Source organism: Neopelma chrysocephalum, unplaced genomic scaffold (assembly GCF_003984885.1).
Source record: "Neopelma chrysocephalum unplaced genomic scaffold, ASM398488v2 Primary Assembly neopelma1_26, whole genome shotgun sequence".
NCBI classification, from domain to species: Eukaryota; Metazoa; Chordata; class Aves; order Passeriformes; family Pipridae; genus Neopelma; species Neopelma chrysocephalum.
Window position 1 is genome coordinate 13,489,011 of NW_020897695.1, and position 60,948 is coordinate 13,549,958.

The 60,948-nt window shown below is 42.3% G+C and overlaps 3 protein-coding genes across 7 annotated transcripts in view; 2 read left to right on the top strand and 1 right to left on the bottom strand.

Moving 5' to 3' along the window:
* Positions 1–16,921, bottom strand: part of ZDHHC3 (zinc finger DHHC-type containing 3) — a 35,465-nt gene extending 18,544 nt beyond the window's left edge. For 4 of the 5 annotated variants that reach the window (XM_027675630.1, XM_027675633.1, XM_027675632.1 and 1 more), the window contains exons 1-3: positions 16,831–16,921; positions 3,438–3,767; positions 697–821 (exon numbers count right to left, since the gene is read on the bottom strand). In XM_027675630.1, coding sequence (XP_027531431.1) covers positions 697–821; positions 3,438–3,743 — 431 coding nt within the window. In that variant the 5' untranslated portion in view covers positions 3,744–3,767; positions 16,831–16,921. Of the gene's footprint in view, positions 1–696; positions 822–3,437; positions 3,768–16,826 lie in introns of all 5 variants that reach the window. The other variant, XM_027675631.1, reaches the window with a different exon arrangement.
* A 2,242-nt stretch (positions 16,922–19,163) lies between these two features.
* On the top strand, positions 19,164–39,344 carry EXOSC7 (exosome component 7). The gene is made up of 8 exons (XM_027675641.1): positions 19,164–19,286; positions 19,994–20,095; positions 20,755–20,849; positions 25,587–25,752; positions 30,158–30,228; positions 34,798–34,921; positions 35,875–36,030; positions 39,205–39,344. The coding sequence occupies exons 1-8, from the start codon at positions 19,230–19,232 to the stop codon at positions 39,307–39,309; spliced, it is 876 nt and encodes a 291-aa protein (XP_027531442.1). The 5' UTR covers positions 19,164–19,229; the 3' UTR covers positions 39,310–39,344.
* Positions 39,345–48,990: 9,646 nt separating this feature from the next.
* On the top strand, positions 48,991–56,999 carry CLEC3B (C-type lectin domain family 3 member B). Its single transcript, XM_027675642.1, has 3 exons — positions 48,991–49,367; positions 53,654–53,752; positions 55,067–56,999. The coding sequence occupies exons 1-3, from the start codon at positions 49,274–49,276 to the stop codon at positions 55,465–55,467; spliced, it is 594 nt and encodes a 197-aa protein (XP_027531443.1). The 5' UTR covers positions 48,991–49,273; the 3' UTR covers positions 55,468–56,999.
* Positions 57,000–60,948: the final 3,949 nt, after the last annotated feature.

The window sequence follows — 60,948 nt, forward strand, 5'->3', positions numbered from 1 at the left end:
CTTTAAAAGCAGAAGAGAATTTTAGGAAGTAGTTATTTTTTTGCTCACTGCCTTTAGTACTAAAAAGCTCACTACCAGTTACTCTCTTCCGGGAAGTTTATCCTACCAGAAAAAGAAAGGACATGACAGATCAGTAGGCATACTGATCTATCCCACAGCACAACACAAAGTCACAGTACTCAATAAAAATGTGGAAGTCTGAGCTCTTAAAAAATATATACAGTTATCCGTACTTTAGTTTTAACTTAAATATCACTTCTAAATAGAATACACAGTTAGACAAATGGGTTTGTGAATAAAAATAAAAATGGAAAAGACCCTGACCCTCTGAGAGACATTACATTTTTTAGATTTCTATGCATTCTGGTATATAATGTCTCTTTTTAAATCACATTTACGTGAAAATTTACGGAATGTCAATTACAAGGCTGGAGCCAAGGTAGCACTCATTTTAAGTGTTTCTCACTTTGCAAGAAGTGGCTCCAGTCTCCAACAGATAAAAATTTGTTAGGAAAGGCCTGAGATTTTTTTCAGAGAAACTTAAATGTGTCTGGCACTATTGGCAACAGAATTCAGATACCAGTCTCTCAATTTACCCACTCCAGTCTTAGACTCCAATAACAATTTAGATCAAGGCACACTGGTGAATAATTCTTGAGGTCTTGATAATACAGCTGTCTTCAGAAAAGACTTTACCTGCAGTGATGTGCTCTGTCAGGTTTGATGCTACAACACTTTGGGCACTTGTAAACCACCTGGCCTGGCTTTAGCTGCAAACTCTCAATAAACTCTTTTGTGGCATTACCTTTGGGTACAGCACCCTGCAGGAAAAAAAATAAACCAGAAGATTAACCTGTGGACATTACAACTGCTAAGAACAACAGGATCACTTAAAACTATGGGAGGGGAGGAAAAAGAAAGAAATAAAAACTTCCCTAAAGATCAACAGAGTTGCAAGAAGATTCAGAAAAGAAATTAAAATGTGGTACTAAAATATGGAACCACATACTTAAACATCATTCTGGTGGGGGTTTTTGAGTTTTTTAAACATCAATAAATCCTCACTTAAGCAATTATTCTTTTGTAATCCTATCATAAGCTTAAAATATTAAAGAATCCTCCCCCCTCTTTTCACATCAACAAATTTATCATGCCAGTGTTTTGTATCACAAATTGGAAAGAGCAGATGTTTTATTCCAGTACAAACAACTACTTCCTGAAGTATCATTTTGTACACTAAGAGTTGCTGGTAAACACCTCATGTATTTATATTTATGCTTCCACTGTGTATTTGTTATTTAAATTAGGGCCTAACATTCAAACTATGAACACTAAAAATCTTCCCACCTGAATAAGACTAGGTAAAACATTCTTAGCTGTCTTTAAATAGGTAACATATTGCTGCTGCAGGAGCCCAAGTTCATGAGTTTCCAGTCTTTTCTGCTCAAAAAAACTGTATCAAAGAAACTCCCTCTCCTCAAAAAAAAGTCATGAAACATACTGTATGAAATCACTGCTGGTACATTGGTACAATTAACTTAATTTAAGGCTTTGTTATTGAAATAAATGATGTATATTGAAATATTGATGTGATGATGAAGCAATATTTTGACAGATTTCTGACAGAACAGTCTCTTTTTAACATATCTATACAATGTTCTAACAGCAATACACAGGAAAGATACACATTAGTGAGAGAACTGCATATTGAACCAGTATTATAAGGCTTTCTAGAGCAATAGTTTTTTCCACAAAAACTCCCAACAGGACTGACCAATTAAAACAATTACCAAACCAACTTCCCTAAAATGCTACAACTCATGTTCTCTCTCTTCAACACTCAGCAAAGCTCAAAACCTTAGGAATGTTTTAGCAAGAAGCAGTTCCTGAAATGTGAGACACACGCTATCAATTCTGAAGAACTCAGGTGTTCATTTATTTATAGTAAGAATTTTGTTTGTTTGCCTCAGCAGTGATTTCTGTTTCATTCTGATCCTAGACATGCCCCTGGCTCCCCATGTCCTGGCAGCTTCCTTAATCCCTGACTCACACTGTCTGCCAGATGTTGCTGCATCCTTTCTCTGTATCTTCCCTTCTGCATTTTATTTAGCTGAATTCCTCATTAAAAAAATGAAACAAAATCCCACTGGCTCTTGCCCTCCACACACATAAATCCTACCTCACACTAGGAATTAACATATCTTTTCCTAATGACTCTCAATAGAGATTGTATCTGCTTCTCCAATGCAGCCTGTTTCAAAATACAGCTTTTGTTTCAGAAGAGTTTCTAGTAACTCTGCAAAATAGTTCCAGCAACTTGAAGGTCCCTAGGCATAAAAGCCACACAACATACAATAATTACAACCACCACCCTTAGGACACAAACTATCTAACAAACTGCTGCAGCCCAGTCCAATGACCAGAAGTTTCAGAGCATAAACTATTGCTTACAGTTCTGCCCAGCAGCAGTGTGCAATTCAACCGTCTTTACTATAAATTGTGAGATTACCCCAAATCAAGCCATTTCTGCACTGTTGTGGCTTCTGGAAGAACTGGAATCTAAGAAGCAAAGATTGTTCTGAAGTCTTAATGGCACCTTAACAAGGTTTGAAGTAGGAAATGACATTTGGAAGGGAGAGAATATCAGAGGTACACTACCACTCCCAACAGCAACAAGAACGCTTGTGAGGAAGGGGACAAGAGAAATCTAAGCGTGTCTTTCCTTCCACTGACGATTGGAGATGGGTTTTTGAATTGAATCTACTGTCCAGGGGTTATTAAGCAAATAAACCATCACAGGCCACTCAGAATTAGCCTCATGTTGCTAAAACGTATCTTCTCACTAGCTGAAAGATGACAAAGCAGCAGATCAGATCTCTCTGAGCAATGTCCTGTGGATACACGCAAGGAAGTCTTACAACTCAGACGCTTCCCAACTTGCCTAACAGCTCTTAGCACACTCACACAATATTTATTTCAGCATTGTCCAATACACTCAACAAAATCAGGAGAACGAGAGATGGTAACATGGCTTTTCAAAACAACGCACATTCTGCTCCATTCTGCTGAAGCAATACTTGCCAAGGCAGACAACTAAAACCAGCTTTTCCAGCTTTACTGTTTGTCAAGACATGACAAGCCACAAACACGAGATCTGCCATTGGGGAGAAAACAGTGTCAGAGAGAAACATTCTCCTTCCCAGTAAAAAGAGGAGCTGCTCACACACTGGGAATCTAAAGCTGGGTCCTTGACTTTGCCTCTGACTTGAGTGGGATGAAAAATTAGCATACCACATCAGCAGCCTCACTCAGCAGGCTGACACACGGAAGATTATTTAAATCTGCCACTCACTCAGCAAGTGAGTTACCCAACATCTAGCAGACAAGAAAAACACCGCCTGTTTCTTTCCGAGACACACAGAGAGAGGTATACTTACTGGATCTGTCAGCATAGCACGAAAATGTGAAGCCAAAGCGAGGAAAGCCAAGGTGTTGAACAGTGTGCCATTGATGACACTATAAACATAATCTCTCGATGGAACTAGCATGACAAGAAGGACTACAAAGTCGGCATAGAACACCAGCATCCAGGTAACGACAGCACATGCAATACCACAGCCATCTCGAATAAACCACATTGTTCCCAGGGAAGCGCGGCTAGGAGGTGGAACACACTTTTCCGGCTGGAGGTATTCTGGTGTCCTTTCAATATCTCTGAAGCGGTGGACTGGAGTAATCATCATAGGCTATTATGTCCATACTTGCATCTGAAAGAGAATCAGAAACAGCGTTCACCGCTCTGCAAGACATGCGGCCCTCAGTTCATGTAAAGGCACGGCGATCACATGGAAAATTCAAAATTGCAGAAAGACAGTTGAAAAACCAAAAAAGGTAAATAAATCAAATGCGAAATAAGGGATTTGGAAACCACACTCTTTCGCTTATCGGAACACTTCTTACTCAGAAGACTCTCTAAGTGCTTTTAAGACGTGCTTAATTACACATTAGGTCCACCTGCGTGCCACCTCCCCCTGCGGAAAGGCAACAAGCCTTTTCTTTAATGAAGAAAAAGTCATCAGGTAGGAGCCAACAGGAGCTGCCCCAACAGGAACTGAAGCAAGAATTGGGCACTGCCATGTGAGGAAAAGAGGAAAGACCTGACACAGCTGGCAGGGTCCCTTCTTGCTGCCTCAGATCTGGGGAAGGGTCTCTCCTACAGATACTGGGTAACTTAGCAAGTGGAAAAAGTATCCTTTCTCCTAAGCCATTGACTCACAGCTTTGGTGTAAAACTGCAAAACCTAACCACTCTAAAATTAGATTTGCAGGAATTGATCAAGAAGCAACCCAGGCAAAGATCTCAACAGAAACTTCTAGTCTTGGCTGAAGGATGCTCTTCCCCAGCAACAGCTGTCTCCTACTCTCACCTTTTCCTCCGGCCTTACAATCCTTGGAAGTCTTCTGCTTTGCCATGGCTCTCACACCACCTTTGCTCCATCCCTCAAAGGCATTTGTTTTGCCTCCCCTTTAGCGCTTCTAGTCAACTCCATTCCACTGTACTGAGAGCACTAACACTGACATTGCCCTGTCCTCTCCTCTCTGCAGGCACCTTGTCTATCCAGAGGGTAAGGTCCACCTTGGAGCCAGACTCTGTAATATTCCAGGTATATGCGGCGCTTACGGTAGTTTCAGTGTAACTCCCACTAAACATAGGCATTTGAGAAAACAGAAAAGGTGCTCTTAAGTCTCTGGCAAGGGATCAATCCATTTGGTGTGTGAATGTACACCACTTAATAATTGAGCACACCTGGAACGCTAAGCTTTGAAAGAGGCTCTTTATACACCCAGCAGCTTCTTCCAAGGACACTTCTTCGTGGAGTATTTGCACAGTGCTCTAAGCACTCAAAACCAGTACAATCTCTAAAGACCCACCTTCTACAAAAATGGCTACAATAATTTTACTACCAAATACACTGAATTGCATATACCTGAATGGAAGGGATCAGCCTCTTGCTATTTCAACATGTCAGGCTTCTTCTCACAGCTTTTCAAAAAAAGAGTGTGCATTATGCCATTTTAGTTCAGAGAAACGAAGACAATGTTCACCATTAATTATGCTTTCTGCCAAAAAAGTTCCTACTGAAGCTGTTTTTGTGCTTGTTTAAAAAGTTACACTGTTGCCTATATAAAGGGGGGAAATTTTACAGAAAACATAGCGAATTGCAAAACTACCTAGGACCTTAAACTTCTCTCCAAATGTTATCACTGAGCTCTGTCAAGCACAAGGAGAAAGCTCTATTCTGCATAATGCAAACCAAAAAGGAAATGTTATTGCCCCTACCCAGACAGGGAAGAAGACGATAGTTTGCTTTTTAGTTATTATTTCAAGAAGACCAAATTCATAAGAGGAAAATTAGTCTTTTAAGGTCAAAGATTAAGGTTATTAATGAGCAGGATGATTAATTACATCCAAGCACAGAAGTGATGAACTTTGTGTGCCTTAGTGTGAGTGACATCGGGGAGAGGTGACTGGAACTCCTACTTCCACAGCAAGAGTCAAAAGCCAGGAGCACAAAGTTTCTAGGTGAAGAGAAGGGGATGAACTAAACCATTTATAATATTTGTTTGCTAACATAACTGTAAATAAATAAACCAGGAGAATTAGGAATTTCTTATCTTTCTGCTTTGAGCATTTAGTATGCTGCCGAGCAAGTTTAAGATGGTTTATGAATCTGAAGAAAGTCACAGGGATTAATGTTAATGCATATCAGTCTTGTATTTATAGATACATCAAACAGAACAGAAAAATCAAGATAAAAATGTCCTTGTGAGAATGTCATTTACTTTGGTGAGAAAAAAAAACCACAACAAAAAGCCCTCTCCTCATTCATAAAATTCACATAACACATTGTAATTACTGTGTATTTTAACCACAGCTATAATTTAGCCTCATGACTCCCAATACTTAGGAACACAAGCTATATAATTTTCATAAACAGTAATTACCCAAATGATCTGGTGGTCTAAGTTCAGATAAATCTATATCTACTGGTAAATCCGCACCTTTTCTCCAGTTTTTCACAATTTCTGTAAGGACAATTATGTACTTATACATTGACACAGACTTAACCAGCATTTCTAAGACTCGGTCCTTCCCCTCCCTCAAGGAAACAGGTTAACCTTCACTGCATTATTTAATAATCTTATTAAAATTGTTATGCTGGTTTGCGAGCTCAAAACTGGGCTGACATAATTAAAGACTCATGCCTGACAACAATGTTTAGTTTACAGTAACATCATATTGCATTAAAAAATGAGAAAGAGAACAGTAATTTAGGTATTTTGATTTTCAAACAGAAGTCTTAGCCTTGACACATCGGGAGCAGTAACAGGCTGGGATAGTCCTGAACACAGACTTTCAGGTTTTTTTCCCTAGACTCTGAGCGTTTTTTTCCCCCTGAGGTTTTGTTTCCCAAAGCAAAGTAATGAAAGTCACAGGAAAAGCAAACTCCTATTTAACAGAGGAATTAGTTTGACAAGTCACCCCAAAGTCAGTATTAGCAAAGACTGACTGAAAGCTAAACAAGTACACAGTGATTAAAACTGTGGGTTTAGTCCTGAACAGCACACTTTACCAACGAAATAAAAATTAATCTCTCTTGCAAGTGCAAGAAGTGGTTTCACTCCAGTAAAAGTTCTACAGTTCTCTCTCAGAAATATTGAGCTAAACTGTGGGGAAAAAATAAGAAAAACTTATAGCTGTGTAACCTATAGCTGGAAGGAGCCTCAAGGCACCTCAGTTTGAAAGTCTGGAGACTCATTTCTGCAGTGCAGAGTTATGAGACAGAGCACAGACCTCCAATTCTGGCTGGAGGACAAATTTGTTATTTAATGTACTTCGCTATTTAATGCTTGGTTTAGAGGCATCATTAGACAACAAAATGAAAAATCAGTAACTGGTACATAAACACTGTACCTTATTTGAGAAATATGTGTGTTTTGGTGTTCATTATCTCAAGAGTCAATCTATAGGAGCTTAGAGTCTCAGCTTCTCTCTTACATGACCCGATTAGTGGTTTTTTTAATACCTTGTTCTTACATACACAAATATCTGCTTTTGTTTATGTTGTCCAACTAGATATTTTCATATAAATAATACAACAACAACAATACTATGGGGGGAGGAAGCAGTAACTTACCCTAACTGGTCTGCCCTTCAACCATGCTGCATATGAATTTAATTTATCACACAGATGGAATATGTCAGTCCCTCCTGGTCTGGAGCAAACAATATGTAAACAATGTAGGCAAAGGGCTTAAGGACTTAATCTTGGTGTCAGGCTACAAGAGGCCACTAGGTAAGTGTGAATACAATGACAACATGCACATCAATTCAGCTTAATGACATGACAGAGCAAAGACCTGTTCTTTTTATCTGGAAGGCATTTGGCATTACAAGGAACAACTAAAAAACATGTAATATACAAATTAGAAATGTAAACAAAACAAATAAAAATCCACTTCCTGCTACAATCAACACTTAAAACATGCTATTACACCCTATATAAATTAAGTAACTGTCTTTTGATCTGCTATAAGCCATGTCCAAAAAAGCTTGTTTTTCACGGCCTGTGACCACCAAAGAACGTGCAAAAAATGAACAAACAAATGATGTGAGCCTTAAGAAGTGCCTGAAAGCTACCTGAGGTTCTGATGGTGTAAAACCTACAAAAAGCTTAAAACCAACATTATCATCAACCTGCTGATTTTCATATAATTACTTATGCTAGTGAAGTCAAAAGCACATGGGTATGACTTGCAAGACTACAGTATTACTAGTACATTGCAACCATTTCCTTTATTAGAAGTCCATTAACACTGAACTTCAGGAAAAGGTAACATTTTCATTTTGTCATATAAACTACATGATGATCACTTTGTATAAGAAAAAAGGAGTTAAATCAGACTGTTCAAATTACCGTGGTATTACTCTGCTCTCCCTTGCTGGCAAAATCCTGGCAAGAATACTTTTGAACAGATTAATACCCGCTATAGCAGAAGGAATTCTACCTGAAAGCCAATGTGGTTTCAGAGCCAACAGGAGTACCACAGACATGGTATTTGTTCTCAGACAACTGCAAGAGAAGTGTAGGGAACAGAATAAAGGTCTCTGTGTAACCTTTGTTGATCTCACCAAGACTTTCGATACTGTGAGCAGAAAAGGTCTATGGCAGATTTTGGAGCGTTTAGGATGTCCCCCCAAGTTCCTTAAAATGATCATCTCACTTCATGAAGATCAGCACGGCCAAGTCAGATATGGTGATGCACTTTCTGAGCCCTTTCTAATTACCAATGGTTTGAAACAAGGCTGTGTTCTTGCACCAACTCTATTCACAATCTTTTTCAGCATGATGCTCTAAAGGGCCACGGCAGACCTCGAGGATCAGGACAGTATCTACATTCGATATCGTACTGATGGAAGCCTATTCAACCTAAGGCGACTGAAGGCCCACACTAAGACCTTAAACCATCTTGTCCGGGAGCTGCTTTATGCTGATGACGCCGCCCTTGTGGCCCACACAGAAGCAGCTCTGCAGCATTTAACATCCTGCTTTGCAGATGCTGCTGAGCTCTTTGGGCTGGAAGTCAGCTTAAAGAACACAAAAGTTCTCTATCAACCTGCTCCTCAGGAAGTCTTCCATCATCCCCATATCACCATTGGCCAATCAGAGCTCAAATCAGTCCAGCAGTTTAATTACCTAGGCAACCTCATCTCCTCGGATGGTAAGACTGACGGAGAGATAGACAACAGATTAGCAAAGGCACATAGTGCCTTCAGAAAACTCCATAAAAGAGTTCGGCGAAATAAACACTTGAAGAAAAGTACCAAGATCAGTGTTTACAGAGCCACTGTGCTGTCTACTCTTTTATATGGTTCCGAATCATGGGTCATCTACCGCCACCACCTGTGTTTCTTAGAATGCTTCCATCAACGCTGCCTCCATACAATCCTAAACATTCACTGGTCAGATTATGTGACCAATACATGTGTTCTAGAACAAGCAGTAATCACAAGTATTGAGGCCATGTTACTGAGAACACAGCTGCATTGGGGAGGACACGTCTCAAGGATGAAGGACCACCGCCTCCCTAAGATCCTGCTCTATGGTGAACTTGCCACCTGCTGCCACAAGAGAGGAGCCCCAAAGAAAAGATACAAGGACTCCCTTGAAACAACATCTCAGCCTCGGCGATACTGATCAACATAACTGGTCTACTCTGGCCTCAAATCGGGAGGCCTGGAGACACATCATCTATAATGCTGCTGCTTCCTTTGAGAAAGCACGCAGAATCACTCTAGAGGAGAAAAGACAATGCAGAAAGAACCGTGTCTTGCAGAATATACCACCTAAGGAGTCTTTCTGCTGTGCCTTTTGCAATCGGTCATGTCTATCTCGTATTGGCCTTATTAGCCACCAGCATGCTTGTAACAAATGTGGATAGAGCCTTTCCCAAATCTTTGTTCATGAAGCCTAGCCATGATAAACTACATGAATTTCAAGTTTAGCCAATTACACGAAAACAATTCTGGGAGAAAAAAAAAAAAAAGAAAAAAGAGAGACCGGGGCAGATCACTGACATTTTTTTAAGGTACTTGGTTTGGTTTTTTATATACTTTAACGAGCATACTCCAAACAGCTTTTACAACACACAGAGTATCTTTAGAGCTGACAACACTAAAGTTAACTTTTAATCATCATCAAAAGGAAGCAAACATACATAACTAGTCATACTATATTCATGACAGCTAAAGTAGGCAGTTTAGATCTGCAGGACAGGATGTCCCTTTAAATAAAACCAACAAACTCCACTTGATAGACAGAAACTGCAAGAGTTCATTTTTAAGTTTATTTCATTTTTCTGTACATAAAACTGCATTGATTAAAACACTGTGTATTTAATCTTCCTTTGCAACAAACATGCGAGGAAGTGTGCTTTCTAACAGGATATTTACCTATGCTTCCCCCTCCTGTCACACCTCCATACAGCTGAAATCTAACAACAAGCTTATCAAAACTTGCCAAAGCAAGTTCTAGCAGGGATAATAATAAAGGAATATCAGTATATATATTTTTTTTCCTAATGGCTCCTGCAAGGCCTATCTGATCAGAAGGAGCAGAATGAAACAGCCCAGCTATGCTGAGAATTTTTGGCAGTCTCCTGCAGATTCATCCAGATATCCATCAGCATGGCAGTTTCCAACCTCTGGTTTACAAAACTCTGGAGGGTCAATGGGACATTTCTAACAGGTCTATGAAAGGCAGCTAAAAAAAGCAAGCCTATTATTAGCAGGCTCAAATTTGCTATAGAGAGCTGTACCTCCATTGGAATATTTTCAGGACTCTACACATGGTTAAAAAAACCCCAACCAACCAACCAACAAAACAAACCTGATCCTGATTCAAAACCCCAAACAGATAAAAACCTACTCTTGGGTTAAAATGGCAAAAGCAATAGGGAAGAACTGGGCACAAAAATTAACACTGTGCTTACAGGACACCCGATGACTCAGATCAAATGATCACAGTGCAAAGTCAGTGCTGCTAGCCCTACTCCAGACACCCCAGGAGGAGGAAACAGGATTGTGCCTACCACAGATACTTTTTCATTTTTCTTCTGGAAATTCCAGCTACACTAAGGAATATAGTTACAGCCTAAGTACGACATTACCAGCCATGCATATGCTTTTAGCAAGAGGTTCACAAATATCTCAAGATTCCCCTGAAACCTTTGGCTCCTGAAGTCATGCAATTTCAACAGTTTCAGTTCCCATGCTGAAGAAAAACGGCATAAAGATTTAATATAATTGACATGCTGATTTCTATTAAAAATAATCTTAAAAAAATTACAAGGCTTAAAATAAATTCATGTTTCCTGAGGGTAAATGCACAGGTTTGGATTACCTCCCTTGAAAAGGGGAAAAGAGAGCACATAAAACCAGATGGTGACCCTTTTATAATATTTTTCTATACATGAAGAGAATAAGAGAATGTATAACAATGCTTTATAGTCAGAGTTTAGAAAACTGTTTATATCATTAACTATTTTGATGAATCATAATTTTCTATTGATGAATCAATATTTTCTATTTTTAATTTATTTCTTATTTTGAAGAGGCCACGCGTGAACAAGATCTTAGTAAAAATGGATCATACTAAAATCATACTCTTACTATTTTCATTAGAAGCATCTTAATACAGGGGAAGATTTAATTGAAGTCATGCATTTCTGAAGAACACATTTGAATAGAAGTACAAATACGCCAAGGGAACTCCTCCCTAAGGAGAGCAAGGGGAGGGGGAAATTACCTCAAAGGTGCCTGTAGGATCTGGAAACTCTATCCTGAGGGCCTGGATTGGGCTGAGAGTGACAGGCTCAAGAGGGATGCAGCCACACAGGGCAGAAACCCCTCAGTCCTGCCCTAATTTATGTCAGTCCAGACAAGAAGCAATTTGAACAGTGCCAGAGGAATTGCATTAGAACTGTAAGGAAAATAAGGCCATGTTTTCTCAACACCTACATAGGGGTTTCCCTATCCTGATGGTTGTGGTATGCGCTCTCAGGGCAGACAGTAACAGCTTCCTGGTTAATGTCTGCATCCTTTCTGTTTAACTAATAGATATGTATTGTATAAATAAATGATAATGCAATTAAAACTGACCTAAGAGTCTGAGTTATCTGGCAAGTGATTGCACCCCCACCTAAAAGGCCTGTCAGCTGCCAGCTTGAGCAAAGGAGAGCAAAGACAATGTAGTTACTGTCCAAGGTACAAAAACACTGGACCACTATAGATGAGTGACAAAATTGGGGCAATATCTAGGAACAGGACACAAATCACAAGGGCAACAGAGACTGAGGTCAGACTTGGATCTCACTTGGTCTGATCACAAAGTTAGTGATCTTAATAAGGCTTTGATCAGAGACAGAAGGTACTTTATAATACTGTCATTAAGTATGAACCATTACAAAATAATGTAACTTCTTCCCTATCAGAGCTGCAAGGGGAACAGAGAAATTCTATCACTTCAATCTTACAGTTTCCCAATAAGACTAAATACATACAAGCTACTTAACCTATGTCAAAAGAGAAATATTAATCCTGAACATACAAATACAAACCTATCTGGAGTTAAGCATCAGAAGGAAAGAGCAATCTTGCAGGAGGGACTGCACTAGGAAACTGAAAACAACAGATGGGGATGTCATGCTTTCCCAAGCATTGCAGTTATCCTGAATACACAGCCTCATGAGAGACAAAACACAGGAAGCTGCCCTGGTCTTCTAGATAGCTTTGCAATTTTGATGATGATTCAAGACTTAAAACAGCAAACCCCTGGATTAAGGGAATTTAAATTCACAATTTGTCCTGTATCAATTTTTTTTTTGTAAAGAAAGACAAAAATTAAAGGGGAAGGTTTATCTATACAACTAGTATTATTTTTAGCATCTATTTTAAAAGCTACATAACTTTCATGGCAAAAGAAATATATCTTCCAAAGCAGAAGAGTTGCAGCTTTAAAGTTTTAATCATAATAAGCTGGCAGAATCACTCCGGTACAAAAAAAATATTCTAAATACTATCTTTCAAGTCAGAAAGAGCACTTATAACTATCAGACATACGTTTTCACTCAAGATGGTCTAATGCAGCATCTGGCTCTCATCTGCTGCTGCTACAGCCACCCCTTCCCAAGCATGTCACTCACTCTCCCTGATTTTATTCCCCCACTTGTAGTTTATTCTTCTTCCTTACCACACAGGAGTAGGTAAGACACAGGTATGAAGTCTGTAAGGCATTTAGATTTTAAATCTAAATACTACACCTAAGCAGATACCTAAACCAAATACAGAAAATACACAGAGCATACATTAAAATAGCACAAAAATAACACAGGGACCAAAAAAATTATCACCTCTATCCTGCAAAGGTCTGAAGGTAAAATCATGACTACAAGAAGCCTATGCTGCTACTTCAGAGAACTGGAAAAACCTGCAGGTCCAAAGTTGCTGCATGTTAAAGCTTTTGAAATGTAGCAAAGGACAACTGAGTTGGCAAACTAAGTTTTGCTCACAATTGCATCAGCAAGCAGAAGGGATCCCTGCCTCCATAAAAAATACAATTTTTATGTCTAAACCTTAATTTTGTTATCCTTTTAAATACTGAGAGTTCAAGCCTAGACTTACTACAAAATATAATATGCTACTTATCTATTCTATTCTGTATTGGACATCAGTAATTCAAGTAGTCATTGCAAGAACACAAAGATGTATATCACATTACTACCTTTCTTTATCACCTGCTATAGCACTCTCTGTATCTATGTTTTGGTACTACTGCCTTTCCACTGGGCCTATATATGTCTTTTTTTTTTTTTTTAAATAGCATAGTACTTTACCCTACCTTTATTCACTCATACTGTTTCAGCTTGAGTCCATTTGCTTGAACTTCTGCATGCTGCACCACGTTTAAGATTGGTCACCCCTGTCAGTTCTGCATTATTGCAAAACTCACAGCTGAACTTCACAAACACCAGTCCAGCAGCAAAAACATCAACAAGGGCCCTGCATTTCCTCTCATTCAACATTCCTCTGTTGTCCACGGGTATTAACAGTGAGTTTTCCGTGTCCTTGTTTTATGTGCTGTTTTACTTGCTCCTGGAACAGCATTTCCCAACATTTTTCTAGCTGAACTCTGCTGCTGTAGCCTTCCCTCTTATTTCCGTACCTTCCCATCCCTATCCTCTGCTATTTTTTTTTCCCTTTTCTTGCACTCCTTCTCCCATAGCAGCACCAGTTCTATATGGTCACCCTGTAACCTGGTGGGGCAAAGAGATATGAGGCTACAAGCCTAGATAAATCTGTCATTTCAGCCCCCAAAAGCACTCCTGAGTACCCCCCACCCTGGGGGCACAGCCAGGAGCAAGCGACAGGAGTTAACATGCCAGTGCTCCTATGCAGTAAGAGCCAGTACCTGGCTGCACCTTATTTGTAACATCTTGCACCCACTAGCAGGAAATTGCTGCTGTGTGGGGAGGTCTTTGGCACCCATAGCCTGCAGAGACAAGCTGGCTCGCACTTTTGGACTCCCTCTCAAAAGGACAATGTGTAAAGTGTTACTGGCAGACTTGCTGCACTGCAGTTCCAGTCAAGTTAAGGGCTATCTTTTTTTCTTATTATCTGCACAACTCAAACATGCAGCTCTAATTAGGAAAGCTTTAACTTCTCATTTTCTCTAGTACAACCTTAAGCTTCTGATTAGTTACATGGACAAGTCAAATACGATGTTCCAGGTGCAATCATTCACACTTAGTTTTCTTCAACCAGCTAAGCACAGGACAGGGAAAATAAAAACTGACAAAATGCTATTCTATCATGTCGTATTTTACGTTACCTGCTGTCTTCTGTCAGGAAGGCAGAACAATTGTATTCCAAATATCACCCTAAGAAAAAAGTCATGTCTACACTGCAGAGGGACCAGAGAAAAGTGTAAGCTCAGCCAGCTAACATCTGCAGAGACTGGCTGAGCTACAGCCAAGCCATTTTCAGACTGACACCACTGTGGGAGCCAATCTAGTCTCTTCTACAGGAGAGATCCCCCGTTACAGACATATGGGAAATGTCTGCACAATAAAGCTTCATTGCTCCACGAGCAAGTTTTCCTGAAAAAACGCAACACATGGGTTTAAACTGCACTGACTATGAGACACTGCTAGCTTCTGTTCTGTTGGGAGATGCACAGCAATCTACCCATCAAGAAAAGTAAATTCATATTAGATATGAAAAAGATTCACCAAAGCTGAGTTACCATTGCCCAGGATACACACATACTGCTGAAGACTATAAATTCTTCTTTGCTAACACAAGGGGAGCTGCCCAGAAAAGACACATAAGTACTTGGGCACAGCAGACATGCATCTGCTGAGGAATTAAGCATTCATCTTCTTGCAACCTACTTCCGATAGTTAAATTACATTTGTGTATTTTTGTCTACTACCAAACAAGCAATTTCAAACTGAAATACACACCCTTGTCTGTAATTACACCACCTAAAATGAAAATTAAAAGGAAGCAGAAACATACACAAAAATACTCAGTAGGTATTCCATGTTGCAACAAATATTTTGGCCTTTAGGCAGACCTTATATTTGCCCTTTTATAAACCTACAACTGCACTTAGCTTCTGGGTCGCACCTTCTAAATCTCAATGAGCATTCAGTCAGACACATCTTCCTACCACCAGCAGCTCCCGCTGGTATGACAAACACTATTGCATCAGTGAGACAGCACCAAGAGCTACGCTGACAGAGTCATAGTGTTTGAAGGACCAGCTCTTTATTGCACAGGGGGGCTGCATCTTTAACTACATATAAATGGCATGGCTCCTCTTATGATGACTCTTATCACCAAAATGCCTGTAACACTGCTCAAAAGACTTATTTGTTGCTTTCATTAAGCAAAGAAAAACATGGTACTCACTAATGCCTTGCTATCTACACCACCAGACACCCAATGCAGTCACTCATTGCAACCCGCCAGTCAGTGATTCCACTGTATCAGAACAATCATCCGAATTTGGGTTCCTTCCTTACAGATCTGACATTGCACACCTTTGCCCTGTCAAGAATCCGGCAAAAAATCACTCTTTTGCACACTGAAAAACACAGTTTATCTTTTCTAAATTAGGATCAAAGGAAAGAAACCTAAACAAGTTTTGTGTCCATCCTGTGTCCCTCAATGGCACACAGGCAGCGGGAGAGCCTGCCAAGGACCAGATTGCTGCCTCCTCCTCCCCAAGGCCTGTTTTCCTGAAGACTGTTTTCTAATGAGCCATCATGAACTCTTGCTTCTTAAAAATTACTTTACAGAACTACTCCAGTAATACTTACAAGCTGCTGTTCTAAACAAGTCCAGATCGCTTCCTATTGCCATGTAACTCAACATCCACTTCAACTAAACCCTCAACAATGCAGCGCCATGGTTTCAACACAGATTACTCCCGATGCCGAGGTCACACCCGGCCGATGGTCCCATCGGACAGGTGCAGTCACACGCCGGGTGACCGCGGCCACCTCCAAAGCGAGAGGGTGAGCTCCACTCGCTGTCCAGCTACTCGCTGGACACGTCCCATCGCTGCAACGCACGCACAGATTACAGGACCCCGTTCCATCACTGCAATCCATTAACAAGTCACAGGACACCGACGAAAACAGTGGAGACTTCGAGTTTAAATTTCCTACCGAGGGGACTCAACGCTGCTCCGAAAGGCCGCGGAGCAGACCTAAGCCACGTATTTAGCCCGGTATTATTTAACGTGTTTAGCCTCGCAGTATTTAAAGCCTAGTGCTGGACGGCGGCGAGGGGAGAGCGGGAGCCCACCTCCCGTTTCCCGACCGATGCCAGAAGCCCTGGAGACGCCGCCGCTGGACACGACCCGCCGCCAGCCCTTGCCGGGGGCCCCGCGGAGGGATGCGGGCACCGCTCGGCCCCCGGGTGGCGGGGCCATCCTGCGGTTCCCGCACGGCCGGGGGGCTGCGCGGACAGCGGGGACAGCGGCAGGGCCAGGGGGCAGCTGGTGGCGCGGCGCAGGCGGCGGCGGGATGGCCGCGCCGCTCCGCTCCGGCGGCCCGCTCCCGTCCCCGGCTCTCGCTCCCGTCCCCAGCTCTCGCTCCCGTCCCCGGCTCTCGCTCCCGCCTCCCACTCCCGCCCCACTCCGCCAGCGCACACACCTGCCCGGCGTCCCCCCGCCCCGCGCTGTCAGTCGCACCCACCTACCCCACTGGCCGCCGCCGCCGCCGCCGCCGCGGGTCCGGCGCGCCCCGCCGCCGCCCCCGCGCCGGCAGCGGCACGGCACGGAACGGCACCCCCCCCTTCCGCCGCCCGCCCGCCCGCCCCTTACGCGGGATCGGCGAGGAAGGAGGTGGAGCGGCCGCGGGGAGGAACCAGGAAGTGAACGGCGGCGGCGGGAGGCAGAGCACACCCTGCCCTGCCCTGGCCGACCCATGGGCGGGCACCGGCACCGGGTGCCGCCGGGGCGCGCCTGTGCCGTGGGCGCGTCTCGGGCGTGCGGGTTTTGTGAGGGAAAAAGCCCTACCACTTTTTTGTTTTTACATGGGAGCAGATGGTTCTGCCTCACTGCGCACCGCTGAGCCCCCAGCCAGGTTCAGGGTGGTTTTGGTTTGCAGGTATCCAAAATCCTTCGGCACCCAAGAAGGAGTGGGTGCAGTGGAAGGCAGTGAGGATGACTGGGGGACTGGAGCATCTCTCTGAGGAAAGGCTGGGGGAATTGAGCCTGTTCGGCCCCGAGAAGAATCACAGAATCATAGAATCAGCCAGGTTGGAAAGGACCTCTGAGATCATCAAGTCCAACCCTTGATCCTCTACCACCACGGTTACTAGACCATGGCACTGAGTGCCACATCCAGTCTCATCTTAAAAACCTCCAGGGACTGAGAATCCACCACTTCCCTGGGTAGCCCATTCCAGTGCCTGATTACCCTGTCTGTAAAGAATTTCTTCCTAATATCTAACCTAAACCTCCCCTGGCAGAGCTTAAGACCATGCCCTCTTGTCTTACTGATAGCTGCCTGGGAGAAGAAACCAACCCCTACCTGGCTACAACCTCCTTTCAGGTAGTTGGAGAGAGTGATGTCTCCCCCTGAGCCTCCTCTTTTCCAGACTAAACAACCCCAGCCCCCTCAGCCTCTCCTCATGGGACTTGTGCTCAAGCCCCTTCACCAGCCTCGTTGCTCTTCTCTGGACCTGCTCCAGCACCTCAATATCCTTCCTGAACTGAGGGGCCCAGAACTGGACACAGTACTCGACGTGTGGCCCCACCACGGCTGAGTACAGGGGCAGAATCACTTCCCTGGACCTGTTGGCCACACTGTTCCTGATACAGTGGCCACCTGGGCACACTGCTGGCTGAGACGACCGAGAGGGGACCTCATTAATTTGTGTAAATACCTAAAGGAAGGGTGCCAAGAAGATGGAGCCAGGCTCTCCTTGGTAGTACCAAGCAATACGATGAGAGGGAATGGGCAGAAACTGATGCACAGGAAGTTCCCCTGGAATATGAGGAAAAACTTCTTTACTGTGGGAGTGACTGTGCAGTGGAACAGGTTGTCAGAGAGGTTGTTGATCTCCCTCACTGGAGATACTCAAGAACCATCCTGTGCCATGTGTTCTGGGATGACCTTGCTTAAGCAGGAAGGTTGAACCAGATGACCCACAGTGGTCCCTTCCAACCTTACTCCTTCTATGATTCTGTGACAGAGCATACTGCTACAGGTGTCATGTTTGGAGCATGAGCAGGGGTTGAGTTTGCTTGACACTCTCCACGTTCAGCAGCTGCTTTCAGTATTTGTGGCCTCACCAGGCATTAATCACACAGTGTGAATCTTCACGTTCCAGGGAGTTCCCTCAGGCTGGCTTTATTTTAGCCAACTCGTCATCCATTTACTATAATGAGGTTAGAGGAAAAGACATTGCTTTGCCTTTGTTAAAAAAAAAATAAAACAACAAAACAAAACCAAGAAACAAGTGGCATTCTTTCTTGTCTGGTAGCCTTCACTACAGCCTTGCACTGGAATTTGAATGCTCTCAGAAATAAATGCTCTTTAGAGCAAGAGGATGCCTTCTGCCCTCCCTAAATTTATCAGTACGCTATACCTTCCCGAGTACTTGGGCATTTCCACAGCTTCCTTCAGGAGCTTTTGGCAGAGGGCAGCAGGTAGGAGCTGCCTGTTTGGTTTAACATGAGGGTTTGCTTTCTTGGAGGGGACGAGGAGCAATGGCCATAAACTAAAACACAAGTTTCACATCAACATGAGGAAGAACTTCTTTCCATTGACGGTGGCAGAGCACTGGAACAGGCTGCCCAGGGAGGTCGTGGAGACATTCCAAACCCACCTGGACGCGTTCCCGTGTCACCTGCTCGAGGCGACCCTGCCTTGGCAGGGGGGTTGGACTGGATGGTCTCCAGAGGTCCCTTCCAACCCAATGTGAGGTGCCAGTACCGGTGCCGGTACCGGTGCCGGTGCCGGTGCCGGCTGGGTGGGCGGGCGGGACAGCAGCTGTGGATAGCCGGCAGCTTTCCTGGCGCGGGCGGAAGGAAAGGAAGCAGGGAGGCAAGAAAGGCACTGCGCAGCTGCGGTCTGGAGGCGGCGGCAGGAATGGCGACCGTGGTGCTGAGCGAGGCGGAGAAGCTCTACATCGTGCACGGCGTGCAGGTACCGGGGCGGGAGGGGGCGAGTTACAGGGTAGGCTGGGGAGGAGGGAGGCAGGGAGCCCTCCATCGTGGTGTTTGGACGCGAATCTCTGGGGTAGTAATCATCCGAGCACGCTGAGCATCAGAACGGGAAGCTGGCTGAGAGCAGAACGTGGATTTGTTTTCTTTCACTTCTGTCCCCCTTTACCTCTCTTTCCTTGCTCTTTCCACCTCTTCCCTGGCTCTTTCTCAAGTTTTTGCGGTTTCATAGAGTTTTAGCCTGCCACGTAGCAAAGGAACGTGAGTGGTCCAAGGAGGAAGAGTGAAGGATGTGGGGGGAGAAACGCCGGTGATAACAAGGACTGTATTTTTACCGAATTTTGCTGAAAAACAACGTATTTCTGTGGAGGCGAGTGTATAGTATCAGAGGAAGAACAATACCCGGTTTTGGAATACAGATGAAAACATTTGGAAGGCCAGTGGGTATTTTTTTATGCCTGGTCCTAATTACTGCTATAAAAGTACAGAACTTGCGCATCCCAGGAAAGGCCTGATGTAGTCTTAAGTAAAAGTCTGTGATGAAACTATGAGCTGATGCTTTTATATTGTTTTTACTGCTGTGTTTGGTATAGGAGAAGGAAAATTTCAAGTCACATATATATATATATTATTTTTTTTAACTTTTCATTACTGATTCTCTTAAGCACAATATATTGATATTGATGATAGGAGGATCTTCGTGTGGATGGTCGTGGCTGTGAAGACTACAGATGTGCAGAAGTAGAAACAGATGTTGTATCAAACACAAGCGGATCTGCAAGAGTAAAGCTGGTAGGTAAATTTCTTAGGGACTGTGTGCCTCGCTAATGAAGTTTCTAGTTATGTGACTGGTTTTAAGATAAGCTGAGGTTATTTGTGTGTGTGCATAGCAGTAACTGAAACTATGGTTAAGGAAATAATTACAGCATATATAATGCTTTTTGACTGGCTTAACTATTATCACGATGATGAAAAAAAATCAAGCAGGGTTGGATTTACCATGAAGTACCTGGACAGCCTTTAGTTTGAGTTGATCTAACATTTAATCTCGAAAACTGCAATCATTATTGTGCCTAATCCCTGGGAAAAAATAATTCTACTACTTCAGAGTGAAGTGAAATTACTTTTGGCATGTGCAGTATTATAGTGGTTCTGCAGTAAGAGATGTTTCCAGAACCAAAATGATAGAAGTAGTCTTGGATATTAAGAGTGTCTTTTTAACCTAGAGAAAGTTAATATGTATGGTAATTATTTGAAGAATCTTCTTAAGCTTAATATTGTCCTTCTAAAGCCTTTCCTTCTTTAAAAAATTTATTGTTATTTTAAGTTCACTCTGATAGAACAATCAGATAACTGAAAGGTAGAAATGTCAGCTTACTGTAGACATTTAAATTAAACAAGTAGTTCTGTAACTATAATTTCAGTTCTGTGATGCGTTTTTATTTTAACAGGGAGACACTGATGTCTTGGTAGGCATAAAAGCTGAAATGGGGACACCAAAGTTAGAGAAACCCGATGAAGGATACCTGGAATTCTTTGTTGACTGGTTAGTATATCAGAAAAGAATGAAATAGATCTAATATTTGGAATAAATGACTAATCAGATCTTGCCATTCTTCAGAAGTTTATACCTTCATTCCACTAACCTCCGGTAAGAGTCTGAGTAGGAGAAAAAAGTTATTTTACTGTTCCTATAGCAGTGAATGTTCAGAAACTTTATGCTGATTTTGCCAACCCAAAATAAGCAAATCAATGGGATTTAAAGAATGAAAGCAACCCCAAACTGCATAGCATCACTGCAGCTGGGACAGAGTAATGGTTCAATGACACATGCATTTAACGTGACTTCATGACTACAATGTCAGCTGTTGTTTTTACAATGACAGAATAGAGAAAATCTCTTTCAAAAGAAGTAAGTATTCCAGAAGAAAAGAATTGACTGTTCTTTAACTGTACTTAAAGGTTTGCTTGCTTTGTCTGATAAAGCAGTGGAAAAAGTTTGAAGTGTGTTTTGTTCAAATTCATTTGTTTAAAAAAAGGAAAATCTCCAGTATGAACTTCAGATGCAAAAACTAATTAGAAAATTTAGTTATGCATTTATCAGAGAATCTGTGCTTCATTAACTAAAATGGTATTTGTTTTAATCATATTCCTTGCTTTTTGCTACAAGTGCACTATTGTTTATCCTTACAGTTCTTCATACTGCTTGAATTATGAAGGAAGCTGGAAGAAAACTGAGAACTCTTACTTTCGAGTTGCTCTGAGATAGCATAGTGACATCTCACTGTTATTCTAGACTGTGGTCTGCGACTACAATATCCATGTCGTGCAGACTTCCTAAAACTGTTCTTTATGAAGTAATATGTTTTGGGAACCTCTCATTAGGGCCTTGGCACTGTCAAGTTAGCTGTTTTGCATGTGACCTTTCTTTTTATTTTTATTATAAACAAAAAATGTTGCTACTCTGACATTAAACCAATATACCATTGGCAAAGCTAAGGTATGAGAGCTACTAAGTAAATATGTATCTGGTAATCTTGCTAACCTAACTGGCTGTATCTGCCTTAACATTTGTGTGTCACATTATGCGGCCTTATCTAAGACTGCCTCTGTACCTCATGATGTACTAGTTAACTGTGGAAACCTTGTGCATTGTAGAGGAAAGGACTCACCTAGGAAATTAATAGTTTGTCTACAATTACTGTTCAAAAAATACAAGGTGGGAAGATGATCTTGAATGTGGTCCTGCTATTATAGGGGATCTGAGCTCGACTGTTTTAAGAAACGCATGCTTGAAATATCCTAAATAGTACATGGGGTTTTTTTTTCTGATGGTTTCTATATGAAGAAAGTCCAGTGACAGCAGGGATGTTTCCGTACTTAAACAAGTGGGCTGTGGACATGTGGCAATTCTGTGACACTTCTTGCATATGTAAATAAATGTTAGAAAAACTTCAATTCATTAGATTAACGTTAGGTTGTATTTTCTAACTGTTAATCTCTGCTTCATAAGATGGGAGATGTGCAGCAATATTGTGCAAGATGGATTTTGTCAGTTCTAGAAATAGGGAATTGTTAATTTCTATGACAATATAGACCAAAAGCCTAAACTTTAGAGAAGTATATTAACTTCTCACATGCTTGTGCACAGGCTTTCTCTAGCCTCCAGAAAGATCCAAAAGACAAAATGTGAAGGGGAGGCAGCTTTTTCTCTATAAAGGGAAATGAGCTGCTGTCAGTACTCTGGTGCTTTTGCAGGCTGCCACTGGGTGGTAGTAACTGCACATAGTACCCTGCATCTCCCGGTGAAGTTCTTCTGTGTTCTACTTGGCTTTTATGTTGTTGAAACTAATAATAAAAACTCAGAGTGCAGTGATTACTATCTTAAATTGCTTATTTCCCGAAACTTTCATGGTTTGCTTTCATGATTAAAATAATCACTTGCTGGATTAGATATATATTTCTCTGCTCCAGAATTCTCTTTCTCTTTTTTCTGCTCTGAGTCCTTTACCTAAAATCTGAGAAGCACATTTGGTCACATTTTGAGATAGACTTTAATGTGCATCTCTGGAAGGGATGATATTTTGGGCAATGATTTGTGAGCCTGGAAATTAATTACCATAGATCAAGTCCATATCCTCTGTGATATCCTTACTGCCCATCATCACTGGAGAGGACATTCATCCTGGCCATTGATGTTGAAGACTGCTGTCTGCTTTTCTCACTTTTGAGTTTTGGGGCTGAGTTACCGTTTTAAAACTGTAATAAATAAAAACAAAAAGAAAAGCAGACATCTGAATTCCTTGAATGCATTTGATTCTCTTTGTGGAATTACGAATAAATTTGTTCAAGTGTGTCCATCTGTAGATTACAGTATATTAATGGCCTGAGCAACAGGTGTAAACTGCTTGACTGCTGTGAGAGAAAGGTTTTTCTGCTAACAGCAAGTTTTGAAATTGAGCAGAAGTTTGTGGTAGAAGCATCATTGTGCTTTAGGAGGAATCTTGATTGTTAGGCAATGTAACAGTAAAATGATCTTGATAGTCTTGAAAGTTACATTTTGTTTGGGAGTAAAAATTCTGTGCCACTGGTAAGTTCTTTCTATGCTCCAGAAACCAAGTTTTTTTGCATTTTCTCTTTCCAGTGTGTTAGACAACCCCTTTTCAATTTTTTCCCAGTATATTACTGTAATAATCTGTAGGCATTAGGTGGCAGTATCTACCATATAGTTATTATAATAGTACCCTGCTAACCTTACTTCTTTATTTTGCTTTGATTGCAAGGAACTGAAGTGTTAAAATAATAATGGAATTAAGATGCAGTGAAACATGATATTCCACTTGAGTGTTATGTTCTTGCTACTCACCGTCAAAGAAAGTGTTCACTTACAATCAAAAAATACAACATTTGATAAAACTTTGTATTTAGAAATAATAATGAGGCATAGATTGAAGTTTGTATAATTCTTTTCAGCTTATCATAGGGATCATAATGCTTGCATAACTGTGCATCAAACGGAAAGGTTTAAACAGAATGATCTAGTTAACTTGCATAAAAGCTGCTTCCATGGATAAGGGCTTGTTTAATACTACCTGAAGACCTGACTCAGCACTGAGTTATACTCAGATATGATCTTATTGTATAAAATTGGTGTCTGATATTAATGCAACCATGAATAATATTGTGTGTCATACTTGCACTGCTTATTTGTGTGGCAAATGTAGTTTGGAAGCCTAGGTCAGTGCTTGACTGGCAGTAATGCTTTTCCTTGTTTTTTAAGCATGTATAGTGCTGTCTATTTATAGTGGCAGCAGATAACTTCTATAAAATCCAGTAGCTCTTCCTTGTATTCTGAGTTTTCATAAACTGCAAAACAAGTTGGGAGAATTAGGTAATTCTTATAGGTAAGAGTAATAGTAGGTAATTATATATAAGCTTATAGGTTCTGCAGTATTGTTGGTACAGTTCACTTGATGATTTAAGTCATGCCTTGATAATGTGACTCTTTAGTTGTTTTTTTTTTTTTTAAGGTGAAGGGATTATATTCCAAGACTTAGTTTTCTGCTGTATTTTTATACTCCTGGTATGCCTGTTAGAAGAGTTGAAGTTTTGCATCATCATATAAACACAGAACATCCAGGAGAAATTGGCACTGGGAAGTACCCAGCCAGGAAAATACAAGGCTTTACTATTACAGATTTGGAACATACCAAAACTGCTTCTATGGAGCCACTTTCTTTCCTATATTCTACAATGAGAAATTAATTTGGGAGAGGTGTGACTGATTTATTTTACAACATTTGCAATGCTGCTATGGATCCACTGCTTGAGAATACTCTTCTCTCTATAAACCAGAGGCTGGGTTCGGAATCTTTGTTCACTACTTTGCGGTATATGCATCTCTGAACAATTCTGCTCTATTTTAGTGCGCTTTGGAGGAGAGGCATTTTTTGTTTGGTTTGGGGTTTGTTGTTTGGGGTTTTTTTTGATTGGTTGGTTTGGGTTGGTGTGGGGGTTTTTGGTGTTTTTTTTTGTATGCCTGTTTTCTTTTATTGTTAGAAATTTGTTCTTTGCTGTGTACAAGGCATCAGTACCCAAGGACTTCCTTGTATGACTACTCATAAATAAAGTTAGTTATGTTGGAATCAGGGAAGTGAAGACCAAAGACTTTTGTCAGACCTCCTCTGGAAAATATGTTCTTTAGTTGCAGCTCTCCATAAGCTGCAGTTGCTGAGAATAATGAGCTGCTTTCTTTAAGGGGCTTGATAGCAAAAAGTACCCTTCAGTAAAGAAATTACCAATTAAGGTCAGGCAGTCATGTTACTTTAAAAGAAATGTGTATTCTACTTGTCATATAATCACATCTTCTTCTTAGCCACCCTCTTAATAATTTAACATTCAACTCTCACCAGACTGTCTTGTTAGCTGTTCTGAACTTAGCACAGATTTCTCTCACTTTTTTGTTTTTCTAAAGGGTTGAGGTGATAGAAGATGACAGTGCTTAAGAAATAATCCCTGAAAGAATTCACCAACTTTAGCATTGCAACTTGGGAACTGAAGATAGTGGTGGAATTTAGTTGGTATCAGTATTTGTAACAAAATGTCGGTATATTATCTGCATCAGGATATTCTCTTATGCAAAGTGGAAATACTTTCTTTTCAAATAGGATGCTTATTCTTGTACAAATATATCCTTAGATATTTTTAATGCTCTGTATTTAAGAAATGTTCTTTGGGTATTGGCTGCCACAGAAGTGAAAGTATTTTTTCTTTCTTTATCTAGTTCTTCAAACGCTACTCCTGAATTGGAAGGCCGGGGAGGAGAAGAACTTGGCACAGATATAGCAAATACACTCTACAGAGTATTTAGCTGCGAGAACAGTGTAGACTTGAAATCCCTTTGTATTAATCCCAGAGAGCACTGCTGGGTTCTCTATGTTGATGTGTTGGTAAGTAAGGAAATGAAAACTAAGATTCAAGATTTTTTAAGGCGGAGACTGACTTAGCATAACCTTGTGTATTTTCCTATAAAAAAAGCTTCTCATAATGTGATATAATGTTTCACAAAGCGAATGGCCATTTTCTTGGGAATCTACCTGTAATAGTTAATCACTATTTCCAGCTTGCTCTTTTCCTACTCTTCTTGTTGCTGATGCTCCACTGCAGAGCTGATAAAACACTGAATACTCCAAATCTGTCTCAGATGAAAATCAGTGATCTTATACTAGCAAGGAGGTTTGCCACTAAAGAAGGCTAAACTTTTCTCCCAGGCTAGTTGCAACAGCAAATGTATTGTTCCATTGAATGTAAATTAGTATTATGTATGTTAGCCCTAAGGTAACTGTCCATCCTGTCTGCTTCTTTGCACCATTATCAGTACTAATTCGGTAACGTAAAATAGAAACTTTTCTGGCAAAAGCTACATTTGGCCTAGGCACTTTTTGATGCAAGTTGTATACATGTATTGAATGTAGAAGATAAACTGAATATTTGTTCCCATTAAAAAATGGAAACTGAATTTTATGCATACAAATCTCATGCATGTAGCAGCTTGATTTCCAAACTATGCCATTTTTAAACCACTCAGCCACAGGAATTTTAACAGAAGTCTGCAAGTCAGACTATCTTGAGCATTATTCCCAATTCTTATTGTTCCAATATTGGGTTTCTCTTTGTCAAATTTGGAAGTGAAAATATGTTGAGGAACCTTGCTCACAGGAATCCATTAGTATCTATTATAAATGATTTGCAAAACGTTAAGCTGTATGGCCAGGAAAATTAAATACAGGATTTTGTTAAACAGGAACATTTAGACTAAGACCTAAATAAATGTGAAAATTAGTTCATTAGGTGTTTAAAAAGCAGCACCATTAGCCTAATTATAGTAGATATGGTACATACTGCGACAGTCCGCGTACAAAGCGACTGAGTGTGTGCCACTGCTGAGGGCTTTAACAGCCCAAGTCACCAGCTTATTGGAGCTTGGCATAGTTTAATAGAGAATGAAGTGTTAGTTCTGAGAAATCACACTGGGGACTTTAGTTACTGGGTAATTACAAGCAGAGGTACAGAATATTAAATGCTGTGTTTATTTAAGCAATGTACTGCTTAACATTGCATAAACACAGCATAAACAAAGACTTGCATAAAGCTGACTAGTGCAGAAGTAGTTCTGTATAGCTTCTGCATGAGATATAATTGGTTATTGTTTGATTCTTCCTGGACAGATTTTTTGGTTGTCCACAACTACAGAGAAAAACAACCTTGGTATTTTCATGCTACTGGCTGTATCAGAATTATGAACATCAGGACCTGTGTTATGTGAGGAATTTCACATTTAGCTTTTTTACAATGCCAATAAACAATCTGTTGTAGGTTCATAATTACGACTGAACTTGATGAGTCTTTTCAATGTTATATTCTGCAGGGATTTTTTGTGTGAGCCATTGAAGAGCTGCTGGTACATTTAGAAGACACCGTTAACATTAGTCTCTTACTCTGTTGCCTGCCTCACCCCATTCTTTTTCCACCTCAGGTGTCTGTATTTTCACACTTTTGAGGTCATTGTAATATTTCCTTTTCTGAATGGAAGATGTGTATCACATGTGTTAGAGTATACTTAATGTTGATGCTTGATACCTACAGATTTTGCTGAAGCTGCTCCTGCTGAATCATTCCTGGGGAATCTTACTTTAATAGTACATGGTGGGAGTATAATACTTGGGCTAGTATAAGGTGCAAGTCATATTATTCAGTGTTTGAGGGAGACAGATTCTAACTATAATAACAATGCTCATAGAGAGTATTTTGGATGGTATTTTCCTTCAGAGTTCCTGGAAATTGTTTACGTTGGTGTTTGTGTTGTGCAAAGCTAGAGGGAAAATAAGCCTTAAATCTGTCGTAAGCCTGAAAATACTGGTACTTTGTGGTCAGATGGGAAGGTGCGTGTTTGGAAGTGTCTTGTTCTGAAAGACAAAACTCCCCCAAAAATTTTATGAACCTGGAAGTTTCACGCTATACAATTTAGCCATGTGCACTTTGATTGAAGCATCTATATCCAACTCTATGCATAAGCAAAATTTGACATATGCAACCTCAAAAGAGAAAATAGTGTGTTTTGCAAAGTTATGCAGCTTATCAATTACAAACATCTCTCAAATATTTTCTAGTGGTCAGTGTATTTGGGACTTGCTATAATTGTGTACAGTCAGACTGGAAAGAAAATAATTTCAATCATACACAGAAATATGGCCAAATTGAGATATGTGACAAAGGTCAAGAATATGTACCTTGACCTTTCAAAATAGATGCATTCTTTCTTAATAGTGTAAGGCATTCTACTTCCAAATAGTAGCCCGTGAATGTGGAGAACAGTATCACAAAACTGTAAGCTTGTTCTTACTCTCTCTCTGTTTCTCTTGATTTATTTCCCTTTCTAAGCCATTGATGTCAGAAATAAGATTTTGGCATTTTTGAGTGTGTTTTTGATATATGTATAGCCTTCTCCACATAATTTGGCCCAGCAGTCTGCCATGCTGAGCAAGGAGAATCAAAGTGTGCAATCTCTTATCATTCCCTACTCAGTAGATGGTGTGTTGGGGGGAAGGGGTGCAGTAGGTTCTGTTGAAATTTTAGCAATTCACTACTGAGCCCCTCTCAGGATTTCTTCATGTTTTCTATTCCCCCCAAGTTTGATAAAAAAAGAAGTTAGGAATCTGTCCTTTTGGAAGAAAAGCTTCTTTGAATAAGGCAAGGTCTACAATGTTTTATCTATTTTTGCCAATAACTTTTTTATTTGTACATCAGTTAATTAAAAGCAGTCCTTTCTAAAGAATCCTTTGCTTCCCATAACTCGAAGTTGTGCAGACTTTCTTATTTCTATAAATAAATAAATAAATAAATGGCAGGGGAGATCTCAGTACAAGGTGCTTCAGCTGAGAAGTGTTCAGTTCTGTGTGGAGGAATTCTGGCATCCTGCTTGTTACAGGTTGTGTATCTAGCCTGTAAGCACCACTGTAGTACAGATAAGGTTTTAGAATAGCAGCTTGAACACAAGCCTAGCAACAGTGCAGACATATCCCATTATTGTGTTTTAATAACGAAGATATTGTGGGGCTTATTGTGTTATCCAGTAAAATCTGATAATGACTGAAAGTGGCAGGTTAACCTCTCTGTATCCAGCAGCTGTTTGCGAAGAAATAATCTAATCACCTTTGTATTCAGCTTTCTATTCCAACTTTTTGTCATTCTTTTTACACTATTCAGTCTGTCTTCATAAAGAAACTGTCTTTACAGAATATCTGATTTATGGTTTGGTCCCAGTGCGGGAGTTTATCTCATTTTTAAATAGATTTTGAAGAACAATCAGTGCAATCAGTGTTGCAAAACTTGTTTTGCTCTCATCATACAGCAGAGATTGATGTCATGGAGAAGCATCCATATGTTCTTGCCGAAGTAGTTTCAAATGCTTACTCTGTGTGTGTGCCTTTGTGTGTGTGTGTTCTCAGAATAGTACTAGCAACTGAGAGCGGAGCTTGTCAGAGAACTAACAGTAAGCTGTGGAGTTGTCTGGCATCCTATAGAAGGTATTGTGGTTTTGGGAGCCCTGCCTTTTTGCCTAGTACGCAGTGCTGCTGTTCTCTTTGACTGTTGTTCTCCTGATCTTCATGGGAAGAAGCTAAGCTAGACTCCCTCGACACTCTTCACTTGTTTGATAACACTGACGTTTGAATTAGACTTTGACATCAGGATTTCCTTGGATCATTTTCAACTACAAGACAAACCTGATGATGGCTCTTTTCCTTAAGAAGAATAAATCACAGTGTGCCTTCATAACTATAACTTCTGTAACTACCTTTTCATACTGTGATCTCAGTGACAATTTGCATTGCTTCTTTAAAAGCAATTCTCCCAGTTGGTTTTGTCCAGTTGATATTTTAAAAAGACTCCTGTTGGAAATAAAGTATAAAAAATTGACTGGTTTGATTTAATATTAAAGAATGAATGTGATGGGTTTATAAAGAGAATTCTGGTCATAGTCTAGTTCAGAGCCTTAGCACAAGAAGATTAAGAACAGAGGTGGTTTCATTTCAGGTTCTATTATTAAATTTTATCATTAATTTTATTACGGAGTGTATTAACTCTTCTATTTTGCATGTATAATACAGTTAGCCGAAATCTGAATTTCCCATCTGTTTCTTTTCATGGATGGGCTTTAAAGACAACTTTGTTTTTTAAAAACCTGTTCTGGTTATTAATTTTCTTCCTTTTCAAGTAGGTTTAAATAAAATAAAGACTTCATTTAAAGGCACTAGTCCAATTTTCTTTTAAAGAGATTCTTCTTTTCCTCCTCAGTTATTGGAATGTGGTGGGAACATCTTTGATGCAATCTCTATCGCAGTGAAGGCAGCTCTCTTTAACACAAGGTAAAGCACAAATCTCATTTCATGTGAGTGAAAGTGGCATGGGAAATGGAAGAAAAGTACTCTCTGTGAGCAAAGCATTTTTAATGCTTGGTTATTTAAATAAATACCCAAAGCAGCTTGCATTCAGATACAAGGCAGTCCATTTTCATGCAAGTCATATGAACTAGTGTTTAGTTCAGTTTCTAATAATCAAGTGTCATATTGCATTGTGATTGTATGCACAGTCAGGTTCACAATATAACTTCTGTTCTGTAGCCCGATCCAGAAAAAAGTGTCTTGACCATGAGATTTTGTTGCAGGTAGTTGGAGGACTTTGTGTTGATGCCTTGTGGGTTTGAAGAGTTGCTTACTGATACGTGATGCTCTTGATTAAGAAGCCTTGATTTTCCTCTTCTGATTTCGTTTTCATTAATTTTTAGTCTAGAGTTCTTTTTAAAACTAAAAAGAAAATAATGGTAGTGAGAAATTGTGGGGAGGGGGAAACGATGTGTCTTTAAAGGAACTTTGACCCATGCATTTTAATTCAAAGAATGGAAAACCAAAATCTAATAGAATGAATGATGGAAATCCTCTGTGTGGTTTTAAATGGTAAGTTTCGCTCGTATTTTTTCTATTGTTTTTATCTTCTTTATCTGTAGGTGGAAGGGAGTACAGTTTTGTAGCACCCTTGAGAAAAAAAGCTAGTGCATGGCTTTGCCAAAAAACTTAGGTGGCAACAATAGCGGGAAGAGGTGCAAAAGTTAGACTCTTACAAGCATAAATGTTTTAAAAGTGGATCTCAAATTGTTCTTCAGCATTAAATTAGAGATCTCCTGAAGCCACTAGTGTAGTTCTGGCTTATTTATCAGGGAATCCATGCACTAGATCTGGAAAAGTATGTGCAAAAAGAAGAGGAAATATGCTTTTGAAGACAGGCAGTATATCAGGTTATAAACACTTTAAAAGGGGATGAGGGAAGAATCCATTTGAGACTAGAACTTGTATATATTGCTGAGAAATTTCCCATGTTAATCAAATTCTCAGCAGTAACTTTTAACAGTAGATTGTTTTCATAACATTAAGAAATACTGTCACAAATATAATGGCTCACAATGGAGCTGGCAGTACTCTAAAGGGAAGAAGTGCTGTGTTTCTGCCTGGATGCAAAAGCTGTATAGTTAAAACAGTTACTACCATGTAAGTTGTTTTGCAGATCCACGGCACATACTTTATTTATAAGATAACTGGGTCTTTTTTCTTATTTTAACCGGAATAAAGAGAGACGATCATATAAAAAGTAATGAATTAAATAAGCAAGTAGAAGAAAATGTTGCTTTGGGAACATGGGCAATGTGGAGGGTGTAATTATTCTAATGATTCTGCTTTATTTTGATTTTTCTGACAACTTGTGTCCTTTATATAATCTGTAATCTATGGAAAACATCCAGAGTCTTGTTAAAGTTGGGTATCGTATCAAAATGTGGTACAGTATGACATAATGGAGAGCCTGTTGATTTTTTACCTGTGAAAACCTTGTCTTACTGAGTTGAACCATACATCTAATCTCATAAAAGATCAGAAAGTCAAGAGGTGAAATTCAAAGTGAAAACCTGTTGTCCTCCTTCACTATTCCTCTCACTTTCTCTTGGTAGCTACTAAGTTTTCTTTGGATTGACACAAGGCTGTTTAAGAGTAGCTTTCCATTCTCCATAAAATCTTATTGTCCAAACAAGACAAGATGTCAGTTTGCAAATTGCTTGAGATTAAGTGTTCTGAACTTTGCTTGACATGTGTCCCTCTTTGTCTTACTTGCTTTTCATACTTTGTTTACAACCAGGTTTTTGTTAGAAGTGTTTCCAGATCTTTGCCAGCCTTGACTGCAGCTTTGAAGCAAAGAGCAGAGAGCTCAAGCTGCTGTTTTTCTTGGAAGCTACAAAATTTTAGATATTCAGATAGGCATTTGAAAACTTCAGCTTCATCTTTAAAATCTTGCTCTAAGCATTTCTATAATAGCTATGGACACATTTTTCTTTAGAGCTAAGTAAATCCAAAATCATGATTTAAGGAATTTTACACAAGACCGGCAGGATTTAAATCCTTTGAATGCCTGACATGACTCATTATATCCCCTTCAGGCATGGAACAATGACAATATGACTGTTTTAGGGGGAACATTTACTCCTTGCAAGTTTGTATTGTTCATCATGTTCTAAAAACTATATCAAGATCATGTGCAAAAGATAGCAGGCATCAAACTTACTTCTTACCCCTGTCTCCAAGGTGTTTAAGGATGGATTTATTCATGATAGAAGTAGATATTGCAAAATATGCAATATTAGCTACTGTGTCAGGGCATTAAACTTGGTTCTGTGAAATGCGTCTACTTGCCACAGAGGCTGCAGAAACTAGGCAAGTTGCAAAAACTACAGAGTTTATAACACAACAACTTTGCCGATATCAAGGTTTTTTGCTGAACAGCATGGTAGAGGCAGAACTGATGCCTGCTTGCAAGGGTGGAACTGGTTTTGCAGTTATGAAATCTGGGTCTGCAGCACATAGGAAAAAGCTTTGTTTGTTACTTGACTGACTCTTGCTGTACAGATTTCTGCCCTGATTAGTTACAGGAATCAAAATAGAAAAATAAAAGTTGCAAAGTAAACATGTACGTCTAATTCTTAAGACAAATATTCACAAGATGGGAGAGTAAATCTCCAATGTTCTGGAAATACTTTGTGCTACATTCACTTTTCCTAGTTTTTGTGTCCATATACCCCCTTTTTTATGCAACTATGATTCTTACGTCTGATCTTTTTGCCTTTGCAATAGTTCTAATTTAGACCTCTTTCATCCGTGCTTGGTCAAAAAAGCTCCTTGCAGGCATTTTTCAGGTATTAATTCTGGCAACTTTTTCTTGCAGACCGAACACTGCTCTGGTTTCATGGCTGTTTTAGAATGGAATTAAAAATTGCTTAATCTCACAGATTTTCTTGAAATCTTTCTTTGTTTTTTAACACTGCTTTGGCACATAAACTTCTTGACTAGGCTGTTTTCCAGTGTTGTCCATTGTCCTGTGTAGCTTGTGGATCAGTCACCTTGTGACTTTATTCCATCAATTTTTAATGGAATACTTTAAACTTGAAAATAGGCTTTGAGGCATTTCTGATGAGTTGGAAAGCATTTGGAGTTTTGTTTCAGGAAAAAGTACACTTCAGAATTGTTCTGCTTACTCAAAGTCTTAGTTTTGGCTTGACCCAGGCCATTGTGTTTGTAGGGAATTTGTTGTCACTGGAGCAGGGTTAGCTGCTGTGAAGTACTTGCCACTAGGACTTTTAGCCACAAATAACTAACATACTCTTCCAGGGAACAATAAAAAGTCACTTTGTATTGGTGGGGGAAATGTTCATTAAATCAGTCCCTATCTCCTCCTCCTTCAAAAAGAGATTTCTTACAGACAGCATAAAAGAATGTAACCTCCAGAGTCTAGTTATAAACACAGTGCTACTGTAAAAGTACTAATATAAAACCAGATTGTGGTTACTGAAGTTAGCTGTCAGGGGACATCTTGAAATATTTTGTTTTCAAGTGCAAATGTGTGGAAAAGAAAAAAAAGGTAATATGGGAGCTGTGTGGGGGTTTTACTGGCCAGTAATGCAAAGTCTCTCAGTCAGTACTCCATCCTAATGGACACCTGGATAAATGAGGGTATATAAGATGCTGATGTTCTTGGCAGCTTGAGGTACCATCTTCTACTAAATTGTTTTAAATTATTTTATTCATTATGCTAAGAAAAGTGCGTTAAGTCATCCCATGAAACTCCCATTAAATGTCTGTCACAAATACAATATATTTACCACTGATAAGGAGCCTGTCTTAGTTCATTTGTGAGAGAGCTCGTCATTCACTATGAGAAGAAAGCGCTTTTTGGATTTCTGCCTGGGTTTTTATTCCTGCTCTGTCCTTACATTTTATATATCCCTTGTATATCTGTCCTTAGAACAGTAGAGTCTTCTGTCTTCTTAAAGAATGAGAATATCCTGCCAATCTTCCCATCTTGCTAAAGAGAAAGGATTTCACTGATGTTGTCTTTCTCTTTACCCCAAGTCTCCCTTAATTAGTGTTGCTCTTTCCTTAAGGGCTTTACTACTTGTATTTGCTACTGATGTCACAGCTTTGCCAAGCAATGTAATTACTCTAATTGTGCCAACTTTACTGTTGAGAGCCACGGTACGAAAGGATTCAGTCTTGGTAATTTCTCTCCTATACATCCAGCAGAAGTACAAAGAATTGTTCAGAACTGATTTGTGCAAATTCCAAAATAATCTCTCCCCATATAACAGTGTACAAACCAACTCAAATTCTAATGGTTTGAATGATGTAAATATGATGATCTTATCCTAAATGTCTTTGAACTTACAATGTTTTCTTCCTAGTCTTGGGGAGTGAGTTGTTAATACTTTGATCACATTCTGGACTTTTTTTCTAAACATTTTGCCTCATTTAGAAGAAAAAGCACTTCGTGGAGTTGTGACTGTATAGCAGCTTTATCTGTTATGTGTTCTGGCAATGATTTTGCACATTTTGTTTCCACAGAATACCCAAAGTGCGTGTTCTGGAGGATGAAGAAGGCACCAAAGAGATAGAGCTGTCTGATGACCCTTATGATTGTATTCGACTTAATGTAGAGGAAGTGCCCTGTATTGTCACGCTAAGCAAAGTAAGCATGACAAATTTCTGACCCTCTACCTAGAAACTTCAATTTCTGTTAGTTTCACCTGCCATTTATTATTTTCCTAGAGATAAAAATTGTGTTACAGAAATGGTCAGTGTCCGCTATGTAGATATTTGTTTGTCTTAGGCCTCCTAATTAAGAAGTTTTACTGAATAAGGGGTTTTTTTGCACCTCTGACTTGTAGGTTTCTACTTGATGTGCTCTTAAAATGCATCTTCTTGCATTCAGAGGAATTGTTTACTGTTTTTTATCTACTCCTTTCTTAACATCCATAGCAGCAGATACTTCAGTGTGTTAGAACAAGTAGCCATTGTTGTGAGGTGCGAAAGTTGTGTCATCTGCCTGGAATTACATGATGAGTATTTGTTGCTGGGGACAGAACTCCCATTTTCATGGGTGTAATACTGTGCCTTCCCTTTCAAACAGGTTTTCCATATATAGCACACTGCCAAGACAGTTGATTTTATGGATGCTGCAAGTTGCATTGCAAGTGTTAGTGATTTGCTTAGTTACCTGAAAGTTTATGTGGCATTTCTTTTAAGCAAGTTGCATAAATAGCAGAGGCCATTGCTGAAGTGAGGGCTCACCTGAGTCTCGGGATGTGTAATTTTCACCTAGAGGGTAGCAAAGTCCATGCTTGGAGTTGAGGGGGGAAAGAGGAATAGGGAGTTTCATATAGATGAAAGGATGGTAGAAAGGAAAACAGTATGAAATAGTGACATGTTTATCTGACCTCTCTTGTGTAATGTACACAATTTGGGGTCAGAGGCTGTTTAAATACTGTGCTATCAAGTCAGTCTCAGACCACTTAAAAAGGCCACATGATATTAGGATGGGAGACTGAGGTAACTAACAAAGCTGCCACTCACAGGTTAACTTCTTAATGGAAGCCCTTAGAAAACTGTGAACTAATACATCATTTTGTCACTAACTTACAGATTGGATATAGGCATGTGGTGGATGCTACCCTTCAGGAAGAAGCCTGTTCTTTGGCAAGCCTGCTTATTTCTGTGACCAGTAAAGGTGCCCTCACTTCTATGAAGAAAGTGGGGAAAGGTAGCCTGGATCCTGAGAGTATTTTTGAAATGATGGAGGTAAGGAGTTTTGAGCAGTTGACTGTCTTCGATGATACTGGATGAATTGGAACTTGGGTATATGGAAAGGTGCAGTAAGGACTTTTATAGCAGAGATCTTGGAGCTTTGATTAGGTGCACAAGAGACTTTGTAAAGATCACAGTTTCTTTGAAACAAATTCTAATGTGAATGGATTTTATCTAAAACTTCTAGATGCCTGAAATGCATGATACTCACATATGTTTCAGGCAAGTACTTCACAGCTGTAAGGCAGTAAAGCCTTAAGGCTGATAAACTTTGAGAGTATTTTTAAAGAACATGTTCCCTCTTTTATAGTTTCTCTTAAAAACTGAAATAGCAAAACTCCTAACATGGTAAAATCCCTATAAACGTAGAGAAGGTCTTTTTGAATTGCTAGTGCACGGTGTTCTTTTCTAGCACAACTCATTTGTTTTATTATAAGCTTACTCTTCTCTTTTTACTGTTGTTTTTCTTTGGTTCTTTATTGGGTTTCTGATCTACCCTTATTTCATAAAAATACTAGTATCTGGATATTGTCCACATCCATGTAAGAATTCCATTTTTAACCTTTCTTCAGGCTCTTCTTAAATGTTCTGCAGTGTAAATTCTCCTGCCTGAGTTTGGCCTTGAGCGTGAGACAGAAATGGGTTTTGAGCTTGGAAGTCAGAATGAAAATTAGATATTTCAAGCTGACTCTGTTTCCAAGGGATACAGGACTAATTTCAGCCCGGCTGTAGTGAGGAATGCGGAAGTTGGAGCCAAGTTTGACAACAGTTGGTCTCAAGTGGGAATTACATGCTTGAGTATATATGGCACTTGGCTGTGTCATGATGTCAATACAGAGTGCTAATTTTGGTGGTACCAATGGGTTTTCATTTGTGTTCAGAGATGTCACTTTCTCCCTTATCTGGATAGAGAGGTGTTATCTCTAACCTGGCATCCTAAAGAAACCTAACTTCCTGTGGGCATCTGATGTGTCTTCCTTGATGGATTTTGTGTCTGATGCTAACTAAATGTCATAGAAAACTTCAGGTTTTGGGTCTAGGGCTACTAGAGAGGTTGGTGCTTAAGTCAGATACAGGTTCATGAAGAAGCTGGCCTTAGTGCAAATTCCCTGCACCAGGCTTTGATGGAGCCTCTGTTTTGATCACCAATTTCACTCTACGTTGAGTCCTAAATAGGAAATTAACTTCTACAGTTCTGTTGTATACCCTACCCACAAAGGCTGTGCCTGGAGTTCTGTAATGCACTTCTGAACACTGGTCAGAGATGCATATGGAAGGTAACTGTGGAAAATCTTCAAACCATCCTATTCTGCGAAGAACATTAGTGAACTTGTCCCTACTTGTTGATGCAGGAGGTTACAAGCTTAAGCTGGTCACTTGTGCCATTTTTCACTTGCTTTGGAAGAAGTCTTCCCTCCTGAATGTTGAAGAGTTTGAAAGAGTGAGAGATAAAGCTGATCAAAAAAACCCCAATATGTTTTCTGGAAAGTCAGAGTTTATCTGTTTGGCCCTGCCCTAAACTCAACAGCCTCATTAGGATACCAAGAAAAACAAAAAGACCTACCAATGAGAGTAGCACTAGGTGGAAGTCTTCCTTCAAATTACCTAACTATTCTTCGAATAAAATGTGGTTAGATTTTACTATCCACTGGAAAAGATGCATAACCCATGTTTGATACCTCCATTCCATAATGATTTGGCTGCAGGTCAGAGTGTCAGCTTTCCCTGCCTTGTAGAAAACAGACACATTCTAGGGCATATCTCTTAGTAAGGGAGTTTCATGGGAAAGTTTTGGGAAGCTGCCAGCATTAGGCTTTTCTTTCCTAAGTTTATGATCTGATCCATTAGAGAGGCGAGCAGGATTAAGAAAGCAACAGTCTTGCATCAGTACCGAAGTTCTGCACAGTTCCCATTCACTTTGACCTGGTGTGAGTGACATTGTCCTATGTTTGAGGAGTAGAATGCAGAAAGTGTATCACTCCTTGGGACTCCAGGCTGCTGCAGTGATCTTTGTCCCAGTGCAGAGCTGTTGGGACAGTTCTTGTCTGTGCCCCCCTTTATTTAGCATGACTCATAGTATCTACGATTGACAGCTACCCTGCTGCATCAAAGCTCTTCCCAAATTTCCTTTGGTACCATGGGCCATTTTCTCTCACCTGGATCTTCAGTTAGAAATGTACCTCATTTTAAGGTTTGTGTTCCCATGGTTCCAGTAATTGTCACCAACAGGTGAAAGGGAGCTTTGTGTCAGCTGTATGGCAGGCCTAGGCTTCAGTGCATAGATCAGGAGCAAATAAACTCAGTTTAATATAATCTGCCTTTGGCTCTTTACGGATCGGTGGGGTCTCTTCATCTCCATATGGAGTCTGTATTTCAGATCATTTAGAGAAACCCTGGGAAAGCTTTAATGGGCACCATTGCCTTAAGACCTTTATTTCAACATTGCCCAATGTTTCCTTGCCCTGTAGCTTCCCCAGTACAGTTGTGTGTAGGGGAAGAGTAGAGGCTGGTGTCAGAGCTAATCCTAGTGGGTTTCCACTGCTGGAGTTTCCTTTTGTAAAGAAGACGTTGTGTTAACCGCTTTAAGGTCCTTGGACAGTACAGAATTGCACATTACATGAAAGATCTGCCCACGGACTGATTTGGTGATGCAGCCAGTGTGCATTTTGGGCTTCTCAGGCCATAGGACATGGTGTTGAGCTAGTCTAAATTCACTCTGCTGATTCTGAGCACCTTCAGAAGAGCTCACTGAATTTTCTGTTAGTAGGCTGCTTTGCTGGTCAGGTGTCTCTTGTCCTCTGGCAGCTAGAATATTGCTTCATGCTGTGTGTGCTGGCTAATTTGAGTGTGTGCTTGTGCCTGATGTGAATTTAATTTGTATTCCTCGATGATCCAGCAGTGCACAGATCTGGTATTAATGATCATGGAATGCTTCTCTGAGGAATGAGAGCATTGCATTTATGTGTACATTTTTCCAAAACTTAATCAAATTAAAATGAAACTTCCACCACCATTATTTTTCTTAATTAAAAGCGTATTTTGGTGATACCAGCTGGTGTATATGAGTCATCAAAGGGAAAATATTTGTCAAAAGGAAGTGTTCCGTAAGAGTTGTCTCCTGTTAATAAGCATATGTCTCAGATTTGTTTTGCTTTCTTTGCATTGCAGACAGGACAAAGAGTAGGCAAGTCACTGCACATAGCCCTTCAGAAGATTTTGGATGAAGAAGAGAGTTTGGGGACGTCACGGCCAAAAGTTGGATTTCTAGGATGAGATTTTATTAAATGTTCAAAACTGTTTTTAATTAATTGTGCAATCTTGTGTGTTTGTGTATAAAGAAAAGGTTATTTTTTTTTTCCAGTACAGTTCTCATTCTGGCTAAGAGGCTTTTAAAATGTTCCTAAGCATAAAGAAAGCTACAGTTAAGTGCATATAAGAAAATTAGAGATGCTTTCCATACGGGTCACTTTTCGCACCTGGGAAGTGCACCAGCAGCAATTGGTGCCATTGCCTGGGAACTGCTTGAGTCTATTTTCAAGAGTGACTGGTGTAGGTTCCACTTAATTCTGTTAGCACACCTTCCACTTCTGTAGACCAGATGCTGTGTTCTAGAGTGTACTTGAGGCTGTGCAGCACCAATGAGAGTAGCACTAGGTGGAAGTCTTCCTTCAAATTACCTAACTATTCTTCGAATAAAATGTGGTTAGATTTTACTATAAATAAAACGTGTTTCCACATTTCCAATTTGTATTTTAAACCAAGATTTCTTTGCTCACTAGAGCTCTACCTATCCCTTTTGCCAACAGGTGCAATAGCAGCCTAGCCACAGCTTTTCACAGTGGCTAAGGAGAAGGGGCATGGCTAAGGTAGAAGCGAAAATGAGTTAATTTTTAAGAGTTAGACAATTCAGCTGGAAAAGCATAGTGTCTGTCAGTAATGATCCTTCATAGGGAAAGACAGAAGATGGCAGGTAAGGCATGCTAACAAGTTGTATCACCAGGTGTTGAAAGCAGTGGATTTCCTCCCTACATCAATTGGTTGCCCCAGCAAAGAGTAAGAGCTGTTTATTTGGCAGGATAGGAAGAGACAACAGACAGAAGAAATCAAAGAAAGAAGTTGATTTTAAGAAGTTGATATTTCAGCTGCATGTATTAGAAGGATCATTTTGAACAAACATTATGACAGAAGTTACTACAATAATCCAGGAGCAACGTTTTCTGAATTTCCTGTTTTAATTTTATTATATCAGTTTAAGAATGTTCTCTTCACTGTAACATGTTTGGTGGGGAAAAGGGGAAGGCTTTTGCTGAAAGAAAGCTGTAGATACCGGACAGAACATATTACTAATAGTCATGATCAGGTTAAAATATATGGAGTGCTTAAGGTCCCCAAATCTCTTCAGCCCTTTTCCTAGAGCTCACTCACATAATCGCTCAAGGTAACTGCAGTACTACTGTGTATTGTACAGATATGTGTAGCCACTACTATAACAAGCAGACAGGTTAAAAAAAAAGAAACTGTCCCACAAAATTTGCCCAAGATTGTGTTTCGAAGAGTTGAAGAGTGTATATTTTTTCAGTACCTTAAGTAGTAGGTTAGGTAGGTTATGATGGTGCTACATAGTAATAGAGCCAAGAAGTGACAATCAGTATACATAGTCTTTAATCACTTCAGTAGAGTTATTCTGTGTGAGGCAAACACTAACCTGAGATCAGCTTTACAGTAGCTGTGATCATTCCTTGCCATGCAAAGCTACTTGTAAAAATATGAAAGAAAACTGAAGGGAGAAAAAACATTTAAAGTACCTGAGACTTATCACAGGCAGTTTTTGTTTGATCATGTGTTGTTTAATGTTTCAGAAAATGGCTAATCTAAATGAGACTGCAAGTCCTGAACCTCAGCCATTCTCTGAACAGCTGTTGCCTGTTTTATTACAGATTTGTGGTTGGATACCAAAAGGCTGCCCTGAGTGATGCTCAAGATGAATTTTGTAACATGGTATTAATAGTGTATTTCTCCATAGCCTTCCAGCTGAAGGATCTCCAAGCATTTTGCAAGTTACATCATTTAAGATGCTTCTCGTCCCCTCTCGACATCCTTTTAATTTTAAATTTAATTTTCTGAGAGCTGGAGGTGGTGGTGGGAGAAACATTACTGTGTTTCACGCGTGTTAACTGACCCCTCTGTGGAGGTGAATATATGTGCATTCCCTCCCAACTTCTTACTAAGGATAGCAAATATTTAGCCGTCTGAGATTCAGGATACCTGTGTGCTCAAGATACCTAGAAAGAAAATTCTTGGTACCTCAGCATCTGTGTTTGATACCAGCCCAAGGGAACCTGTGGAACATCTGTGTATACAAAAATGGCTACCTTGGTCACAAAATATTTGGTGCCAAGCACTTCCTCAGAGCAACACTGTAAATAAACATGGTGAAAGCATCTGCAGCACCTCCGCTAAGCGTGCATGTCCTCCCCCAGGTTTTCTGTAGCTGGGTAGGCAGGCACAGAATGCGTTGGGGCTCTCAAGGGGTCCTATTCCTTCTGTACTCACTGCTTCCCATCAATTGGCATGGAAAAGCAGTGGGATGGAGTGTGACCCCAGTTCAGACTGGGTCTGCTTCAAACTCTGAGATATAAATAATGAGCGAACCCAGCCAAAAGCATTATACAGCTGCTAGTTGGTCTCAGCTGCCCCTGGAGGTTTGCTGCTACCAGCTCATGTCCCAAATGGATAAACAAAGCTCTGACAGGGGTAAAAGGTCCTACAGCTCTTCCAGTTGATACAATATCTGCCAAGAAATCTTTGAGACTGTGGTTCTCAGGCATGCTAAGGGCTATGCTGCCCATTTCTATTTTCTTAGTTCCCTTTAACCCCTCCCTTCTATTGCAGATTTTTAATAGAGACTTCAGCTGAAAATGCTCCTGTTCCCGTCTGGGCTGATGGAAAGTTCCATGTGTTGCTGTGCAGATACTGCCACGTTTTCATTGACTCAAGTCCAGTAGAGCTAAGAGGAAACATCTGTGGAGAGGGATAGCTCTCTGTTTGTCCCAGAAATTAATTGCTTCTGCTGGGAGTGTCGAGAGGCTGAAAGCTGTGTACTAGAGGTGAGGAGTCTATCAGCTCCTGCTAGGCTTTTACTCATGTTGCCTAAAAAGCACACACTTCAAATTTACAGGCTTCACAGGGACAGTCTCCTTGGAGCAGGAGAGGGCTAGCCTCTAGGCCAGTGGACCTGGCAGATTTACCAAGTCCAGGAATCCTGTCAGCAAGTTTTGCAACTACAGTTCAAAATTGCAGTTGTGTGGTTTGGGGAGGAGAGGAGAGCTTGTTCTGCCCTGTGGGCAGAGGTGGAGGCAATGGGGAGGAGTGAGGCTATGCCACGTGCAGGCAGGCTTTATATGAAAGCTTGCTTCATCACAGCCTGTTGTAAAGACAAGTTGGTGTGAACCAGAGCTTGCTCACGGTTTCTGTGAGACCGAAGTGTGCAGATCTCTCTTTGAGGGATTCGGCACCCTGATTTGACATAAATAATAGGGTGTTTCTGCATTTTCTTTCTAAATAGGAATTAACTGAGATTTACTCACTTCTGCTAGGACTGCCTCCAGCTTTTCTTTTGAAGTTCAGCAGGTGCCACTGCCCTCCTCAACAGTGCGATGTTCTCCGGCCCTGCTGTGGCCCTGGTTTACTTTGCCTGTGGTCAGCAGCCACTGAGACCAAGAGAGTAGAAGAAGCAAAGCTGTGACTGATGAGACCTGAGTGCTCCAGTCCTTACCCCAGAGCCTCCTTTCCTTTAGCACACTTGAGCAAAATGCAAGAGCAGGTCTGCAAATGGTACTGAATCTCTTCAACCATCAGCCTCTGTGTTATTCCTCCCTGCTCCCCAATCCCTTGTCTCCTAGTGCACTCCTGTGTGATTGCACTCCCTGCCCATGTGAGGCAGCTTTTCCTTCTAAGGCAAAATGTGGCTGCTGTTGTTAGCTGTGCCTCACAGAGGCTTCTTTTCCTTTGGTGAGGTCCCAGACTCCCAGTGATGCTGATCGGCTGCAGCGGGGCACTTTGGTACGTCTCCCCACAGAGAAACTGCAGTGCCTTGGTTTTTCCTTGGATAAGCTGCATTTCCAGCTGTCCAGTGACAAAGACGTTTTTGCTGTTCTTGCAAAACAACATTAGAATCTCAAACATGCTGTTAATGATTCCCTGGTGATGGTTTCAACCTCAATTTCATCGGCTGGAACACTTTTTAATAAAGCTGTGGTTATCTTATGAGCTCTGTGAACATCTGTGTTGCTATCTTGTTCTCAAGATTTGGGTAAGATCAGCAGCACAGGCATGCCTGAGTTTTCAAGTCACACCACTTGTTGATGAAATGATCTCCCTCATTTAGACTGATATCATCATAGTTGCTGCAGCCCTGTTGCTTGTACCTTCAGAGGGGTAAGAGGAAATGAAATCTCAGCCCCTTTCTGATGTGCAGAGACCCTTCTCCACTCAGCCAGCAGGGCAGGGACTGCAGCCAAGCCGGTTGTGCTCAGATGTTGGAGGTACTTGGAGCCACCAGCCTGCAGGCCCCCTCTTCCAGAGGAGCTCTCCCACTACATGTTCTCTCTTTGTTTTGGCAAATGGTAAGTTTTGGTATTTCCGCAGTTGGAAACATATGGATTGAAAAGTCATGATTTAAGTCCTACCTTTCTTCTTTCCCTCCAGAGAGAGACCAACGTTAACCTGATGAGGCTTTTTAAGGGCATGGATTGGTTTCTTCCTGCTGTCTGATCATGCAAACTTTTCTCTAACTTAAAAAAATAAAGCTATTAATGAGGCTGAAGTTGAAATTCTCTTACAACCCCTAATTCAGCACCAACAGCGATATGAAAGCACACCAATTGCTCAAAGGTGGGAACAGTGTGCGGTAAAAGCATAAGCTGACAGAACCACCGTCTGCTTGCCAGTCCTAAAATAATGACTTCCATGGTGACTTCACTTGAACTGATGCTGTGACAGGCAGTTTCGTGCAGCCTGCTCAGCGAACCTACACAATTAGGAATTCCTCCAGAGTTTTTGTGTTAAATTTAGATGCTTGACTGCAGTTTTCCTTTAGCTGTTTGAACTTTGGGATATGGATGATGGACGAAAAACAAAGCAGTAAAGACAGCTGGATTTACCCCTAGCCCCAGGAGCTGCCTGCTCCAAACAGAAAGAAGCATGAGTCCTTTGGTGCAGTTCCTTTGGAAACAGGAGAATTTTGAGCAGCTGATACTACTTGAGTTCAAGTTCTCCTCATTTGGGTTCAGTTTAGGGCCTGAGGATCTACTGTAGCATGGATCCTTCTGTTCTGTGACCCTTGGTGAATGAGGGGGAGGGATGTGAGCCATGCTTGCCATTGGATGTGATTAGAAGGTTCCCTCCTTAGGCTCAGAGCCAATTTCCTAAAGTTGATGTTGGGGATAACATTTTGGCGAAGTGCTGACTCCTTGGTTTTCCTCATCATTGTCCTTATGAAAACCACCCTTTCCTGAACTATTATTGCATTTATTCTCAATTGGCCTCAAAAACAATGATCCATAGATTTGGCTCTTTCCATTTTAACCTGTTCCAATGTTTATGCTGCTGGAGATCAGGAGTGATGCCAGCACGAGTTCAGGCAGCAGCTAATGAATATCAGAGATTTTCTTCTGTGAGCCCCACTTCCTCACAGCATGTTCTTCACTGTTCACTACTGTTTCTCTCCTGTTCCTCTCTGAGGTCACTGCAGTGCCGCTGATGCAGATCCTACCCCTGCAGAGTGGATTTGGTCGAGAGCAGAGGTATGAAACCCAGTGTACTGCCCCAGCCATGGGCCAAGACACCGAGCTGCACAGTCCTACATGTAAAGATGCTTTGGGTGTCCCCTTTGCTCTCCTGCTGTCAGTGCTGGTGGGGGAGGCAGGAGCATTCCCAGAGGAGGGGGTGCTGCAGGCAAAGAGCGAGCATCATTCTGCATTATGGTCGCCTGCCTCTGAACTGGTAGCTTAGCCTTGAAAGGCCAGGTCTGGTAATTGCTGATCTTGATTACAACCGTGTGAATACTGTTATCCAGTCCACCCTTGCACTTTCCAGCCATTGTGCAGTGGCGCTGCCTCATTTCTTGGCTTGGCAATACCTGCTCTTTTCCTAGGAGGCAAAGCAAAATAGCCTCTGATCTCGCTGCCCATTTCCTTGCCTAGCTGGGCACAAAATCACAGGTTTGTATCACTGCCAGGAGCATCCAGCTTCCTTTTGTGGGCTTATTCCAGCGACCTTTTTGCTAACTGAAAGCCTTCCAAATTCAGCATCACAACCTACTTACTGGGTTTCCCAAAGCCACGTAAACTTTTCTGACTGCTTCCCTGCAGCCTTGGGATGGTTTCCATAAGCATAGGTTCTTCTGCTCTCTTTTTTCATCTCAAACCAGTTACCTTACAGCTAACAGGGGCTACCCTGACCAGGAGACCAGGCTTGAAGCCAGGGAGTAAAGTGCTTTTACTGGGAAGTAAAATCCAGAATTGCACAGATGTAAAAAAAACCAACGTTTTCTTGGCATAATTTTAGTATTTTGCTGATGTCTTCCAGTTCTATTAGTTCATCTAATGAAAAGGATTACCTCTACTCACCTCCCACACCTCCCTTAGTAAAAAGTGTGAATCACTGGGATCTCAAAAGCATGATATCTGCCCAAAGAGCCAACAAAGGTCCATTGATAGCCCCTCATTTAAATTGAACTGCAGCCTCTGGCTTCAGCAGGAGCCTGGTCAGGGGATGGGCTGGGTACAGGCTTTTAGGTGGCTATTCCCTGTAGCATCCTCATTCTGGACCCATTGCAGCAACACTTCAGCTTGTTCCCATTGTCTGGGTTTGTGGGGGTTTATCAGCTTTTATAATGTCAAGGATTTTTTTTTTCAGTCTCTGTAGGACAGAATTGGGCAAAGCCCTCTGTGAATAGGTGTTGCAGCTGGAGACAAGTGTTTTGAGTCTACTTATTTTCATTTTCCTCTTTTTCAGGAAAAATTATGGTAGCATCCAGCACAGGACCTGCTGGCTGGTGCAGAGGGAGGCCCCCTTGGTTTTGGACCTGTTCTTCAGTGGCTAATAAAAAGCCACCTTGCCTTTCTTGTTTCAGCTGGGCAACACTCCGGTGGGTCCCAGACACACAGAAATCCATGGTTAGGGATCACTGTCAGACTCCACACAAGAGCCATCTGTTTCACATACAGCAGCAAAGGGAACATTTTGGGTTTTTTCCCAGCTTGGCAGGACATGAATCAAAGCAAAGGCAGGCAAGCATACCTGGAGCCAAGGAAAACTGGGAGGTGCTGAGTTACCAGAACTACTTTCAAGTGTCAGGGGAAGGGAACATGTATGTGTATGTAGGTGTCTGGCATCTCTTGAGCTCCATCCCATTTTGGGATAGTCCAGGTAGGAGAACAGTAAATCCCCAACATTTTATTTTCTGTCTTAAATTTGAGTGGGAGTAGTACATGTGGCAAAGGGCAGTGAAAATCAAACCCATTCCTCCTTGGCTTCAAAAGCTTGGACTCCAAGGGAGCTTCTGTTCAGGTAGGACATAAGGGCAGGGTTTTCCTTATTCAGCAAAAGTGTGAGGCAGAGTAACACAGTGGTGGCCAAACTAAATAACAGCTCTTTTTCCAGCCACCCTGTTTATCTTTTATGGTCCTACAACTCAAGTGGTTTACATTGTGCTGGGTGGCATCTTGCCTTAAATTATCAGAAAAGTTTTAAGGTTAATGGCTGATGTCTGGAGCACTTTGTTCTCCAAAAAATGCCCATCCCTCCTCTCCTCTCTCTGCGTGAGTTTCCTCCACTTGCTCAAACTGTTCCTCCTGCAGGAAGGGCTTGCCTGCTTATGCTGCAGCTGCTGAACAACCACATCACCCAAAAAACAGGCAGTGGTCTGCAGTGTTGCTTGGCACAGCCCAGCCCAACGGCTCCAAGAAGTCAGGCTGGGACCCTGAAAGGGGGTCTCAGGGAGAATGGCTTTTTGTAGAACATGTTCCCCCCATCCCAACTCCCACTCATCCCAGTCATCTGTTACAGCTCTAGGGGTATTAAGAAGCCTGAATGTTCCCCAAACTGAGTGAAGACACAAATTTCTAAGTATTTTTTGGCTACCTAACTATACAGGTGGCCCTGAGGAAGACCCCTCACGTACTCAGCCGGACTCAAGGGCAGCGGGTGTGAAGATTTTCAGAACCACCATGTCTCATGAAGTGTCTCAGTGCTTTGACAGACTCAGCCATGAGATCCTTTGGATTATGGACCCTGGCACATGCCAGATTTTCTAAATGCGAAGTGCACCTAGTGTGAGTACTGCTAGAGCAGGAAGGGAAGCGGTCCAGCACCAGGCAGAAGCAGTTCACTTGGTGTACAGAGATGGAGCAGCCTTCTTCTTAGTGGGACATCTGCAGTAGCAGGTCAAACATCTTCCCAGTTTTCTTCATCCATGCTTTTGCCCACACCTGCCAAAACATGGTCCTTTTGGTGTAGAGGCTGAGATCTTACCTTCCTGCTGCCTGGTAGGGTGAGGCAGAGCTGAAACACTTCCAGCTACCAGTCAGGGCAATGGAAAGGGTTAAGGAGCAAACTGAGAAGCAGCCCTCTGGTTGGGTTAAAACCTCTGAAGCTGATGTTTGGTTTCTTATCTTACAGAACTGAGAGCAATTTTGGAAAATGAAAAGCACGTGAAGCCACTGTGTGGTCTGGTGGTTGGGTTGCATTTGCCACCAAAAGGGTCTCACGCTCCTGGACGGTGCCACTCAGATCTTTCTGAGGTCTAAATGTGATGCTGTTGCCGGGCAGCTCCACAGCACTGACTACCCCTGTCCTTGCAAAATTGCCGTGGGGCAGAGGACAGTATGGCAAACAGAGCTGTCCTCACTCCAGAGGATGGGAATCACCACGAGGAGAGTGATTTACACTGGAATTGCCTCAGAACTGGCAATTCAAGTCCGACGCTGGGAACCACACTCCATCCCCAGCCATCAGGGCAAGGAAAAGGGATGGGCAAACAGTAGGTCAGCCCCTCCTGCCCCCCAGCCTCAGCAGGTCCCACAGCCAAGAAGGGGTGTCACCAAGCTGCTCCTCAGATAAACACAGACCAAAGCCTTATCCTACGACGTAAATTTGGGAGCTGGACAAGAGCAAAGGCACAGTCACATGCACCACAGGGCTGCTGTGCAAGGCAACTCCTTTTTGCGGGAAGGGATCCCAAATTTAGAGGTGAAAACCTATCATATTGGAAGCTTCCCTCAAACTGTGACTGTCTAAAGGCAAACAAGAAATTGTCTTTGGGGAGAAAGCAGTTGGCCTGCATGGGATGGCTCTGCCCACAGCTGGCAGGGCTGCCCAGCACCTGCTTCCCATCCCCACAGTGAGCAGAGAAATGGGTGTTTCTGCAGCAAGGGACCCTCCAGAGGGAACCCCATGAAGAGCTGGGAAGAGGTGGGCATGAAGTACGAGTCTCATCTCTCAAGAAGAAGCAATGATGGCAGGACAACCCTACCAAAACCACAGTGGAACTGGTTTTTTGAGGTGTTAGAGCCATCCTACATTTTGAGAAAGGATTACTCCAGGAAAAAAACCAACCTCTGCCCCACCATGGCTGCACTCAGCCTGGGGAGCTCACAGCAGCTCCTTGCAGAGGGGTTAAACCAGGAATCTCCATGCCAGGCCCTTGTTCACACCATGGTAGGGACCGGGGCACTCAGTCCTCCCTTGCACTCCCCTCTGCCTCTGTTGGCACTGGCAGCATCCCTCGCATCCTTCCGAGGGGCTGTGGGGCAGGTGGCTCCTCTCTGTTCCCTCGGCCACCTAAACGCTGTTTCACACCTCATGCTTCTGTTGCCATCGCTGACACACAAGATCAAACTTGTGGCATTTTGCTAGAAGTCGTAGGAAGTCGTTCCAGCTATACTCCCAGCCTTTCCTTATGCTTAGCTTAGCAGACTTTCAGTACATTCATTCCCTTCTTTTTTTCCTTTTAACAAAAACAAGCAGAGTGCTAAGAAATGCAACCCCTCTGGGAGGCTTTCAGCCTTGGCCGGAGCCGCCTGAGTCCCCCCCCGGAGCCGGGAGGCTGCCGCTGGCCCGGGCTCAGCGGACGGCTTTCTGGGACAGTCATTCCTGACTCCAGCCGGTGTCCGGGCGGCTGTGTGAGGGTAGAGCGGAGCCACTCCACGACCGCTCGGCACCAGACGGCAGCGGCATGGCGCTCCGGGGAGCCTGCCTCCTCCTCTGCCTCATCTCTCTCGCCCAGGTCTCCGGCCAAGTCCGGCAGAAACCGGCGGCTTCCAAGAAAGGTAAGGGTCAGCGGCACCTTCCCTGCAAGGAAACCTTGCAGGGGCTTGGGGGGTCGTAATTAGCCCACTTGTTTGGGCATTTAACAGTGCTTTAATGAAACTTCTTTAAAAAGCATCTAAAAATTTAATAAAGTGTCTTTTTCTCACCTCCCCCACCTCCTCCCACCCCACCGTGGGGATTATTGTGTAGCTTTTCTGTAAAATACTGAGAATATTGAAATGGTTTTGGTGGGTTCCTACCTTAATAAATTTGTTGGGACAGCTTGGTCTGAATTTCAGAGGGCAACGCATTTTCCATGTTCTCTCTAAGGTTCATACCAAACTTTTCCTATATTAAAATCCCCCTTTCCATAACTTCCCACCCCTTCTCATTCTTCTTTCAGAAGCAAGTAAGTGGCAGATGTCAGGCAACTGATTTGGAGACAAAAGTAGGCAGAAAATATATAATCCATAAAAACACTGGCCTCGGGTGTATGTCACACCATACCTGAGCTCCGACTACTCAGGCTTACCAGAGGGCAATGCATACAAAATTATGCCTATGTTTTATTTTCTCCAGTGGCTTTCTTTTTTTCCTTCTCCTTTTTTGCTACTGTCCCATCCTTTCTCCTTCTGACTCAAGGCACATTAACTACAGGAGAAAGCAGGTAGGGAAGCAGCATGTGAGCCTGCCTGCCTGATATGCCTGACTACATACCCTTGGGCTTAGATCGCTTCTGGCAGGTGCTTTCCTGCTTGGAACAAAGTGGGGAGCAAGGAAGAAGCATCCCTGGAATTCATTTGGCCAGGCTGCTCTCTATGCTCACCCAGTTGCTGTTTTTGTCAGATAGCATCCTCGAGAAAATTTTTCCCTTTTCTCCCATTAGATCTTTCTATGAATTCACAACATAACTGCTTATTCCACATCTTGTTTCACAGATGTAGAATTACAGAGAAAACAGTTAGTGACTTATTTCTAGAGCAAAAAATATGCCTTTGGGCTCATAGAAGGCATATACATGCATTGCACTGACTGGAGGTATAAAGACATTTCTTAGAGAAAACCTATGTTAGAGATATATCTTAGAGACTGAAGAGAGACATTTCTTAGAGAAATCCTATTTTTCTCTCTGTGTCACTGCAACTGCTGTTTGTAATCAATTGGTGACAAGAAGGTGGGAGAAAAATCACCTTTTTGACAGGAAAAATTTGCTCTGATTTAAAAACTGTTGAGGGAGGTGTCCTGAAAATCAAGCCATCTGGAACAGCTGGTGGCAGGTTTTACTCAGAATTTCTTGTCAAAGGAGACATCAAACTTTCTGTGGGGAAAAGTCAAAAACCCAGTAACTTGGCATTTTTCGGCTAGTGGCATCCAGCCCCACAGTGGATCAGCTGCCCTGCCTTTACTGGAAACTTCCAGCATTTCTTCATTAAATATTTTTCATATTTTTACCAAAGCCAGGGAATGGGGAAAGGGAGAAAGCGCTACAAATCTCCCAGGAGGCTCCTCTTTGCCTCCAGCCCCTCCCCACATCCAAGCCTGCCTGCCCAGCCACCACAAGGGCCAGGGCTCAGCCACTCCTGCTCTGAACAAAGGCAGGTTGGCCCCATCTCATCCTCATCCCTGGCCTCTAGTACCCCCATCCTGGCTGACCTCCTGCACTTAGCCCCGGAGGATCAGGCAAGGCTAAGCCAGGGGAGGGTTGAGGTGTTTGACTGGATTTATTTTTTTTAATCTATGCAGCCAAACCACAAATGTTAGAAAAGAAGCACTGATTTGAGCCAAGCATTTTATCTTTCTTTTTACTTTTCTTTTGTTTTCGGTTTGGGTTGGGTTGGGTTGTTTTGGGGGTTGTTGTTGGTGTGGTTTTTTTCTTTTGTAATTACTGCTTGTATTTGGATCTGCTTCAGAACAAAAATGGTGCTGTTTCAACATGAAAAGCCAAGCCACAGTATTTAGAAAATGCTGAGATGGCACATTCACTTTGCCTGCTGTTGGGTTTTTCCCCCCCAGATTGCTCCCCAGTTATGTTTCCAAATGCAGCCATTCGGCAAACTCTCCCTGTTCCCTGATGTCCTGGGGGGCAGACAGGATTTGCCCTTGTCTGGTAGCTCTGGGGGTCTCACCCAAAAGGATGCCCAGGGGAGGCAGGCAATGGCACTCCTGCCTGGGGGGCAATGTCACTCCCTGGCTTAGGGATAACAGGTTGGGCACCCACCAGCCCTGGTGGGGTCTTTCCCTGGTCACAGCGATGGTGGGTTGCTGGGGGCACAAGAGGAAGCAGCTTTGCATAGCTCTCACATTTATTTCTAAGGTAACTGGAGACAGAAATTGGAGTTCAGATGCTTAAATCAGTGAGTAGGAACTAATTTGGGCTCCACTCCTGATGCTGCCCAAAATTTCAGTGTACTCTTGTAGTCTGGGTGCTCTTTCCTGAAAATGCCTGTGAACATTTACAGTGAGATAAATCCATGCATGTGTGTTTGGTCTCCTCCTCTGATCCAGGGACAGACTGCAATATGGGATCTGACTGTTCCAGTTGGGACATTCATGGAAATGCCTGGTGTCAGAAGAAATACAGATGGTCAGGGAGATTTGATGACAGAGATTGTAAGTCAGAGCAATGATCATTCTCCTGCAGGACAGAAGCCTGTTTGGACGTCCAGGCAAAGCTAAGCAACCCACATATAGATCCAAATTTCATACAGTATTAGTTAAATAATTAAAATTAAATACAGAGGGATTTGTTTGTTATTCATCATATAATTAGATAAAGGAAAAGTAGGTGAGAGTTCCCATTTGCAGCATTAAATACGCTTCCGGCCAGGCTTTCAAACCAATGGACTACTGCGACCCACATCTTTCTGTGAGTCTCCTTTTCATCTCTCCTCTGCCCACTCCTAATCCTGCTGCTCATGGTTGGCTGCACAAGGACCCACTCCAGCTCCTATGGACAGCACTGGCATCCCACATGCTGGCTTCAGTTACAGCAAACCCAAACTGTAAACAGGCTTGATTCTGGGCTTGAGGAGGCGAGCCTCAAGGAAATGACAGCAGAGACAAAACCCTGCAGTAATAATATAGCAAACTCAATGTCTGTTGACATAGCTGTGGTACTCACTTTGCAGCTGAAGAGCAAGTTAACCAGTCCTGATCCTCCACGCAATGTCCCAGTGAATGCACTGCTGTAGGAACGTCTTGTGGCCCAAGATTTGGAAACAAGGCTGTCACAAGGGCCAGGGTGCTTAGATAGTTATCAAGGAGATGTGTGACCTCTCATGGCAGGGAGTGTCCAGGTGGAAACCCACTAGCAAACCCAGTTGGAACTCCATAAGGAGTTGTCTCAGCAAGACTCATTGACAATGTTCTGCCATGGCCCTTGGATGTTACTTAAACTTAAGAACATTTGTTCTGCTGCAAGAAAGGCTTGCATGGAAAAATAGAACAGGATTAATCAGCCGTTTCCCACAAAGTATTTTCATCAAAGGCAGCAAAATAGTAACTAGGCCCTCAGTGTTAAGTGAAGCCATTAAAGTTAATTGAGCAATGAGTAAAGCAGCTTTAATGCCCTCCTCCTGATGTGTCTGGCTTTTCATATTCATGGCACCATGTAATCTTTGGGTTGGTGATTTTGTTCCGCATCCAAGCTGCTTCCCTACTTGCCTGGCTTGATGCCTCAGCTCTCCATCTCCTTGACCCTCCAGGAAGCCTGTCCTGCCGCATTGTGGGCAAATTGTTCCCTTTCCTTTCACCCTATGAGGACTACTAGATGCTTATGACAGGCAAGGTAAAGCAACAGGAGCAGCAAAGGTGGCATAGTGAATACAAATGCCTCAATATCCAATTTCCCAACACCTTCAAAGAGTGATGGTCCTTTTGCTCCTGTCTAGGAGAAATCCAAATACCAGTTAATAGCTTGTTGAAGCCATTGCAGAGGCAACACACCTAGCAAGATGTAGGCTTTAGTAGCCAGCTGCAACCAACTCCCTGGCCAAAGAGGTGTCTTCTCACAGCAGGAGAGCAGCTCTGGCCAGTTTTGGGGTACCTACTCCGGGGACACTGAAAGCAGAGGTGATGCAGAGGCAGCCTGAACTGGGAAAACTGGGTTGACAGTGGAACCAGGCTGGTGAGCAAATGCTCACTCTAATGTATGTGCAAGGGGACACAGGTGTTGACTTTGTGGATTCCTTTTGTTTATCATTCTCTGAGGGCAAGGAAATCTGGAGTTTTGATGATAGGAACAGATTTGGTTGCCTCTCCTGGGATGTAACCAATGTTTATGCTCTTTCCTTGACTTCTCCAACAGAGGGTGTGAGCCTCAAAATGATTGAAGACCTGAAGGCCATGATTGACAACATCTCTCAGGAGGTTGCTCTACTGAAGGAGAAGCAAGCGCTCCAGACAGGTAGAGGACTTGCTGAACAATTCAAGGCTTATAAAGTGGCTCCAATTTCTCCACACATTTTGACAGCAGATGCCCAAGCACCTCACAGCAACAACATGGGGAGAAAGGTTGGGGGATCAAAGCAGAGCGTGGGCTCACTGCAATTCCTGCAGGCAGGTGAAACTCCTCAGGCAGTTAATGACAGGAATTGTGCAGTGTGCAGCCCCACTCTTTATGTGCTAGATCTTCCCATTTGTACAGCTATAGATATTTCTATGACACTTAGCCAGATGTTCATTTTCCTTTATGAGGTGGAGGAATGGGTTATGGATTAGTCTGTGCTTTAACCAAATGTAGCTTACTCTTTTTGTCTGAACCCCAGTGAAATGGTGACGTGGTCTCTTACATGTACCACAGTATTGCCCAGGGAACTTCACTGGTGGTCAGTTCCACCATGCTTCATTAAACATACACAGTCCCAAAATGTCCATCTTCCAGTCATGCTCCATAGTTATTCTGTGCAAACTCCACCAAAATCAATAGGAGCAGGATTTGCAGAATACAGAACAGAAATCAGATGAAAATGCAAGTTAAGGAGAATTTTCTCCTTAAAAAAAAAGGAACACAAGCAAAATCAAGGCTTTAGTTCCAAGCTCACATTCATTGAGAAATAATTGGTTTGGATATTAATGTGTGGCTCTGATTAGGTATTGTTTAGCTACAGTACCCTGTACTCTCAAGGTTTAGAGCTTAAAGAAAAACAAAATAATTTTATATTCCTAACACTAAAATCAGAGGCAAGCAGAAACTTCCTCTGAAGACCTCAAGCTATGCAAGCACAACGCTTCTGATCAAAGCTTATTAAAAAACACTTTTTTTTCATCTTGCATAATTAAGACAATTTAATTGGCATGCAGGCTTTTTCCCAAAACACTCCAACACTTGGCAGTGCCCACCACAAAACTTGTTTCCAACAAACTCATCTGAGAAAGAGTAGCATTGGCTGGGGAAGAGCAAGGCCTGGGGCAGGGGCAGGAGGACCATGCTGTGCCTCTGCCCCAGCGGCAGCAAAGCCTGGGAAGGTGGCAGGGACACCCTGAAATTCCATTTTTCCTGATGGTTGGTTGACATGGAGGGCACGTCCCCATGACTGTATCCTTCATAGGAGGGCAGGGGCCCCTTGGAATCCCATGCTGCCAAGGGCTGCTGTGCAGCCTAAGAGAAGAAGTTTTTAGTTTGACTGCTGGGTTTGCTGCTGCTGCCTCTTCCTGGGCATCATTTTTAAACCCAATTCCCTTTCTGTCTTTTTGTTCTGTTCCTGTGGTAACCTCTCAGTTTGCCTGAAAGGCACCAAAATTCACCTGAAATGCTTTCTGGCATTTTCGGACACCAAGACGTACCACGAGGCCAGCGAAAACTGCATCTCACAGGGCGGCACGCTCAGCACCCCCCAGAACGGGGAGGAGAATGATGCTCTCTATGACTACATGCGCAAGAGCATGGGCTCGGAGGCAGAGATCTGGCTGGGCCTCAATGACATGGCAGCAGAGGGCAAGTGGGTCGACATGACAGGCAGCCCCATCCGGTACAAGAACTGGGAGACTGAAATCACCACCCAGCCCGACGGCGGCAAGCTGGAAAACTGTGCAGCTTTGTCAGGGACCGCCATCGGCAAGTGGTTCGACAAGAGGTGCAGAGAACAGCTGCCCTACATCTGCCAGTTCATGATCGTGTAGCGGCAGGGCCTCCCCCATGCCCACCCACAGCCCATGTCTTCCCCCTCAGCAGCAGGATTATGAAGCTATAGGTGTGTGTACGTGCACGTGCACATGTATGTACGCACACCCATGCGCACGTGTCCAAGTAGAGTCACTCTTTGCAAAGAGAGTCATCATGGCTTGGTGTCAGATTGTAGAGCGTTAGAGCATTTCATTTTGCCATAACCAGCCCTCTTAGCAGCTGCACTGTTCTTTCTAAGGCATGATTCATAGATATATTTTTTTACACAGGGAATTTATTAGGATGGCTCAGTTGTTTTGGCAAAGAACCGGTGCAACAATCCAGCCTAGCATACAGCTGCCTCAGCTGCCCAGAGCTGTCACTCTGCAATGTCCTTTCCCATCTTGCTGAGCTTTGTTGGGACACCAGCAGAGCTAATTTCTTCTTTCTTCGCTTATTTTCCTTCCCCAAAAACCTTGGCAGTGATCCGTGGGAGCTCCTTGTTCCTCGTAGTGCCATGATTCAGCCTGCTGAGGATCAAGGTCCTGTCTCAATCAGTGGAGGGAGTTACTCCTGCTTTGCATTGACAGATACAATTGAACTTATTTGGCAGAGTATCAGCTGTTCAATGAGTTGTCCAACTAGTTGAGTTATGTGCATGAACAAATTAGCAAGTTACAGACATGTTTGGTCCTTTCCTCATCAGCCAGAAGCCAGTTTCACTGACTTCAGTGGGAGAGCAAGACCCACTGCCAGATCTTTTAATGAAAAAATCCCATCAGAAGCTTTATTTATGCTGCAGCATCATGGTGGAAGCAGTGATGACTTGCAACATAGTTAGTCAAATACATTATTAAAAATAAAAGATGAACGTATTACGTAAATAACATAAATATAATGCTATTAGGGAATACGTTGCTACATAAAAGCAACTGTGTATTGAAAACAAACTGCAGGACAACTCACTTCAGCAGCTTTAGGAATAACCTGGCCTGTTTATGTGATGAGAACCCAGATGAAATAGTCCAGTTGCTAGTCCAGACACAGTCCTCAGCAAGCACAAATCTGCTGAGCACTGTGCCAATATAGTCATGCCCAGTTGAAGGTCTGGCCTCAGTAATTTTTTACTGAGACATGAGTAAAAGAATAGAATTAAATTTAAATTAACAGCAACGATGGGAAAGTAGTGCAGATCATCCCGGCAGCTTAATGAAGCTTTGCTGGCTGTTGGCTGAAATGTATCAGAGATTCTTTGCAGTCTAGTGCTTGGTAATAACCGCCCCAAAGTTTGGCTCACATCCCTTGTGCTTTCAGGTTGGGGGTGTCAAGACATGATGCTGTTGGGGAGCCCACAGGATAGGTATTCCAATTTGCTGCTTTGTTTAAAAGCAGCATGATGGTAGGTCTTCCAAGACATCAAGTTTGAGCCAAGCTGGAAACACATATATGCAAATGCAGAGTGCACGCTTCTGAGGCTGTCACTATTGCCAAACTCTCTGCTGTTCAAATGACTATAAAATAAAAATATCTACATAGCTTGCTGAAGGAATGGAGTTGTGTCAATGTGATTGGAGTGCTTTCTTCTCCTTGTCTTTCTCTTCAGAGCAGCTCCAGGGATCTGTCTGAAGGTTGGAGATATCAAAGGCAGAGGGGAAAAAGCAGAAGGCGAGAGCCTCCTACCCTGTAATATGCTTTATAGGATTCTCCCCCTCCTGCCCCATTATCATCCCAGTCACATGCCATATACAGGATACAGGCAGGGAATCCTTTTATAGGAAAATAAGATTTCCTTCCTCCCCTCCTCTTGCTGCTGGGAAATTTCATTTTAAAATACAAGCCAACACAGAAGAAAGGTCCCTCCCTTTAGTGGTGCCGGAGGAGGCGGCACCTCAGGTTCAGCATTGAGACAGTCCTTCCCAGGCTGCCTTCCACCTCCTCTGCAAAGAGTAGAGCTGCAGCACCACCAAGAATTCCTCTCCTTCACACACTGATGTGGTGACGACTTCTCCCTCCTTCTCCTCCTCCACCTCCTCCTCTCCCGCATCCCACATAGGAGAGAAGACCATCAATGAAGAAGACAGTGCTCCACACCAGTCCATAAAGTTTCAAATGCTGTAGAAGTGCATGTAAAATTAGGTTGCTTTTGCACAGAGGGCAGCCCTTTGCCGAGCTTCACTTTGGGCCCTGATCCTGAATATTTCCAAGACTCTTTGCTGTAGGTCATGGTTACATGCTACAAGCCAGCTTGTCTCAATATAAATCCTCTAGTTCCTTTGGCAGATGTTCCCTCCATGTTTTGAGATACACACGAATGAAAAGCGACAATGCTGGAAGAATTGCTGGCTTTAATCCAGACTGGACATAAACCACTAGGTCTTAACACACAATGTGTGGTCAGAGAAATAAACAGAGGGCTTTTCTGGGAGCCCAGGAACAGAAGAGGGACAATGTGAAAGCTATGGACCCTAGCAATGCTGAGCTTTGGGGAAGATGTGGGTGCTGGAGCTGGACCATCTGTGCCTAGAGCGTGTATCTGAAAAATGGCCGTGGAGATGGATGCCAAAGGATATTCCCAGAGCAGACATTAAAGAGTCAATCTCTCAAAATCTAAAAAATAACAAGTTGGTCTCAGCAGATTTCTTGCTCATATCTCTCTTGCTCTCTATTTTCTCATAGCTAAACTCCTGCCAGCATCATTCCTCACAGATGTCTTGCTCTTCTGAAGCTGGGAGGAGAACAGGGAAGGGTGGTTTTGCCCTTGCTGTAGTTGTTGGATCCAGGATGATGATGAAACTGCGTTACTTTTGTAAGGTTAATATTATTCTTACATTCTTCTTCTTACTGTACATTATGAACTACAAATTTTCTTTGAAAAGCCGAAGAAAAAGAACTTCTAGAAGATTCCTCATCCTTGCTTACCACAGCACTCTTTTTTGTTTGTTTGTGGCTAACTCTGTGTTTTGTGCTCACAGTGAATGCAAGGATGGAGGGGTTGAGTGGGGGACACTGGCTGCCTCAGCTCCAGAGGGACCTGATGGAAACTGCCCAGAGCACATGTGGTCCATCTGCTGGGGGCCAGGACAAGCATCACTTTTTTGATCTTCCATTAAATTGTTTTTGCACTTAAGCCAGAGAGGAACATCTGCTGCCCACAAAGTGTGGTCTGAACCAAAGGCATGCAGAATAATGGAAAGAAACCTCAGCTCTTCTCCCAGAAAAAGGAAATGTGGAAGTGATCATGTCTGAAACAATATATTGTGATGCCTGCAATCTCTAGTGAACCTCATGTTATTAAAATAGGAGATGTTGTGTAAGCTCTTGTGCCACTGATGGCACCACTCGGCTGCTTGTGGCTCTGTGACACAGCAGAGGAAAGATGAAGAATGAAATATGCATATATTTATACAAACAAAAGAAGAAAAGTTATTGGGTGAGCCCACAGAAAGAGTTACCCCAGTACTACATCATCCACAGCTGACTTCAACAGACCTGCGCTAATCCACAAAACTGATTGCCCCCACCCCAATTCACCCAGGTACAGAAGTTCAGGACCTTCTTTGCCTGAAGATCCAGGCAAAGGACCAAATGGTTCAGAGTGAAATGGCTAACCATAAAACAGGTAATACCTTTCTGAAGTCTCCTCTGAACAAGAGCCAGAACAGCACAGTATTAATACACCTCAGCAGCCAGGTTGCTTTTTGGTTTTGCTCAATAAAAGGGCCAGCTAGGCAAAGGTGGGTAAGAATTTGGGAGTTGTGAGCAAAAAGCTTGTTTTGAGCCTTGAATACTTTTGTGGGACTCCAGCCTTAGCAGTCTTGGGTGAAATCAGATCAAGAGAGATTGGTGACATGGGAAAAGGACCCCAAGCAGAGAGAAGGCAAAGATTCACATTCAGAACAGGAAAGCCAACCCCATGCCTCTGCTCTTTGTGCCTGTCCACTCAGCCTGGGGGTTACTCAGACTGAAGGCAGCAGGTGCACCCTGTCATCCTCTGCAAGGAACACTCCCTCAACACCTGTGCTCCTGCTTGACACAGGAGGAACATACTTCCCACCTCTGTCTGTGGAATGAGACCATTGGTAGAATGCATTTCAAAAAGGAAGGACCTCCTCCACCCCTGAGCCACTGAACCTTGTGATTCCTACAGGCTTTACTGTTTGGTTCCCCTCCTGTGTAAGCACTGAACCTCACTTCAGTATCTGATCTGCCAGTTTCTCTTTTTGCAAATAAAATAAAAAGCCTAATTAAAGTTACATTTCTCCAGCTCAGAAGCTGCCATAGGCAGGGAAGCAACAGAGATCTGTGAGACTCAGCAAACAAGGGTAAGCAAAACCACCCCCGGGAGCATAACTATAAACCAATTAGGGGTCACTAAAGTAATGGAGAGTATAAAAATAAACTCCTTGGGGATAGAAGATAAAGAGGATATCAGGCTATGGAGTACAAACTAAATGCTTAATTTTTTTATCTCCAGTATAAAAGTACCCAGAGGGAGTCCAAAGGTAACAACTGGGGACTGTTCCAAATACAGCTAAAAACAAATCACAACCATCTTAGCCACGACTTGTACCCAGCAGCCTCTCCACTATGTCCTGCGCTGTGCAGACAGGTCTGTGGCTGCATCACCCTCCTATGACTCCCATCCGTCCCACCATGCTAGAGACTGGGACCTCACCCCAGTGTCTGCAGCCTCACTCCAGGAAGGAAGCAAAAACCCACAGGTACCACGCTGCCAAAAGGTGAGACCAGCTGCTAATCACAGAATACAGTTGTTTTGCCTCAGCCCTGTTAGAAAGCTGACCCTGAGCCCACAGGAGAGAACACGACACAGAAGCCACTTGCCAGCCTAGCAACAGAGAACATGTCTCAAGTTGCTATGTTTAGAAAACACTGTTTAGGAAGCACTATAGCTTATGAAAGAAAATGCAGGAGGGTAAATAAAATCTGCAATCCCTACTGCTTTTGCACAAATGCCCCAGGGCCAGCTTGGTTTCCCATTGCAGTATCAGTAACTTCTTATTTCTATCACATTCATTAACAGGGAGCCCAAAAGTGAGGTCTGTGACATTCAGTAGTTTACACTGTTTCTATGTTTTTCAGGACCAGAGAGGTCACATCTGGAGTGCCAGGTCTAGTTCTGGGCTCCCCAGTACTGAGGGACACGGACTTACTGGAGTGAGTGCAGTGAAGATGAAGGGATTGAGGCAGCACAAGTCATGTGAGGAGAAAGTGAGAGCTGAGACTGCCCAGCCTGAAGAAGAAAAAGCTCAGGGGATCTTATCCAAGTGTTTAAATGCCTAATGGCAGAGGGTAGTGAAGACAGAGCCATGAGCACAAAATGACATACAGGAAATCCTGCTTAAAGAGAAGAGAACCCCTTTTCTCTGTTAGGGTGGTCAAACCCTGGCACAGGTTGTCCAGAGAGGCTGTGGAGCCTCTTCCCTAGGAGATACTCAAAATCTGACTGGACATGGCCCTGGACAAGCTGCTCCAGGGGA

Excerpts from the sequence above, each read along its gene's own strand:
- EXOSC7 (XM_027675641.1), top strand. The coding sequence starts at position 19,230 with ATGGCGACCGTGGTGCTGAGCGAGGCGGAGAAGCTCTACATCGTGCAC. Across the intron at positions 25,753-30,157 it reads TTCTCTATGTTGATGTGTTG|TTATTGGAATGTGGTGGGAA; the intron begins GTAAGTAAGGAA and ends TTTCCTCCTCAG. Across the intron at positions 36,031-39,204 it reads GTATTTTTGAAATGATGGAG|ACAGGACAAAGAGTAGGCAA; the intron begins GTAAGGAGTTTT and ends TTTGCATTGCAG.
- CLEC3B (XM_027675642.1), top strand. The coding sequence starts at position 49,274 with ATGGCGCTCCGGGGAGCCTGCCTCCTCCTCTGCCTCATCTCTCTCGCC. Across the intron at positions 49,368-53,653 it reads ACCGGCGGCTTCCAAGAAAG|AGGGTGTGAGCCTCAAAATG; the intron begins GTAAGGGTCAGC and ends CTTCTCCAACAG. Across the intron at positions 53,753-55,066 it reads GAAGCAAGCGCTCCAGACAG|TTTGCCTGAAAGGCACCAAA; the intron begins GTAGAGGACTTG and ends GTAACCTCTCAG.